Genomic DNA, 52,374 nt, shown 5'->3' on the forward strand with positions numbered 1-52,374 from the left:
CATGAGTTACCATGCGGCGAAGAGTTGAGAAGTTGGTAATGGAGCCAGTGACAACAACAGCTGGATCTTCTGGCCAAACTGGGCTGCTGTTGGCCACTGCTAGAACAGAGTTTACCTTGTGTGAAATCTCCTTCTCAAGCAGTTCTGTCAGATTTTCTGCACTCTCACACTCTTGTTGTGGGATCTGAAGAGCCTCAGTAAATATTGCTGGGAGGATGTCTTCAAGGCCAAAGAACCAGATTTGTGGTTCAGTCGGAGATGCTGAGTTGATCCTGACTTTCGGCTCCTGACACTTTGGTATGAGAATCCTCAGGACTTGTGCAGAGATTATCTGTATGATTTCAATTAACATGTCAGCCAGTGTAGCTTCTGTGGCTGAATCATCATTACTTTCGCTGACTCGACTTGAAAGACATGCAATATGCTAAATAAACAAACAAAAAGAGATACAAGTAACAAAAAATAACGTCTTTTACAAAAAAATACTGAGCATCAGGTCTAGCCTCTATTTTACATTTAATTAAATCCATCATTTTCAATTTCAATTTCACTTAGCACTTGTTTTTTCTGTTTTCACTGTTTATATTTTATATTAACTTTGCTTTTCAATGTCTTGTTTTATAATGTGTTAATTTCTTTGCTTTTGGTGTCTTGTGTAATGCACTTGGCGAACTTGCATACATTAGGGAATTAGCATAATTAGCATTGATTTGCATAATCACTTATGTGCCCAATATTTCAGCAACTGCTTGGTTAATTTGAACAATAATGGAGTGGTTCATTCATTCGTTGTCCAAATCAGCCAAGCAGTTGCTGAAATACTGGGCATATAGATGATTATGCTAATTTTGCTCATTGTTAGCATCTGGCAGTTTCTTAATACTGGGGACCCATACTTTACATTTCTAACATAAAACTTTGGGGTACCCTACATTTCCGGGTTCACATCAGTGAACCCATCAGTGTTTTATGATTTGAAATCTTGCAAACGCACATGCGCAGATGTTACAGGCGCTGACTTGCTCGCGCACATATTTGTTCAGTAACTACAGTTGCTGTAGCGGTTTTTGATTAGTAGTAGTAGTAATAGTACTCTGTTTCTTACACAGGCATCTCTGACTTTTAAATGTGTACAAGCGACTTTGGTGATATACGTCCGTTAAACTACCTTTGCGATGTTTTAAGATGTTTCACAGCAGCACAGAGGAGGTAACAACCGGCGGTGACACCCCAGAATGTGGTCAGACGTGCGGGGTGTCCTCAATGGACAGAAGCGGATTAAATGAAACGACCTCGTACGGACCCGCATCAGCCTACTCCCTGATATCTCACCAAAGTACAGATGAAGGCAGTACCAGCTCCAGCCATGGTCTATCACTCCCCCGAATACCCTCAGGTGATATAGCTAGAGCACTTTAAGCTAACACTAGCATCTTTTACTTAGAAGTTGGGCCTCACTACATGAGGTAAAATATATAACAATGACATTTTAAATAATAAACTCTCAGGTCTTCAGGACAATTGGGTAACAGACTAAAACCCTTGTCTCTAGGTTGGACACTGTAGTTATAAAAGCTCCTCATATTATGCCTTAATACAGGTCAGTTACATCACAGCTTCAGGTTAGACTGGACAAATCCATCCCTCCTTGCATCTACTTCAGACAGCACAGCCCTCTGCAGTCATGGAGGAACACCAAGACTCAGGAGGACCCTGGGGTCACACCCTGCACGGACACCACTGTCTGATCATACTGGTACTGCAACCCTGCCTATTTCTAGTGCAAGTCAACATGGCTAAAGCTGTCTTAAAATGATGTCTCTGTTTGTGCAGTAACAACTTGCTCCTCCGCCACCACCACAACCTCTGGCGCGTCTGTGATTGTGGCCGTGGTCGAAGGGCGCGGTTTGGCCAGGGGAGAGATTGGAATGGCCAGTCTCAACTTGAAATGTCCTGAGCTTGTACTCTCTCAGTTTGCAGACACTGGAACGTATGCCAAGGTAACCTGTGCACTGTCTAAAGCTATTAACAATTATGTGTATAGCTATGACAGTTAAACACAGCCATACACTCTAAACTAGAGGGTCTCAATTTTGTCCTCTGAAGGTTATAACCAAGATTCATATTTCGGTGCCACTGGAAATACTGATGCCAGACACAGCGAGTCAGAAGGGGAAAGGGACAAAGCTGTTCACCCTCATCACAGAGAACTTTCCGGTAATAAAGCAGAAAACAAACAAACAAATAAATGGTCACTTCCAAAGCTGAAAGTAGCTCATTCAATCACTTACTCTGGAATAACAATACCACATACAGTCTATGACTTTTTTGTTTTTTTTTAACTTTTACTTTGAGGTTCTATTTGCATTTGATTATGTTTTTTTCATGTCAGGGAGTAGCTTTCACTGCTATCCAAAGGAAGTATTTTAATGAGAGGAAAGGACTGGAGTACATTCAGCAGCTCTGTGCTCCAGAATTTGGAACAGTCCTCATGGAAGTGCAAGCTAAGTACGCCACTGTGTACAGTATTGTATAGACATTGTATTGTATGGGTGCTTTTCATTACATACATTTGTGCATCCTGCGTCCCTCACTAGTGTTTCCTCGCATCTTAGCTCCTCTCGGTGAAGAATTAAATGAGATGCGAGGGCAGAGGAGGCATATTCGCCAAATGAGAAATCCTTGAGTCAATACCGTCATCGATGTGCTGCTCAGCTGTATCAGCTGTCAAACTGATCTTTAGGAACGTTTACAGAACCGCTTCTTTACAATTTGAAACCCTGAAGTACCTTTATGGATGGATGGATAGATTTTATTGTAAAGTAAATAACAAATAAAAAAATAACAGGCCTACTGCTCATTTGTGTGATGCCACAACACTTTGTAATTAAATTATTTTTATGTGTAGTTATGTAATGTGTGATAAAATATTTTGCCATCACGACTCATTTAACTGTTATATATTCTGTAGATCCGCTCTGTGAGAATAAACTGTGTGAATAAAGAATGATCTGTGTGGAGGTGCGGCATTCACCGAAATGCTGCACCTCCACACAGATCATGTCACGTCTTTGGTCAACACTTCCGCATAGGATTCACCTGTGTATCCTTGCTCGGAACTCCTCCTGGTGCCTCCTGTTGCCTCGATCCTCCTCTCCTCCAGGTGCATTTAAGAAATTAGAAGATCCTTCATCATGGCGGAGGGGGAAGGATTTCCGGGTCAGCTGAGGAGAGAGGACGCGAGGATGCCAATAATATAATGAAAAGCACCCATAGATAAACTGTAATGAATAGTTTTTATTACCAAATGTGATGATTTGTTCAGGTATTATTGCTTGGCAGCAGCAGCTGCTTTGCTGAAATACTTGGAGTTCATTCAGAACTCTGTCTACGCTGCCAAGTCCCTCAAAGTGAGCTTTAAAGGGAGTGAGCAGACAGCAATGATTGACTCTGCATCTGCCGCTAACTTGGAGTTGGTGGTCAATAACAGAGACCACAGGTAAGAGCGCAAGACAATGCCAGTCATGTGTATTGCTTTTAGAATCACGTAGGTGTTCAAGTCTGTTTGTCTGCCTATGTGTATGTAGGAGCGAACATAGTCTTTTAGGGGTGCTTAACCACACCAAAACACCGGGTGGTGCTAGACGGTTGCGCTCCAATATTCTGGAGCCTCTGGTTGATGTAGACACCATCAACATACGCTTAGACACCATACAAGAGCTGCTGCAGAATGAGGAGCTCTTCTTTGGCCTTAAGAATGGTAAGAAACCACAACACATTTTAAACCACACATTCAACATTCTCATTCTAAAGATGAGCGCATGACAGAGTATGTGTTTTCTTGCTCTCCTTAGCCATTGGTCATTTCCTGGACATTGACCAGCTGCTCTCTGTTCTTGTCCAAATCCCAAAGCAGGAAACAGTAAGTGACATACTTGTATAAGAGGATTTAATCAAACAGAATGTGTGGGTGTCAAACATTTGTGTGCGTAAATGTTTTGCACTTTTAAGTGACATTTCTATATTTTTTACAGGTCCAGGTTGCAGAAGCAAAAATTACTCATGTCATTCAGCTGAAACACACTTTGGATCTGGTGCCACGGTTAAGGGTCTGTCTCTTTATAAATGAAATTAGTTCAAAATGATCCTATATTCATAGATAGAGAGAGTAAAAAGCTCTGTTCTGATTATGCAAATAGTACATTCTTAAAGCTTTGCACTTTCTGAACAGATGGTGTTGAAGAACTGCAACACATCTCTGCTTAAAGCGTACAGCACCTCACTGGAAGACAACAGGTACCGAGCCCTGTGCCTGTGTCCGATGTAAACTTACTATTATATAAAGTAGTGTTTACGGACTTACTCCGCTGTCTCTGCTTGTGGCCACCTCAGGTTTGACATGATCCTGGAGCAGATCAAGACGGTGATTAATGATGACACTACCTACCTGAAGGGGAGCCTGAACATGCGCACTCAGAAGTGTTACGCAGTCCGCCCCAACATCAATGAGTTCCTCGACATTGCACGCAGAGCTTACACTGAGATAGTGGACGACATTGCAGGTGTTTATTTCTACTGTTCATTTATCATCTGTGGTTTACAATGTGTGTCATTTAATGGCATTGTGTTGCACAGGGCTAGTGAACCAGATGGGGGGAAAATATGGTTGGCCTATGCGCACCACCTTCAGCACAGCTCGAGGTTTCTTCATCCAGATGAAGCTTGAAGGAGTGGTGCTGCCAGAAGGGAAACTCCCTGCAGAGTTTATCAAGGTATATTCCACGAGAGGCAGGGATAGTGAGAGAGAATGTGAATGAAAGAAAGTAAATTGTTCGCATATGATCAATAAAGGATGAGTTTCAATATCTGCCACCTCAGGTAGCCAAGCACAAGAACAACTATGGCTTCACTACTGCGGACCTGATGAAGATGAATGACCGCTGTGATGAGGCCCTGAGGGAGATCTTTCACATGTCATATGTGTAAGGAGATCATGATTCTATGACTCACAAAAATGCACAGTAACGTATTGTAAGAAATCTTACTGAACTAAATAATGAAAGGAAGGATTTTCTCTCCTTGATTAAAGCAGTGATTCTCAACTGGTCTAGCCATAAGCCCCACCACCATCCCCTTAAATGACAAATGGAAACGGAACATCGCATAGCATCACAAAATACAACCGTATAATAAACCAACCAAAATAACCAGCAGATGGCAGTGCATAAGAGGAAAATATTCCCTCTAGAAATAAACTAAAAATGTGCAACAAAAATGCAACTACTCATAACTCATAAGGTTTCAAGAATGTAGCTGGGAGTGACTAAACTACACTTGTATTGCACGCACGTCATAGGAAACCCATGTCCTTAAAAATAAAAGTGCAGCCTAGACTTTTTGCCACAACTTTTTATTTTTCTAAGCACACATCGGCGACCCACTGAAAACAGCTCTGCGACTCACTTTTGAGTCCCGACCCACCAGGCTACAGAATTAGCAGAGTAACAATGGGATTTACTTGAGTTATTAATTAAGCTAATATATGGTTTCTCTGGGATTCTTTTCAATCCATAAATAAATATGAATATGCAGAAGCTAAAAAAGTTAACAGCTTATATTTGCATATTGTTTTGATGCCAAAGATTGTACTATTATTTTACTTTAAGGCCATATATATGCTTTATTTGCTGCAGCCAATTAGTCAACTCGTGTTAAGGGGGCACTGCAAGTTAACATTTCTCTTTCTAAGCACGTTTCCATTCATTAATGCTTAATATAGCTGCATTGACGTTGTACCACTTTTTGCCCACTAGATGGTGCTGTTTGTTAGTTATTATTTTCCTCCACTGCTTTGCCCCTGCAGCGTTTAACTTGTCTCCACACAGGGTGATATGTCAACTGCTGAGCACTATCCACCAGCACATCCACTGCCTTTACAAGCTCTCTGATGCTGTGTCCATGCTGGACATGCTGCTGTCGCTGGCCAATGCATGCACCATCTCAGACTATGGTAATTATGAACCACTGTTCCAACCTCAAGTCGGTCAAACTGTCACATAAACCGCAAAGTAGACTGATGTTTTCTTAGGGAGTGTCATATGCACATAAGGCAGCACCCAGCCGTTGTCACACATGATGACAGCCAGAGAGTCCTCTGCTGAGCTGGCTTCGGTTCTTTTTATGTGTGGGTCGCTGGCAGCACCAGCCACGTGGGTGGTGAGCGCTGCCCCTCAGCTGTCTGAAAGTGTAGCTCCTTATACATGTCCTGAGTGTCTGCCCCCTTCTATCCCCGCCAGCTTGTACTCAGATTACCCTTGTTACATAAGTGTGCACTGGTGCGCTGTATTTACCGTGACAAATCTCCCCAGCAGAGGAGCTAGCTAGCTGTAACTACTGCTGCACACACCTCTCTCAGAAATCTGTTCTATTATGCTATGGATACACCGTTCTGTTACCGAACCAGCAGTTATTAAGGAAGAATTTGATTATATGGATGAAATCCTACACCTTCCTTTTAAAATAAAAGAGCATTAGTCATGGGTAAATGCATGGAAGAGAGTTATATAAACAGAATATCATCAAATCAGGGCATTTGTTATTGTTGTTTTTATTCTGCTGTGTCCGCCAGTGCGTCCAGAGTTCACAGATACGCTGGCCGTCAAGCAGGGTCGTCACCCCATTCTGGAGCGAATTGTCGGACAGCAGCCTGTGGCAAACAATAGCTACATCTCTGAGGGCAGCAACTTTGTCATCATCACTGGACCCAACATGAGCGGCAAATCCACCTACCTCAAACAGGTGGCGCTGTGTCAGATCATGGCTCAGATAGGTCAGCAGCAAACCTTTCAGCCTCTCATGTTCCTATGCTCTGATCTGTTTTGTAAAGCCATATCATTATTCCTTCAGGCTCGTTTGTCCCCGCTGACTACGCTTCCTTTCGTGTCGCTGATCAAATTTTCACCAGAATTGGTGTCGATGATGATTTCGAAACAAACTGTTCCACCTTCATGTTGGAAATGAAGGAGGTATGTTTGTCATTAGGGCTGCACATCCTTTAATGAGGTGATAAAATTAAATTATAATTGACTGCATATTTCCTCCCCAAAGATCTCTTACATAATCCACAACGTAAGTGACCGGTCCCTGATCATCATAGATGAATTGGGGCGTGGCACCAGTGCTGAGGAGGGCATCGGCATATGTCACTCAGTCTGTGAGTTCCTCCTTAGCCTCAAGGTAGAGAATGCACCCACACAGTCCTGCACTGCCACTTCTTATTCTATAATTAAAACTAGATTGATCAGATTCTTATTATTATTCATTGATTTAATCTTTAAGGTGTGTGCTCTTTGCCTCCTGTTTGCAGGCGTTCACCCTGTTTGCTACACACTTTCTCGAGCTGTGCCAACTAGAGTCTCTTTATCCCAACGTGGAGAACCAGCACATGGAGGTTCAGCACACACGCAGTGGTGACACTGGTGCTGAGAGTGTGGTGTATACTTTCTTGCTGAATCGAGGATGCTCTGAAGAAAGACACTATGGTACAGAGTCAGTGAAAGTATGATGCTGTTGAAGCTGGTAATCAGAATGGTAATAGAGCTTGTTAATGCTTCCTATAGGTCTGAGAGCAGCTGAAATGACTGCGCTTCCTTCAACCATTATCGAAGAGGCAAAGACCACTGCCTCTAAAGTCAGCCAGCAGCTTTTGGTAGGATTTTGCACTACTGTCATTGTTGCCACAGTCTGTTAAGCTTTTATTTACAGATCATTTAAACTGATTCTTTAACTGCATGTCCACATAAAACAAACTTTAAATTACAAGTAACCAATATGTGGCTTATTTTGACAGATACACATATATAAAAGAGGTGCCGCATAAATTGGAGTGGTTTCTTTTTCCTCTAGGCCAAACATCACAGTGATCCGGAAACACAGAGGCACAGAGCTGTGTACCACCTGGCCACCCGCCTCCTGCAGACTGCCAGGAACTCCAGACTGGACCCAGACAGCTTGCGTATGTATCTGAAGGGCCTGAAGAAGCAGTTCGAGGCAGAGTTGCAGGCGGCAGGGCAGCCAGCATCTATAGACACAGAGGAGGAATGACTGACTCAGCCTTACGGTGGGGAGGGGCAGTGATACACTTAGAAAAACGATTGGTGACTATTGATTATTAAAGGGAGTACTGTTTTGCTTAAATATTGTGTTCTTTGAATTTAAAATGGTTTATGTGAATTCAGGTGTCATGGCTTTCTTTATTAACTTATTATTAAATATTATAATACCGTGTTAATTTTGGAAATGTCATGTTAAATATTGTAGCAAAGATACTGAAAGAAATTAAAATACAATAAGTGTCTTGAATTAAATAGATACCACAGATATACAGGAAGTCCCCATAGAAATATTAAAGTACTTTTTGTACTCATGTGTCTTATGGACTTGGGGGAAGTGCAATGACCACTCCCCTCTCTTCGCCTCTCTCGTTCTTTCGATTTATGAACCAAGGCTGTCTCGAAAAGGCGGAGCTATGTCTTTCGTTCGCTAGAGGAATAACGGCTCGCGACGGCATTCCATGGCTTCCAAAACGAGCGTTCCCTAATAGCGTGCCTATGACCCGCCCCCGCGAACCAGAAACAGGAGATAGTCTGACGGATAGCGCAGAAGAAAGCCAGGCTGGAGCTGCCCCGGGGAAGTCAGGAGTCTGCCAGAGTCAACGCAGAGCAACGCCATTTCACCACTCACTAAGGGAACCGCAAACTGAAGCTACAGGTACAGGTGAAATTTTTGTTTTATTTCTTGTCAAAACGCCGCTTATCCCCGTCTTAGCGCGGCTAAGCTCTTTACCCGGGCCTGGGAGCGGCCCTCAGGACCTGAGCGGACGAGTGAGGCAGCAGACCGGGTCAGAGATTTCAGGAGAGAGGGAGGCCCGTGTGGCTAGTGTCCACGCCTCCTGATGGGCTGAGGGTTTGTGAAAGAGATACAAACTTGAGTGTTGCTGCTTTGTGTAACATTTTAGACTGTGTTTTTATTGCTTCTTCCTCTGTACTAATAATTGGATTGACCGGCTCACGTTAGTTAGCTAATGTTAGCTCGCCCATTCATAGTGCTGTCGAACTAGCGACAAGCCTTTTCCTGTATGCATTTAACTATGATAGCAACTACTTGTAGCCATGTCCAAGCCTCTATTGAGTGATAAAATAAACATGTTCTCACTAGTCATGTTGGTAAAGTTAGCTGATCATGTAGCCTCTTCTTTCTCTTTCTTTCCCTTTCATTAGATTATAAAGTTTGATTCAGGAGCTAGCTTGGCCACCTTAGCAAGAGCGATTATTTCTGTATCCGTTCTGCTTTTTTCTGTGATTACATGCAAGCACAACACACGAGCACCTTTTCTTTAATGCACGAGCAGCTGCCATTACGTGTTTTGGTCGAGTAGTCTGCACAAGGCCCACGATCGTGCTGCGTTCCAGACAACTGGGAAACTCGAGAACTTTCCGATTTCCGATGGTGAAGTAGGGGTAGATGAGTCTGCTCCGCGTTCTCAAGTAGGAACTCCGACTTTCACTGGCGGCCCATAGCAATAATTCTAGTCGGAGGTCGGGAAAATGGTTCAAGAAAGACTTCAAAGCTCGGAAGTCGGGCATTTCTACTGGGAAGTGCTCGAGTTCCCAGTTGTCTGGAACGCATCAGACATGACCTAGCACGCTGGGACATTTCAACTATCGGGATCTGCCCTTGTTGAGTGGTCAGGTGGCTGGGTGGCCATCAAACTATCTTTTAAAGACAAGTCAAGGTGTTGTAACTTATTTCTGGAACTTCATATAAACGAAACTCAAGTTGGCAGGCTCACCACGTCAGCAGTAAGGTGATGACTGAAGACATGACGATGCATATCTGTTACACAGTGTCCTGAAGGCTTCAGGATGTATCTTTTTTAGTTTGATATACTTACTTTCATTTTTAAGTGAAGTCTAAACTTTTTGGCAGCTTTGCCAGAAGGTTTCCAGGGTGTCTTGGTTTTACTTGATTTGTCTGTCGTTATAACAACCTCAACAGGAAGAGCAGGACAATTCAAAGGACTTGCTTGTTTGTTAATGTTGTACTACGGTGTACTTTGCCACTTCCTTGGTAGTTTATTACTTTGATACTGATAATGGTGAATTATCAGTTTGTTATCATTACAACTTAACCACTCAGTCAGAACCATCCAATTGTCCTGCACATATGTCTAAACTATATTACTTTTAATTATTATTACAAGAGGATAGAGTCGCTGTCACAAGTTTTGTTATAGCTTTTATTGTCTTTTATTTGTGTGAAATTGATCCTAAACATTATTTGTTACACCGTTTCTGTAACAAATTTACACTAAGAGTAAATCAAACAAACGGTATCACTATATTTGAATGAAAAGGGACTGATGGACAATCATTTTGCCTAGTGTTAGCATAATCTTAATCTAATCCCAGGCCAGGAAAATGCTGGTTACATTTGATTTCCATCTTTTAAATGACACTTGTGGTCTGTTTGTAATCTACTACAGAAACTGTAGCAGTAGGTTTTTTGCTTTCCTGAAGCTATTGCTGAGCTGTTTGGTCAAGTTTTGCCCTCATCAACATGTTCGATGTAAAGTGCTGCATGGCCTGGTTTTCAAGTACTATCACTGCTGCTCTTTGGGCCTGATAGATATCAGGAGACCCCTCTCTGTCCACGCCTGCCAAATCAGGAGGCCCCGGCCAGCCAAGTGGCCAGATTCCGGGGAGCCAACAGCCCGAGAGGGCTTTGTCCTCCAGGCTCATTTTGATGCTGGGACAAGGCTCGGGCTGCACAAGGAAACACATGCACCTTCCACTCTGAGTGAGGCCTGGAAGTGAAAGAAAGCACGCAGGCTTCAAACTTTTACACCGCCCACTCCACCCATACCTAAGAGGCCAAGAAGCAATGTTGCTTTAAGAGTTATTTCACAGCTTAGTTTTTTTCTGACATGGGAGTTTCCTGGAACATGAAATGAATGCATAAAGAAGAATTTCCTGATTTGGGGGCTAGCCACTGAACACTGAACTGAAGACCTTGTTCACCCATGCTCCGCATCTAGTACATACTGTACTTTAGCGCCTCTATGTTTTTTGACTTGCTTTATGAAACTTGCAAAGTGCTCTTTTAAGTTCAGAAACCATGAACTAACTGAATAGCTTTGCATACCTCTTATTAGCCACAGAATCAGGTATCTGTATTGATATTTTATGGTCTTTTATGTTCTAATGAGGTCACAGGTTAGAGCATGACTTAACAGCCGAGTAGAGAGCTACAAACTCTTTAATAAAAGCTGATATTTTCAAATTATGGTTTGGGGTTTTGACTCTGTGCTGAGTTTGCTTTTTAAACCGACAGCAGTTTCAGCAACATATTTTTTTTATGAGTTTGCCCCCAGCTGTAGCTTATCGAGTGTGCAGGAATGCAAGCTCTTTGACACAGATGCCATACAAGCAGCTCAGGAAATGAAGTGGATCGGCATTGAAGGTATAAGAAAACATTCAGAATCAAATGGTAAGATCAGCCGATCGGATGGTATCGTCTTCTTTAAAAACGTTGTGTAATGAATTATGTTTGAAAATGTTACACAACACTTAAAGCTCAGAGGTGAAGCTTGGTGCTTTAAAGTCAAGTATTTTACATTCTAACAGTCCTGGTACCTTTTTTCTTATGTGTGTGTGTTTGTGGAAGACGTACTGAAACAGGGTCAACATTACACTATAGCGCTAAGCTTCCCTGTGATCAGGAAGGCCTACAGTGGAAAGTTATTCTTAAATGTATTATCATGGGTAATCTGCTTAATCCAAATGACTAAAGAGGTCTGCTCTACGACGCCGACTCCCACGCTATTTTACTGCCACAGATCTTCAGAATAGGATGTGTCTGTGCTGCATGCCAGGTCATTTACTGTCTGTGCCGCCCTCAAAGTGCTGGTTTTCTTTTGTTAAAAGTTGCTTAAAATCTTCAGGTATTGCTGCGTGCACCTTTCTGATTCCTACTTTACAGTGTTTGTTAAAAGGTCTGTTTGTTTTATGTAAAGCTAACATGCAATAAAGGGTGAGGTGGGGTAGTTTTACCAGAAAGTATTTAAGTACGGAATATGCTAGAAAAAAGAGGAAATTAGGAAATCTTTGGCAGTGTTGGATCAACGGATAAATCAGATTACTTGTCCGTGAAGCTGCATTTATTAATAAGAATATGAGTAAGTGTTGCTGTGACAGATAAGTTAACTGTAACTCAGCAGCCGTCATCGAAGCATCTCATCAGTTTCATTTATCTCAATAAATGAAAGTAAGTCTTTTAGCTGGTTTGGATTAAGTGCTTTAAAGTGAGCTATAAATGATCACCGCTTTTTTTTTGTTGTTGCATTTGTTCACCCCAGCTCACTCTCACCGTGTAGCCTTGAAGCAACAACACACAGTCCTTAGGAAAATCTTCAGCAGATGTCTCATGAAGTCTCAGGACCTCTTGACTCTGTAAACTTTGCCTATGATTGAAGAGGAACCTCTTCTCTCTCAGCTTAAAGCAGGCAGGGGCCCAAACTGCAGCTGCAGCAGCCCTCCGCGGGCAACACTTGCATGTGGGTGTATTTTTGCCTCTTGCAAATCCATCCTAATATGAGTCGAGAATACCACCAAGTCGTCCTTGTGGGGTCTGAAGGAGGGAAGTGACTAAATGAGACAGTGAGCCATCTTCCTTTTAGCCTACTTGTTCTTGACCTATTTTGTCCCCTTTTAAGTCGGCTTGACTGAAGCGGATCGTTTTTGTTCTCCTTTAATGACTTCTTTTTCCTGGCTGATACCAAGTCATGCTTCATGTAGGATTTTTGAGATTAAAACAAATACCAAGAGGTACAGAGAGTTGCTGCATCAATATGACAACTGAAAGTTAATTAGGAGGCTGCTTTTCTTAGACCAATGACTTGATTAAAGTTGTTTAACGTTATTATACATTATCAACCTAATCTAGTGCTGCAGCCTCCGTCCACTCAGCTGTGATGATCTGGTACGTACGTGGTGCGATACGTGGCGCACGATAACGATAATATCACGATGCAGCAATACTGCGATAATTGCTATATTGCAAGACAATCATACAATGATGCCTCTCAATATCAGATTAACTGAAGAATACAAAATGGCCCTTTAAAGGGTAAAGTGCAGGATTTTTCCATCAAGTGTTCTGGAACAAAGGTTTACATATTGGTGCATATTAGGCAAATCCCTAATAATATCGGCAAAGCGATATATCGGTCCGGCTCTTTCTATGAACTTGTATAAAGGTAGGGAGGATGTTAAGCTGTGTGGCCGGGGCAGTGTAATCGAATCGGATCATATCACTACGAGAGGATAAGGTGGGAGTCCCCTCTGTCGTGCCCTCTGTCGCGCCCTCTGTCGCGCCCTCTGTCGCGCCCTCTGTCGCGCCCTCTCAGCAATGTTGATGTACCAACACCTGCTATCTAAGAGCCGTGTTTACACTTGTGTTAACATTTTCAGATGCACATCATGGTGGGCTTTTTAACTGTTGGTGTTGAGGGTGTGCTTGCTGGCCTAAAATTACATCGTCTTCCTCCTTCTCTACAGAATGGCGGTGGATATCTACGACTCTCAGTACCTGCTCATCCTGGCCCCTTCCCTGGTCATCGCTCTCATGTTCCTCTTCTTCTGGCTCTTCATGAAAGAAACGTCGTACGACGAGGTCCTGGCTAGGCAGAAACGCGACCTCAAGCTACCACAATCCAAGCCCGACACGCGTAAAAGAAATGAGAAGAAGAAGAGCAAGAAGAAGGAGAGTGCCAGCGGAGGAGGCGGCGGAGGTGGAGGAGAGTCAGAGGAGGATGTTCGGGATTTCGATGTGGCTGATGGTGCCAACAGCTCATCTATGGAGGTAGAGGAAGACCCTGCACCAGTGGCTACACCAGATCCTGCTCCACCGACACCTACTCCATATGTGCCTGTTTCAGTGTCTCCAGAAGCTCCGGTGAGTCTGAGGGAGAGGAAGAAGAAGGAGAAAAAGGCTGCCAAAGCTGCAGCTGCTGCCGCCGCCGCTGCTGCTGCAGCAGCTTCTGCCTCCGAGGAGCCAGAAGTGAACGGCTCAAAGCCGATCACCCGGAAGACGGAGCCACCTGTAGCTGCGACTAAACAGTCCAGCCCTCCCTCTCCTAAGCTTGAGGTTCAGGTCCAGGCTGCTCAGGCTCCTGCTCAGGCTCAGACTCCTCCCCAGGGCTCTGGAAAGAAGAAGGACAAGAAGAAACAAAAAGCAGAGCCTGGTGAGTAGCCAAAGGACACTTATAAGTGTGTGAGCCACTTGTTGGCTTACTCTTTCATGCAACAAATGTCTGCGAAGTTAAAAGAGGAAGTGGTAGAAATATGTGTGATTACAAGTCAGCTGTAGTACCACAACTTCAGTATGACTGGCTGAGACTGACAGCATTAATCCTTTTCCAGTGGATGACCAACCGCCAGAGATTAAGGCAGAGCAGGCTCCAGCTCCAGCCAAGAAGGAGGCTCCTGTTGTGGCTGAAACCAAAGTTCTGGATGGTGCAACGCCAAATGCTCCGAGTGGCAAGAAGAAGAACTCTGCCAAGAAGCAGAAGACTGAGCCTGGTAATGATTAAACCACTGTCCTACATGCTGAGTTATATCTTTATAATACCAGGACACTCAAGCTTGAACTTGTTTTTCTTTCTACCATCCAGTCGATGATGCCCATGTCCTGGCTGACTCAGCAGTGTCAGCCAACCACCAGGCAACTCATAACGATGACGCACCATCCAAAGGCAGTGGCAAGAAACAGAAGAATGAGACCGACAAAGGTGAGAGGAGAAAAACCGCCTGATCATGTGTGTTTCTTTTTCTTATCTACATGCTGAATTTGGTCCACAATGTTGTTAACAGAGAACACAGAGGTGAAGCTGAAGGAGCTGCTGTCCGGTCTGTCCAGCCTGGCTCTGACAGAAGCCGAGGCCGTCAGTGTGATCGCTCTCCTCCGGGAGAAGAGCCCTAACGCCCTGGACGCCTGGCACAAGGTGAGACATGAATAAGTGATGTATTTGAGTAAGGTGTTGTGACGGTTGACATGTCACACTTATTTGCATTTGGTGGAAGAGCTGGTATTTGTCGTTGGACTTGCTTTGCTCATTTTTTCTTAACATTTACTTGTCTCACTCAGTCTGCCGCAAGGCCCGACCCAGCCGCGCAGGAGCGAGAGAGGCTCCTCACGACTCTGCAGGAAGAGGCCTCCATCGCCAAGGACAAAGTGAAGCAGCTCAGCCAGGTCGGGATTCCTATACTCTTCTTATTGTGCTTTTAATTTTATTACATAATTCTATTAGTTTAAATGAGAAAGCTTTAAATGCCTTTTTGCCTCTGTGCTTTAGGAGCTGCAGGTGGAGAAGCAGAAGACGGGCCGTGTGGAGGCCATGATGAGAGAGCAGCGTGGAGCCATGGAGAAGGAACTAGGGGGGATGCAGGCCAAAGCGCAGGGCAGCTACCAGGAGCTCCAGACCATGCAGATAAAGGTGAGAGCTTTGAAGTCTTGCTGAAGTATGAAGATAAATGAACTTCTAATCCTGAAATATGCTTGTAAACATGAAGCTTCACAGAGACTGAATCCTCTCTGCTGTCCTGTTGTTGCATGTGTAGTTCCAGCAGGCGAGGGAGCAGCTGGAAAGCCAGATCAATCGACTTCAGCAGGAGAACGGCATCCTGAGGGACGCAGTCAGCTCGGCCACCAACCAGATGGAGAGCAAGTCAGTGTTGCACTTAAATTGATAGTACACGTCACACTCTGGAGCTTCATACTTCTCTCTGCATTATTGCTCCTATTACGCTCAAGGCAAACCCATCTGCATGCATAGTCATAGTCCCGTACAGGCAATTTGCAGATTGATTCTTCAACAACATCCTACAATAATGACTCAGCAACCATGTTCACATCACTCATCTGTGCATGTGCTTGATAGGAACTCAGCCGAGCTGAACAAGCTGCGTTCCGAGTACGCCGCTCTGATGAAAGAGCTGGCAGAAAACAACGGCAAGCTGCAGCAGGAGGAGCACCAGAGGAAGTCACTGGAGGTCAGCTACAAGCAGAACGTGTCCCAGCTGGAGGTACATTGATCCAGATGCACCATGTGTTTATTTAGCCTGCGCTTCAGTTTCCCCAGCCGAGACCGAAAAAAATGAACCCAGCAGCACAAAACCTTGGAATGTGGTGCAGCTTCAAATGGGGTTAGCGGGTGTGGTAGCATTATCAGGGAAGTGGGAGGGGGGGGGGGTGTAGCCGAAGTGCTTGGTAGGGGTGTGGGAAAAAGAACCTGCTTTGGGAGGAGTGTGTTGGCTTTAGGAGCTGGAATGTTTTAGGCTTTGTGCTGTGTGTAAACAACACTTTCCTGCTAGAGACTCAGATCAGACTTTCCTGTCTTTTTATTGACCAAGTTGCACATTTAAGTTCCTTGCTCAGCATAGACTAGTCTGAGCTCGAGGGCCATGAATACCGTTGAGGCTTTCATGACAGTAAACGTTTTATTTATTAGAGGTTTTCTGATAGCTTTACGGGTATCCGTGCACACACTAGTCAAAGTGACAGATCCAATACAATCATTTATTAGCCCCGCCAAAAATGCCTTGTTTGTTCATCTCCAAAACAGCCTACACAGCAATAACATTAGAATATGTGTATCACTTGCAACTGCTGTTTTAGAGCAGGAAAAAAGAACTGGTTTTAGGTAAATTTTCATGTGACGATGGCAAAAAGTAGGTCTGTGCTGTTAAAGGGGCCGTATCTTTTGAATGGATATTCTCATATTCTGCATGTTTCATGTTTGTGTGTTCACAGTGAAAAAATGAAAACGGCAGTGTTTTTCCAGAATCGCATGTTTTAAAAAGGTCGCCTCTGAAATGGGCCGTTCAGAACAGCTGCAGGTTTCTACGTAGAACCTTGCTTTCGCTGAAATCGAAATTCACCTCAGGCTGCCTTCTCGCACTAGCTTGTAGTCAAGTCCGATACCTCCTGGCGATTCTGGCTCGTACATATAAGGGCGAATAACTGACCCTAGAGCAGCCATGTTTCCTACAACTTTGGAGCGACAGTCCGGCCGCGGCGAGGGGCTGCAGGGTCACTCCACATACTGTCAGCCAATCGTGGCTAAGGTCTAGCCTTTGAATGGGAAAACGGCTTATTCGTTTCAGGAAGAAGGAGAGGCTCCGAAAAATAATGAAATTAAAATATGAATACAATTTTTAAAACGAAACAAACTTTACTAACGTGATTCAAAAACACGCTACAATAATAGAAAATTGATTGCATATAAACATATATGTCCACTTTAAGCTATAAAGCAGTTTCATGCTAATAATCTGTTAGACTCCAATAGGGGCTAGTCATGCTGCTGCTAACGTTAGCTTAGCTTGTTTCTAGGTGTTCCAAGAGACAGGTTCCTTGTTTTGATCTCCCACGTGTACAGAGCCAGGCCATACAAAAATGATGCAATAATATCGCATCCATACAGAGTTGCAGCTTTTTAAAGATAATATGCATTTTTTTCCATCGCAATCGTATCAGCCAATGCTCGATTCTTGGTATCGGAAAAGGAGAGAATTATGTCAGAACATTTCTCTTCTTATTGCTGCTCTACAAGATGTTTCGTAACGGCATTTTCCATTCACTGATTTCGACAGATCCAGACCTGTAGTTGAATTCTTAAAGAAACTGGAGAATCTGAGGCTAGTACAGATTGAGGCAGCCTCAACCTCCATCATTTACCACACAGTAATGATATTGACAGTGAGAGGAAAGATGGATGGATGACATTTGTTATCTCACCCTGTGTAGTGTGGCTGCACACTCCAAAACACTTCAAAGCGTAGGATCTTGACGCCCACTCAAGCCACCCCTGATAACATTTGTGAGCGCTTGTTTTCTTGTGTAACGTGTGGGTGAAAATCAAATTGGCTCCATCTCTCCCTCCCCAGGCTCAACTGCAGGATGCTAAGCTACGGTGGGATGAACTGCAGAATTTCTGCCACAGAAACAACGCCGAGAGAGAGAAACTTCAGGCCTCTAAGCAAGGTGATGAAATATGATGTCACTGAAAATAAACGTGTCCTCGAACTCGTCTTGTTTTACATCAAAATGAATCAATACATTCAGAAGCTGAATATATGTGCGTATGTGTGGGTGCAGAGCTCCACAGCCAGCTGCTGGCAGCGGAGACGGAGATGAACAACAAGAACAAGGAGATCCAGACCCTTCACGGCAGCCTGACTGAAGCCATGGTGTCCAAGGAGCAGCTGGAGGAGAGAGTGATGGAGCTCATGGAGATGTCGCAGCACAGCATGCCGGATGACTCACTGCAGGCGCGGGTCCAGGTGAGACACGATGGCATCACGCACAGAAAATAAGCATCAAAATTTGGCATCTTTCTCTCTCTGTCGGATCAGATCATATGTGAATAATAAAACACTAAGCTAATATAATCTGTGTTAAACAGGATCTTATGAATGAAAACAAAGGTCTTCAGGTGCAGAATGAGAGCATGCAGGTTCAGATGTCCTCACAGGTATATCTTTCTACCTCATTTAGTCAAAATAAGATGCATAACCGTGTACACGTCGGCTAATAAGATCTCTCTTCTTCTCATTTAGGCCACACATGTCTCCCACATTGAGGAGCTCCAAAAGCTGTAAGAAAGGCTTTACTTTCTTACCTTTTTAGACGTACTGATTGCATTTAAAGTGATATTGTTCAGCTAAATGTGCTCTCCTAATTCTGCTCTGTTCACCTGTTCCGTTCAGATTGGCGGAAAAAGAGCTGCAGAGGAAGAGTCTGGAGGATTCTCTAAATGCTGAGAGGAGCAGCGGGGCCAGTAGAGAAACTAACATGCAGGTATGGTCACAAGAGCGCTTTATCTACTGCTAACATCGCTGTGATTCACTAGTCTGCAGGAATTTTGTGTTCGAGGCCTCTCATTGTCAAAAGGGCAGAAAGGGGGACAAAGTTGGAGACATTTCGATTTCAGATGCTAAATTATGGTTGCGTTGTTTGTCAGAATCTGTATGTTCTTGGTTAAAGGAGAAATTCGCCAGTCAAAGCTGGTGTTCTCTGTAATCGATAGAAGCAATAATATTTGAAATTGGTGCCATAGCTGTGGTGCTGTGCAACACCCAGCGTGCATTGCGCCCCTTCCTCTGAAAGGAACGGCCCAGTGAGAGACGCTGGAGTGAAATACAACCGTTTCGCTGAAGGCAGTGGCTCAGAGCGGTACAGATTCCGAAATACGACGTGAATATACCGGCATCTTAGATTGAGGAAGTGTCGTTTAGCGAGCTCCCAGGCCTCCGCCAGATCACGCGTTTTATGTTGTCTGGCGGAGGTTTTCCAGGGCCCATTGGAGAAGTGGATAGCGTCCTCCAAAGGCACAGCTACACCTACCATAATGGCATTAGCTCCCTGTAATAGCATGATAGGACTGAGGTTGAAAATCTGCGAACTGGCTCTTTAATAAGTGTTCCCTGCTCTTGTCTCTCCCCTGCAGGCCTTGCACAATGACAACATGTCGCTGAAGGCAGAGCTGCAGAATCTGCAGACACAGATCTCTGATCAGGTTACCTACCTACCTTTACTTCCACATAAAAAAAAAAACCCCTCTGTGTTTGCCTTCTTCCATTTGACACACCCTCTCTCACTATTTGCCTTTTGACTCTCCCCGTGCAGACTGCCTCACAGTTGGCGTTGGACCAGTTCCAGAAGAGGTGTGTTAGTGTGGAAAAAAAAAACTGGAACATATTTTAAATACATCAGCTGGTTGGGCTTGTTTCTCTGTCAGTGGAAAGAATAAGGCGTAAAGATTAAGTGAATGACCTTTTTAACGACGTTGCTTCCTGCTCAGTGTCCGGGAGAAGGAGGAGAACATGAAAACAGTGGAGGGCCTGCTGGAGAAGGGGCTGATCGAGGTGGCCAACAAGGAGGAGGAGCTCAAGGTGGCTGCTGTCTCTTGTTCAGAAATAATGCACATCCTCACATTTGACTGAAATCAGCATGCTTTGAATGACTCAGCCGAGTAATCACAATCCCTAATGTGCAAAAATCAAGTAATGTTTCCTCTTGATGCAGGCTGTCAGGGACGAGAACGAGACGCTCAAACAGGAAATTGAGGCTGTTCAGAGACAGACAGCGGAACAGGTGAAATGTCTAGACGACTCATTACAAAGAAATTACAGTTTTATCCACCTTTTCCTGTATTTATTTATCTTAATCGCCTTCTGCTCCAATCACAGGCGTCTTCGGATTTGATAGTGGAAGAACTCCAGAGCAAGTAAGGCATCAGGAAAATGTAGTAGTAGCTTCTGTCTGTCCTTAACACCCAGAGAAACACTGACAAATATAACTAACTAGTGTAACTGAAACTGAAGTTAATCAGTGGCAGCAGCTTTGCCAGCCAGCTCGCATGAAGAGCAGCTGATGTCATAATTACATGTTATGTCACCAAAGGCCACTACTTAGCCTACTGTGAGCGTATTGAAGCTAATCCCAAATCACACCACTGATAGTGATTCTTTTAACAGTTTATTTCCACTCGTTAGGGAGGCTGTAGCAGATATAATTATATAAATACATATGCAAACATTCTGTAAGATGTTTCACTCTGCTGCTTAGGATCCAGGAGAGAGACGTGAAGCTAAAATCAATGGAGGAGAGTCTACAGGCAGCACAAGACTGCGGCTCGGCCACAGAGAAGACGGCAGAGGTGCTGGCTTTTCCCTATCAATGAAAAAACACATTTTTAAACGGCCTTCCTGCTAATGCTCGTGTACTGTCCTACATTGAGCTCTCGTCTGAAGCGGTTTGTTGTCTCGCAGGCTCTGGAGCAGCAGTTGGCCGCCCTGCAGGCGGAGATGGAGCAGCTGAGACAGAAGGAGACGGCAGAAGAGCAGAACAGCTCCGGTACCCAGCTCCAAGAACTCCAGGCTCAGTGAGTTAGCCCTCCTTACCACGCGTACGCACAAACGCACACGCTTCATCATACAAATCCGGCTTATAATTGGCAAATCTGACGTGCAGGCTAGCAGTGAAGGATGAGGAGATCCAGAAGCTGCAGGCTGAGCTGGAGGCAAGGACTCAGGAGATGAGTGAGAAGATTGAGCAAGTACAGCAACAGGTGAGAAACAAACTGCTCTTACAAGGTTAAATGTTTATATATTTATTATTTTTAAACAAAAAGCAATAAAAAATCACCAAGAAAGCATAAAAGATCAAATAATGTTTAAGGATGTGGCTCTTTATGCTTGGATATTGACTCTGAACTGACAGAAGTGTTCTCTCCTCTAACAGCAGTCCCACACAGCAGCACCAAGCCCAGAGCTGCTTACAGAGTGAGTAATGTTACATGCAAACATACACATTCTACTTACATGCGTAGTAATCTTAATAACGACTGGTTATCCTGTCTGTCAGGTTGTTGGAGAAGAACAAGCAGGTCTCAGATCTGCAGGCCGAGCTGGCGGAGCTGAAAGACTCCCTGGAGCTTCACAGGAAGAAGAACAACGTAGGTTTTTCCTCCAGCGACGACGTGAACTCTGAAACCCCTGCAGAACCCTCTCACCTTCCTTCTTGTGTGGCACCCCCCTAAAAAAAACCCTCCCCTCACAGTGGAGCTGCATACATCCATACTTCCTGTTGTCCACTAAGTGTCACTTCTCTTTTAGTTATTTTGAAACAGACTTTTTTTTTTTTGTAGAATAGAAAACTTTCCTCAGCTAAGGCTCGCTGTCGACATGATTTTACACATCAGTACAGATGTCTATTTTGATTTGCATTGCTTAAGCTGAGCGTTGCATAACGGGGCTTCCAGCCTACTCTTGTTATGCTCGCCGGTGGCCATGAGTGCTTCAGCTAGCTTGTCTGTGCTTGTGGGTGATTCAGAGCATCAGAAACTCGCCTACCTTTTATTTTGCAAAGAGGCATTTTTGATTTTTAAATGCACTTTTATTTTTCATTTTAATACCTCTTATGTGTCTCTATAGACAATATTAGCTTAATGCTAATGGATGCACTCACAGATGGTTACTATACATATCTTGCGTGCTCTGCATGCTGCTTTTACCCACACGAGGTGCGAGACAGGGGCTCTCGAGGCTATTGGTCCATGCTTATTTTTGGCCATTGGAGCATGGCTGAACAGCAGAGTGTAGTAATCTTAAAATGAGCAAAGCGTTCAGTGTGTTCTTTTTACTCTTACCAGTTTTTATTTAGAGGGTCACTGAATGCATTTTCCCTGAGGCTAAACTGAAAGTAGTATCTCTCTGGAACTGACCAAAACAGGAGCTCCGGGAGAAAAACTGGAGTGCAATGGAAGCTCTGTCAGCCACCGAGTCCATGCTTCAAGGGAAACTCAGCAAAGCTGTCAAGGTTCGCCACCCCCACCTCAGTCTGCTTCACTCTAGATCCAATCTGATGCATCCTCCCATCCCTCCCCCCTTCCCCCAAAAAAATGCTGTTTTTTATTTTTGCCATAATTGCCCCCAGTGAAATTTTTTCTTTTCCACCATCATTCATAACAAAGCTGCATACTCATGTCCCTCCCTCTCACCCCCTCCCCCCTCTGTTGTTTGGCCTCAACCTTTTCAATTGGCTGTGTCTTGAGCTTCCCCTCCTCGGGAATTTTATTAACTTAAATATTGTTTTTTTTTAGCGGATATATTTGTGCTTCAAGCTCTGAAATATCAAAAGATTTCTCCCTGCCCAGAGCTCGGGCTGATGCTTGGAAATGAGTGTGCAGTGCCCTAGAAATGACTTCATTAGAGTCATCGTTAATCATTCCTGCAGCTTCCTGTCTCTCTCATCCGGCTCATTTCTAGCATGTTTTTCCCCATTTTGATTTTGGACATCCATACTGTCAATATCACCAATTAATCAGTCAATGAAATCCTTAATTTTGATGCAGGAAGTGTGATTATTCAAACATACATGCCAGAATCTACAGGATGTGTCTTTGAGCTGCAGGTTCCTTCATTTAGACGCAGAGTGCCCCACCACATAGCCGGTCTATTAACAGTCCCAGTGACGTGTGTATATTTTAGACACCCTCCACCTACATTAGGGCAGGGTACATGCTGAACCATCAGCCCGGCAGCTGCTCCGCTGCCATCCGAGTACAGTAGAAAGCTCCCTTTCAGAGCCGAGCCAGGGAGTTCCTTGGCAGCTGTTGCGTACTGTCAGTGCACGCCGGTCGCATTCACTCGTCTCCGAGCCGCCTTGTGACACAGTGTGTTAATGTGAATGGCGGTTCGAGCGCCAGCTGGCTAGCGCTTGGCGTACGCTCTCCCTCCAGGCCTCAGAGTGACAGTGCATGATGCTAGCCTATTGTGGGAGGACTGATAGCTACCTTTTTATTTATTGAAGAGTTTCAAGGTACTTTGTGCGACTGCATGAAAGCAGATTGATGTATTTGTGGTTGCAGGAGGACTGAGGCTTGTGATACGCTCTGAATCGCAGATCGCTGACACTTTGTGTAGGTGTGGCCCGTTGAGAGATGTTTTCTCGGGGTAATTAGGAAGTAGGAGCGAGACTGTGTTTATCCTGATGCTCTAAAGTGATGATTAGACACTGAATCATTCCCCTGACATTGATTGGAGCGGCTCAATGGATGATTTTTACTCCAACGACCTTATCTATGACCTCATCCGTTCAAGCGCTCAATCTCCTCTCTCTTTTTCCCGTCCTGTTCCTCTTTGCCCTCCCCGTCGCCTTGCAGGAGAACCAGACAGCACTGTCAGCGGTTCAGGCCGAGTGTCGAGATGTTCTGCACAGACTTCTGCCCAATGTGCCTCTGCCCAGTGAGCAGGTATGAGTCATAGTGGATCTTACTGTACTTCTCCCTCTGTGTCATGTCTTCTTTTCTTAACTCCTCGTCTCCTCTTTCTAATAGAACCATCAGGAGTGGCTCCAGAGATTTGAGGGGGCAGCAGCTGAAAGCTCGGCCACACAATCCACCCCTGCATCAGGGGATTCTAAGGTAAACAAAGTGGGTTGAAATATGAACACTTTCCTCTTTATTTAAAGGTATTTTTTCAACAAATTCCCTCCCTCTGTTTTCCAGGAGCTGGCCGACAAGCTGAAAGAAGCCGATGAAACCCAAAGGATTCTCCAGAAAGACTGCGAGACGTACAAGAAGGTTCTGGCTGAGACGGTGAGAAAAGGTTTTCACGTTCACATTCATGCTTCCGTAGTGTCATCTTTCTCTTGCTGAACTGAGCTGTCATTCCTACTGCGTCCACAGGAGGGCATCCTGCAGCGCCTCCAGAGCAGCGTGGAGCAGGAGGAGTCTCGCTGGAGGGTGAAGCTGGAGCTATCGCAGGGAGAGCTTAGAGAGGTGTGTTAGGAGACAACTCCCAGACTGAAGGTGATGAATTATCACACTGTGCTGATGTTCATTGCATCACTCTCTTGTCTTTCTCCACAGATGAGCCAGAAAGTCACAACTCTGGAGCAGGAGATCGAGAGACTAGGCGATGGAGCAGAGATGGAAAACGTCAGTTGAAACGCACATCACAAGCGAACGCTCGCATTTCCTCTCCATGTATTTAACACATCCTGTTGTGTTGTTTAGATGAGAAGAGAAAAGCAGCACTTGGAGTCGGAGCTGGAGAGGGCGGAGCGTGAGAGTGCCACATATGTGACGGAGGTCAGAGAGGTGAGCTGAAAACATGGCCGCTTGTGATCCGTGGTCATGTGATGGAGTTCATCCTCCTGTGGGAGAGCTTTGTCGTGTGTCACTTTCATGTTCATGGTTTGTTTTGATGTTTTTGCACTTTATTTGCGAGCACATGGAATCCACAAAACACAGATCAAATATTGTAACACTTCACATAGTCAGCTCTAGCATAACTTAGTTACACCACTGACCAGACTAACTGATTAGTTACACAGCTCTGCTTAATCAGAGTCTTCTCTTTTACATCACTGTGTAGATTGTGTGCTAGTAGTGCTCTCCTAGTCCGACTCCCCTCAGACCCCCATTAAACAAACCATCTACAACTTAAATTCCAGCTCAAAGATCTGCTGACTGAATTGCAGACCAGGCTTGATGGCTCATATACAGAGGCTATCAGACAGAATGAGGAGCTGAATTTGGTAAGCGTTGCTCAACCTCTAGCTAGCGCTCTTTTTAAAACACACCTCTCCCTTGTTGCACTCGGCAGCAGCGGCGGCTCTTCGGAGGACGGGGTTCTCACACTGTGGGTCATCAATCCAAAACCTCTGAAAGTGCTCGCCTAACCTTCAACTTTAAGAATATTCTTTCTGATTTAGCGAATAATTTGAGTAAAGAAGCAAAAGTCAGAGGTTGAGAATGATGACTCGCATCCACACTGGAGACTAACACTCCATCCCTTCTTTCTACTGTCATTAAACTACACCTCACTCTGGGTCAGGCATCTAACAAATAGCTTACTTCTGCAAAGCTCCTTTTGTCCATCTTCAGCTTTAACTTCACACGGTGCTCCCTCTTCAGCCTCACTAAAGACCTGTCTGTCTGTTTTGTCTCTGTTGTGTGATGTCACTGAAGGTTTTCCTGTTGCTTGGTGAAGTGTTAGAATATGTATTGGCTGCGTTCAGGCCGACAATCGCACTGTACAAAATAAGGTTGCACAATAAATTGTAGTTTCATCATCAGTGGGATATGAGCATGCGCATAAACACATCACAAAATACTTCCTTTATCGCACTGAATAAGAAACTTATTTACACATCAAGCATTCAGAGTCAGACGTGTACACATACAGGAATCTGACTCCGGTCTACAAGGCTTCGAAATGCTGGCCTGATGTTCACAGTCGCGTTTAATCTTCACAGAAGACTCCTAAATGCAGTGAAAACTACAAAGCACTATTTCAGACATTTAGCTTAAAATAACATTGAAACAAACACTGTGACTCTTATTTACTTACTAATAAAGTTAAACCGTAAATGAACGAGTTAAAATAACTTAAGAGTTACCGTGTCTGCCTGGTAGACCAACAGAAAAGCAAAACAAAAGACAGACGGGATCAACAAGTTGCCGCTTCAACCCACAACTTCTCTGTCTCTCTGGCGCTGCACCTGGCCTGCGTGCAGCATGGTCACATGACCAACAACAAAACTTTATTAACCAGGATGAACACAACAAAGGAAATAGAGGAATATAATACCTTTTGACCTGACAAAACGACTGACATAACAGTGAATTAGATTCTTCATGACTGCAACAAAGGTCAAATATTACAAATAATCATTACGGAGGAAAAAGGTAAGCCTGGTAACTCTCGGCGTTGTCATGGCAACGTGTTAGGTCAAAGCAGCGTGCGCTACAGGGCTCTCTATGTACAGAAAAAATACACGATAAGGCAATGGGAAGGTAGTGATACGAAGTGATAAATAGATATAACTATATACACACATGAGGTAGATGGTACAGTAATATTTACAGTATGTGCAGGTGGGCTTACCAGATTTTAATTTCTGCCTGTAGGCAGGAATAAGATGGAGCAGACAGTGGTCGGAGAATCCCAAAGCTGCACGAGGAACATAGCGATAAGAATCCTTTAAAGCAGTGGTTCTCAACTGGTCTCGCCTCAGGACCCACCAGCACCTCCTTAAGGACAAGTCGCAACTCCAATTTCAGATTTTGTTCAACCACTGAAATATATTTAATAAAAAATGGTGCAGTTTGGACCTGAGATGGTAGAAACATCACAGTATGTCAGCATCGCAAAAGACAACAGTATAATAGTCAACCAACAACTGTTGGGCTCATCAAGTTTCAAGAATGTAACTGTAGCTGGGATCAGTAGATGCATGGAGTGACTAAACTACACTACTGCACGTAAGTCAAAGGAAACCTATGCCCTTCAAAATAAAAGCGCTGCCTGGACCATGCTTTACAACATTGTAGCAGCAGCTAGCCGTCGACTACAGTCAGATTTTGATGGCAACTGCGTGGTTAGCTAGCACGATGGCTGAGAAAGGAGGGGCCAGTGAGGAAAATGTGATGTAAGAATTTGTCTCCTTAATTAGAAATATTTCCACATTCATCAAACACGGGGTCGCGTGCAAAACACGCTGAACAGCAGGAAGAAATTGTAACTAAGATGATCTTTATAAAATGTTTTGCACATCAAATCATCATGGCAATATTGCTATTTTAGTCAATAATTTTTAGTCCTCATTGTTAGAAGGATTCTTTTTTGTGTCCCACTTGAGTAAGCATTTTGACATCCCTGGCAGGTTACCTTGCAAAATGCATGATGTCATAACATTGAGACACAGGAAATGATGATTGCAGCAGTTGTAACTTTCCAGAGTTATAAAATCCTGATTCAAAGTGTCATAAAGGCCTGTGCAGTGTTATGGCGTATGGTGTATACGTTATGGTGTATATGATAAGCCAGATTAAATGTATCTTCAAGCTGGACTTTCCGAATCGTGCTTCATCTACCTACAAGTACCTGTGGCAACAAGCCCACACCAACACTCTGCAGTGCTATTTTTGGTTTGAACATGGCCAAACTGGGACAAGCAAAAACTGCTATATCACTCCAGCACTTCAACCAAGTTAATGTTGGCAGGAGGTTCTGACTAATTGCTCTTTGTGTACATACAAGGCTAAATTATGAATGGGATTCCTGCGTGTTATTGTGAAGCTATAATGTGCTGAGTGTCTGTTTTGATTGCAGCTGAAAACCCAGCTCACTGAGACTCTGTCCAAGCTGGAGACGGAAGAGAACGAGAGGCAAAAGGTGGCTGGCGACCTCTATAAGGTAACGATGCCCTTACATTTTTATACACAGCTAATATTTGTCCCCTTTAAGGCCACATTGTTAACAAGTGGAACTTTCTGGTCCTCCTTCCAGGCCCAGCAGTCTCTTGATCTGATCCAGGGGGAGCTCTCAAACGTGACGGACAACGCTGACGACCTGATAGAGAACAGCAGCCTGACGTCACAGAGAGTAAGATTCCTGAGCTGATGTCAGAACAGCTGTTTAGTGTTGTAGGTCTTTGCATGTATGGTAATCAGTTGGATAAATCGCACTCTAAACCAGAGGTTTCGCTTTGACAGGAAGAGATTGACAGAAAGGAGAAAATGACTGCAGGTCTGAACCAAACAGTCAGAGAGCTGCAGCAGCTGCTACAAGCCGTCAGCCGGCAACTCACCAAGGGACAGGAAGGGGTGAGGCCTGTTACTGTGCTGTGCTTACAATTTAATCAAATCACAAATCCTGTTCTTCCACTTGCAACAGTGTTTAACTCTGAAACTTTCATTTGTGATTTCCTCCAGGAGGGAGACAAAGATCTGCCCAAGGTATAGTAAGAGGACGTCCCTGACTTCATTACAGAGACCACCTTTCACCTTCGGTCTCATCACCACCACCATCACACCAAACTGTCAGGCCCAGCCACCCCCTTCCCCAAACTCCTGTCAACTCACCTGTACTTTAGACAGCCTCCGACTGACTCTGGTAAATCACTCCCAGTCTCACTGTTGGCCGTACGGGAGCAGGGCGATGGTTACTGTTAACTCCGAACACTCCACACACTGTACCAAAACACACTACTCTGCTCCCACCACATTCCTCTTCTTCAGCAGCATCGTCGGTTACTTTTTATTCTAAACTTAAAAAAACACATCCAGCATAATTTAAACTGTGTGGCAACCATTCCTCTGTTTTAAACACCTGTATTTTTCAATGAACTCCTTTTGAATACTGCAGTAGTTTGTTGTTTGTTTGTAAAGCGAGGGCAGTGATACAAATTTCCAACTTGACAAACAAACTTTGGGTTTTCAGTCTTTTTTTTTTTTTTCTTAACTTCAGAACATGTATTGTTTAAATGTACCAGTTAGGACCTGCTGAAATACACTATGTTGTTGATCTGTTTGCCTCCTGACCAGAAATCACAAACTGCATTATTGTGCATTCATGAAGTCATAGCTCCATGCATACCTTGGCTCAGTATTGGGTGGGAGAAGGGGGATCAGAACGGGTCTCAGCATATCAGAAGGTGTCACTACGTGACTGTAACTATGGAGGTGCATCGACAAACTGTAGTAAAGTCTGTACTGCAGCTCCAGAGAGAGTCTGTGACCCTGGCTGTGGGAAGGGAAGGCCAGGTCAACAGTGTTAGGTTTTTAATCCTACTGCAACTACTCTAGGAATAAGCGTCCCATATCATCTGTAATCAACACTTGCTATATTGTTGCTAAGTTCATTAACACTGAAGATTTTGTTCTTTTTGTAACAGGTGATGTTAATAAAAGGGATGCTTGATAAATCTGCCAGGAGTCCTGCGTTTCTTCTTTTTCTGTCACTGCACTTCTTTCTCCCTGCCACTGTGAGGCAGCACATGCCTTTGTGCAAATTCACATAGAACCTGAATGTGCAGCAGGACATGATGAAGCTTTGGCTTGCAGGCAGATTCTGCTTTGGCAAAATAATCATCTGACTTTAATGTATAGCAATAAACATGTTTTCTGGTGCAGTGGTGTTATTATTTAAGTGTGTTGTATTTCTGTAGACAAGGTGACGCTCCAGCTTGCATTATGGAACATCTGGGGTGTGAACAGTTTCCTGTGATGCTAACATGCTGTATCATCCCTCAGAACAGGAGTCTGTTTCCTCCACTCCTGTATGAGGTTTTACAATATGATTCCCATCAGTGAGAAGATGTGAAGGGAGGATGTGTGGTGGCTGAAATAATCAAAAGCTCACCATGATATGGCTGTAATGCTTGGGGAAAAATCACTGTGTGGTGGACACTTGTTAATATTGTGAGTGTTAAAGTCAAAGTCCAGATGTTTTTTAGGTAATGTTTTAAACCTAACTGCCACTACAAGCTTTCTGTTTTAGTCAAAGTATACATACAGCATCTGTGTTACTGGACTTGCTCCTGCTCTCATCTTTTGAATGTTAAAAGGCCTTTTACACAACTAGACTGTTGTGCTGGCGTGGTGAAGGTGGGGGTCAGGTCAGGGGCACGGGCAACATGGGATCAGCACATTCCTCGCATTCTCCCACACTGTCATGCTGCAGTCAGCTGATTGGCGCTCTGGCTTTTACCTTCATGGAAACCTCGCGGCGAAACAGCCGCCACTGTATCTTCAACATACTCGTCGTGCACTGGATAACACAGGGAGCGCCTTTCACTGCTTACTGCCAGAGGCTGATGTACCTTATGTACACAGTTCTCTTTAATGTAGCTGATTCCTAACATACAGTCAAGAGTCCCCTGATAATAAACAAGCTGCTTACAATAGACTTCATTATCCGATGCGCTCTTTCACTGACAAATTTGAGGAGGACAATTTCTGTTCTGTCACTTTTTTTCCACATATAATGTGTCTCACATTTGCCTGACATGTCATCCTTTGTAGAAGCATGAGAAAGACCTAAAATAGTGTGGGAAACCAGCAATAAATGTGCCTGAGGTTACATTTTGTCAGACACTTCCTGATAGTCTCATGACTTCCATAGAAAAAGTCTGACGTGTGAAGCCTGCGAGGAAGTTAAAGGGGGGCTTTGTCTCTCTTGTGTCATCATTGCTCACACTGTTTTGTCTCAATTGCGCAATTTAGCTTGTTGCAGTCGGCCTCTGCTTCTTGCCTGGTAACATTTGACTCCTCCTCCTAAACATAGATTTGCACTCACACTACGCCAGCGCAACTTCAGCAAAGCAGCCCACTCCCTGCATCTGCTCTCCATCAGTGTGGTATGTGCTAGAGAGCCTTTGATCCCCACCGCCCCCCAAATCTACTGTGTGTGTGTGTGTGTGTGCACGCGGGAGGGTGAGTCAGAGAGACATAGAAAAGACTGTAGTGCTCTTTTACACAGACAATGCCCAGTGGATGAAAGCAAGCGGAAAGAGACAGTGACACAAAAGAGCAGTAAACATTCATTATCCCCACAGCTCTAAGGCCGGCCCCCAGGCCTGCAGTTAAAGGCCTAATGCAGCCTGAGCCTTGAGCACAACTGCTGAAGAAGCTGAAGTTCACTCCACTGTACTATTAATGGACAAGTATGTGCAGCTATGAACAGAACCAACAAATGCCTTCTTGGATTAATCTGACTTGTACTGCCTACCATTTGAAAAACACAGCAATGTTGTTTCTCTTTCTACTGCAAGGCTTTAGTTTTAGTGCAAAAGGGTGGGAAGGCAAAAATCTTCACGGGCCCCAGTGACCCCCCACTACCTTTTGTTTTTGTGTCAAGTGTTATTGCACTTTGAAACTGAACACCAGTTCAAACAGGAGGCCATAATTGCAGAGGCAATAGGAGCACTGCAGGGGCCTGGAGCAGTAGGGGCACCTCCAGCAAGGGGAGATTCTTGTGAAAACAAGACAGAGGCAGTAAAATGTTGATGAGACTGCCAGACAAAAGTGGAGAAGTGGCACATTCATCAGAAAGGCGTGAGAACAACTGGACATGTGGGATGGTGAAAGAGGTGACATTGGAGATTGAGAAGTTCTTGACATCCTCACATGAGGTGTGGACATTTGGTTAGAGTCTGTGAGGCATTCTCAGAGGGAGCAATTAAGCAAATGACCAGGCTTTGGTGGTATTATTAGACTGTTTGCATCTTCTCACGTGGAGCCAGGTGACTTACAAGATATTACAGAAATAATTAGCAAAGACCTGTAGGCCTGTTGAAAACCAAAGGCAAGATGAAAATAGGAAACTAGACAACAAAATGAAATGATCAACCGTAATGTTATAATAAAACTTCAGTGCATGCAGATAAATAGTTAAGTAGTTTGGTTAAATCATCCATCTCAGTCATAATCAAATAAAGTTCTTAAAAGGGCCCAAGGGTCAGCAATAAAATCAGTCAATCTAATTTAATCTTCCTTTCATTTTCTTATCTCAGTCAGGAAATGTACTAATGCAACTCTTTTGCTGCCCCACCTTCCATTAGCTCACCTCGGCATGAGTAATGTTACACAAAGTAGTCATATGTTACGAACTTATACGACCATTTTTACATTTTTGATGCAAAGAAGTGAGCCCCATGTAGCAAATACTCACCAAATGCTATGACAAAAGAATGTGTAAAATCCATACACTGGTTAGGTGTGGGACACTGGAAACTTCGCAAACATATCAGGAAAAGTATGATCCCTTTAAGAATTCCCAGATTGTACTCTTTGTTTACATAACACAGGATGTGATCCATGAACCATGCGAGGGTGGGCGAAGTTGGCAGTTTTACTCCAAGTACAATAAGGTTGTTTATCTAAGAATAAATTAAACAAAAGATGCCTTTTAGTTGTACAATGTATATGTTTAAACATGTGTTTAAGGCACATTGAGGTTAAAACGCTAGTTTAAAGACAGCCTTAGTATTCATCCCCCCCTACACAAAGTAAAGAACAAGGGAATGGTACAGTCCGGCCCTGCTGCTCGCTGTTTTTGTATCTGCTTCAGAGCGGATTCAACCGCCAAGTAAGTTACATTTTGCTATGTCACGGTAAAGAAGTTTCAGACCAGTTTATTTATAGAAAACGGGATTAGTGTGGGCACAGAGACATATGCCGCTGGATCTATGATCTGAAATGAGAGCCTTTCGTGTGTTTTGAAGGCAGTTCCTGGTTATTTTTGAGCTGCTGTTATTACTGTATAGCTAACGTTACACAGTGAAGCCTCATGTTTTCGTCAAGCCAAGAGGAGCACTGCGCCCCGTCCAAAGACCCGGTGAAATACGGGGAGCTGGTGGTGTTGGGGTAAGTTTAACCTTGCTTGGCTATGATTTTGGATATTTATAGTTTATTTGCAGTTCTACGTTAACGTAAAAGCGAGTGTTTATCTTGAGAAAGTTTCTCAAGAGCCACTCACATAGCTAACTCAGCGACGTGACTCTACGTCAGCTAAGTGTTAAGAATAAATAAGATGTGGACCTTTGTGAACGGTATTTCCAACAAGGGCTAAGACCGACTTTTTCTCAGTTAACTCCAGAAAGAGCCAGGAAACGTCAAGCCCTGTTGAGATTCACGCGCTCACGTTACTCCACTAATCAGACACGTGCGCGTTCAGATATGTGTACATTTATAGTTTTGCTGAGATTATGGCGGTGTTTTATTGCCTGGTAACCGGGAAATAATAATAATAATCTTGCTTCATTTGTACCAACCGATGCCCACAAAATAAATACAAGCAGGACAACTTGAGAAACTCGGGTGAAATGAATCACACACTTAGTAGCTCTGAGCAGGGCGCTCCTTCCTACCTTAAAGTCGGATTCATGGGGGTTTAGGAATTCGGAAGTGGTGATGGTCCCCTCCCCCAGTCCCCATGGTTCTTCCTATTTCCAACACTATCTCAAGCTAACACCGCAAAACTTTACACATCTGTAGAGACGCTCACGTGCACTACAAGGCCACTGTTTGTGTTTCCAATATGCAAAAGTGGCCTACAGATTGTTTAGTTTTTTTTACACACTCCAGTATCGGCTGTTCACATGTCCAGGTAGATGACCAAACTGTGACTAGGCTTTTAGGCCACCAAAGAACAACATGAGTTTTAAACGTGAGGATGTGGATCAAATCCTTTATCACGATATATGAAGCCGGATATCGCGATAGAACGCATTTGTGGAAAAAATAAAGAAACTGCTGGCTACAACAAATATAGGTAGCCTACTTAAGCACATTGCAGCAAAAGTAATCACAGTATTGCCATTAAACAATCCAGCTAATTCATTCAAAATATTTCCAACAATCGCATGACACAAGCCGTGATAAAAGAGGGAAGACTTTCTTTCTTTCATATCATCTTTCGCAACATGTTTTACATTGCGCTACAGCATCCTTTATCAGTGATCCTGAGTTTCTTTCATTGACTTTTAAGTCAGAGATCCTTCTTTGTAAGGTAGTTGTGACCATAAGCAATGGTGGATAATTATGTCTTTGTTTATATCTGTAACTTTGACAGTATTTTCTGTCACAGATTCGAGCATTTGAAATATCTTTAGAATATTGGTGCTTTAATTTCTAAATTTCTAATTCGGGTAGTTAGCCTAATTTACGATACCATTTTGGTACCAAACAATGGGCCTCATTCACTAATATCTGCGCAGAAATGTTCTTGCTCTCCGCAAAAAATAAGTACTTGCGCAAAATCACCGTCAGATTTATGACACGTGCGTACCGGCCAATTTTGTTCTCACCACCGTGCGTATGTTAGTAAATCAGAACCATTCTAAATTGACAGGCGCGTGTCCCCAATGTGCAATCAGCATACTGCCACGCCTCTATTTCTCTATATAAGGACATCTGTTTGGTGCCGCATGAAGAGAGCGGTGTTACGGAGAAGCTGAAAGAACATGAAAGATGGCCTCAAAAGGAAAAAATAAAAATTTCACATCAGCAGAAATAGAAGTAATTGCAACAAAAGTGTTGCATTTCAATATGAACATTTTCATATGGTCTACTCTATTGTAAACTTAATAAACTAACTCAACTGCTATAATTGAAGTTTTAATTATATGACAATAAATTATGAGGATGACACGGCATTTACGTTTGGTCCATACATTAGTAAATTCTATTATTGTTGTCTATTAAAGCCTTTTTTTTAAATAAATGAAGTTTTAATATAGTATGCATTTAGTTAAAAGGGTGTGTGTTCACATTTCCTAGGACATTTCTTTCATCATTTGTGCGTACGCATGGTCTGAGGGAGTTCTACATTTGTTCGCAGAGTGCGAAGAAATTTAGATAAGCGCGTCAAACGTGCTTACGCACAGTTCAAGCACAGATTCGTGCGTACACACTGTTCGTAAATGAGGCCCAATGTGACCAAAACGTCAAGTAGGGCTGCAATTGATTGTTGTATTTTTCATAATTGATCAAACTTCAAATAAGTATTTGATTCATCCTGTGAAAATTGTGAAAAGTGCTTGTCACAATTTCCTGACGGTCAGAAGGACGTCTTCAATCTATAGTTTAATCTGACCAACTGTGAAAAATCAAAGGATGTTCGGTTTGCAATGAAATGTAACAAAGAGAAAGCTTGACACTTCAGAGCTGAACCAAAGATAGTTTTGACTAGAAATAATGACTTTAACCATTATTTTGATGATCAAAACAGTTATTATTGGATGTTTTTGTCTATCAACTTATCACAAATAAAAATGAGTTGGTCCTGATGAAAAATGTCTTTATAAAGCGAACAACATTCGAGTACTTTTGCTCCTTCTGTAAAGGTGAAAAAGGGTAGGGTTGTAGTGATGAAAAAACCTTCCCACAAGGTCTGAATAATTTTGGCATTGATGCTAAAATCATATTGGCACAAGTATTGCAACATTTCAAACAATACCAGCATTAATCTGTTAATGTAATGGCAGTTATAGTTGCGTTAGTATACGTGTCTCATCCTGCCAGTGAGTAAAACCTGGTCTCTTTGTTTATGTCAGAACTATTTCAAAAGCACTGCTTTGTTTTTTCAGATGAAACTGCAGCCGGTTATTACTCCAAACAACCATGTTTATATCTATAAAGGGCAAAAGCTTGGACAGATGATGGAAAACACCTGCTGTGTCATCACTGATTGGCCAGCACTGCAGCTCACATGGAAGTTATTAAAGCTTAAAGTGAACATTTGGAGGTGTTTGTGCGGTGGGAGTTACATATATGGAGTGTGGTTTTGTCCCTTGCCCTCCACCCATCGACTCGCAGCCATACTGCTTATTATACGGGACAAAAAGTGCTGACTGCTCATTACCCCGGGCTCTACATGTGGCGCGTTTGAAGCTGACACTTTTGTTCTCCCTCCTGACATAAAGACACATATTTGAATCAGATGTGACGGGTGTATAATCACTACCATGACATCACATCCCATTGATAAAACTGATGGTAGACAAGATAGCTGACAGCACGGAACAAAGCTTGTTTGAGCAGCAGTTCCCTCAGTGGTTTGTTGTCATGACCGGGGTGGCTCTTATTACTTGCATGGCTGCCCCCTCGTCTCTGCCCTGGGTGTGTTGGCTTGGTGCTGGTCAGTGAAGGGAAGGGAGGGGAGGAGGGAGGGAGGGGTGGGCTGCGTGGGGATCCTGGAAATGAAAGGATGGATTGATCAGGACTCAGCCTTTGCCTCTCCTCAGCTTCCTCTGTCCATTGTGGCTCGGAGACTGGGCCTATTGATTGAACTTTGTACATTTCTCTCTTAAGAACGGCTCGGTGAAGGAAGTGTACAAATCAACTTGGGGGACATCTTTAGTACAAACTGACACTGATTGTTGAGACGTGGGGACCTTTTTAAAATTTAAAATCCCTGAAGAAAAATGTAAAAAAAAAATCAGTGTTTTTCCATCAATATTGGGAATATTTTAAGGTTGCACAAGTTTCAGATGATTACTCGCTATCTGCCAATACTCAAATCTAGGTCTAGGAGAAAATGGCAGTGAAACATCTCTTGAAAAATTGCCCTTTTGCCATCTTCAAGTCAACAGCAAGGTCAGAGTGAAGGCGAAGCTGGTGCTGACTCATTGTCTTGTGTAAGGTTACATTAGTCAGACTGATACTCGGAGCTATGGCAGCTCCATTCTGAGTCAGCTGACTGATGCCTGCCCTGCATGTACTGATACAGTGAATCCAGCATCATCTAACCTCTTCGCCATCCTCCGTGACCCCTTCAAGTCCTCCCTGCCTCTGCATCATGCTAATAATGGGAATAACAACTCAGCACATCTACCTCCTCATTCTGAAAAACACTAGCCTCTCGTGTTAGCAGAAGAGGTAGGAGGTGCTGTTGGCTGCTTAGCGCAGCCCTGGAGGATAGGTGATACGCCGCAGTCTTATAATCCCTGCTCGTACGTATTGGAAGGTAAATCCGCCTTCTGTCTGGCACAGGTCAAAAGGGAAAGTGATCACAATTAGTCGGAGCGCAGCTTTAGAGAGGCTGTCCTGGCTAATGTGACGGTGGCAGTTCCTCGCTGACAGGATATTGTTCCTCAGTGTAATGATGGATAATAGACGGCGTGTGTGCCTGTTATATAAAAGCAAAGGTTAAATTCTGAAGGTAGAATGCTTCATTGGGAAATGCTGAGCTGCATTTCATCTTTTTATTTCTATCACAAAATAGAAATGTGAAGCGTATATAGGCCTAGCTGCTCTTAATTTAGGTGTGGAGTTTCTAGGACAGATGAAACTGGAGTATGGAGTCAGAACAGAGTTAAATTAGCTCCAAACATGAGATTATTAATGAGAAATATCAGCAGTATTTCTATCGGATGTGGATCTTCTTTAGGATCCCGACCACAATCAATGTGTTTATAATCTGTGATTGATAAACCTGCTGAGGAGCAAATTAAATAGTGTTTTGTCTATAACCATCTTCCTCCTGCTGTCAGTGCATTAGTTGTAGTTTTGTCCATCCAGAGCCTCTCTCGCTCTCTGTGGGTGGCTTGTCCTACAGGCCAGCTTTGTGCACTCTGCCGACTGAGACCATGTGTTTCCATGCCTGGTCGGCTGTGTGGAGACATGGGACAGGTGGAGTAGCTTTGGTGGGAGGTAGGGAGGAGCCTCTTGTTGCCACTGTTGCATTTGCGTTGCAGCGAAGAAGAAGAAGAGGAGGAGGATTGTCAGATTATGAAGCGGTTTGTGGTGCTTGTGGTGATGTGCATAGTTATGCAAACGTGGGCCTTTTGATAGAGATATTTCCGTTGTGCGAAGTGCCTGCTCAGCACACCGTGGTAACATGCGAGCGCGCGACAGAAGGTCGGTGTGTTGGATGGGAGGCGGGCATGGGGTGTCCCAGCTGTAGGAACCAGCTGGTGGGTGGGGAGAGGGCGAGTGCTACCGGAAGGGAAGGGGCTTCTTCATTCACAAGGAACTGCCTAGTAGACTGAAGGACCAAGAGAATGATCATAGATTAGATGTTAGAGCTTTCCAGATTGTTGTACATAATTCAGCCATGAGCGAAGAGCATGTTTCAGTCATGTGATCGAGCTCCCCACCCACACTTTGAGTCCCCGAAGTGACAGCAAACCTGACGTGCATCTTAAAAAACCTGCTCCTGCCGAGGACACGGAGCAAAAGAACAGCTGCAGTTTACACAGAGTTGGCTCGCTGAAATCACAAGTACCCGAGTGCATTATGTAATGAGAGACATTATCCAAGGTAACGCGTACATGGCTAATAGTGTGCATTAGATTGCCAGTGATGTAATGCCATGGCAAAGCTCCTTTCCAAAAAGCACGAGTGTTTCTAATTCCCCATCTTTACTTGTTATGCGATTAAAGGAATTCGACTGTAAATCTCATCAGACACATCTTTGTGCTGCTTGTGTTTTCATCAAATATTTAACTGTGATTCTGCTGTTTCTCCTCTGTGACAGGTACAATGGCTCTCTGCCCAACGGAGATCGGGGGAGAAGGAAAAGCAGATTTGCGCTATACAGGAGGACCAAAGCCAACGGTGTTAAACCAAGCACTGTGCACATCCTCAACACACCCCAGGCAAGCAAGGTAATGCAAATACAATGTGCAGAAGTATGTGGATGGGTAACTCCGGTTTTGTCAAGATACTAAGGCAGATTTGAATTCATGAGGGGATTGAACTCGGCAGATTAGTGGAAGGGAAATCAAGTGGTTTTTCAGTAGCGTTTGAAACGTGCAGCAAACTCCTTTACATTGTCGTCGGCCGGCCCTGATGTTGACATTTCCACTACAATAACTGTAGTTCCTAGCCGGGCCTCTGCACTTTTCTTTGCACAGGAGTGCCTGCCAGAAACTGCCCCTTCGAGTATAACATGTCTGCCTTCCTGCATTCCTGCCTTTGGTTCCCATGCAAAACTGCTAAACAAGCTAAAGGACCTGCTTACCTCTGCAGCTCTGTGAGGCCAACGTTTAAGACTTTTGTTGTGGGCTCAGCTCGCTCAGGCCAAAGGGGCCTCTGGTTCAGGTTACTTTTACCTTGTGGAACTCGAATCTGCAACAAAGAGATTTGGCATCGTTCTAGTTTGTCCTTGAAACATGGCGAAATGTTTCCGTGATTCACACTACAGTTGCCCTTTTTTTACTCCACGGTTCAACTAAACAAAGAGTGCTCTCTTTTTAGTCACAGGCTACTTCAGAGATGGGAAGTGTTGTTGTTAGCCTCTTCCCCTTTCCCCTCTCTTCCTCTCTGCCATCCTCTTACCAGGCCTGGGATTAGCAGGGTGAACTGAGGAGGAAGTTGTTGCAGTTGCCTGACTCTGCGATCCCAGCTGTACACAAAGTCAAAAATAGCCTTAAAGACAAGCAGTGTGGTGATCTTGATTTGAGAGGAGTGTTCTTTATAAGTGAACCGAGCCATCTCCCCCCCTTTTTCCTATTATTTTCTTTTCTACCGCGCTCCCCCCCCGACCTGCTCCGGCTCCCTCACAGCGCAGCAGTGTCGTACGAAATGAACTGAGACTGCTCTGTGGCTCTGACGCTGAGAGGGAACGCTCACGTGTCCGTGCACACTCTGGTGATCATGACAGATAACGTGGAGCTCCCATGATGCTGCTTGCTTGCCTTCTATTCAAATGGTGTCCCGGCTTGATCTCAATCACTGCGTTTGTTCGTGTGCGATTGTTTTGCGCTGACCTTCCTCTTGGGGGGTGGGGAGGGGGGGGTCACATGGCTGAGGCTTTATTTTTATTTTCACTCAGCTGAGAGGAGGGGTGTGTGACATTTTGGGGGGTGTGGCGTTGCTCTTTATAAAAATAAACGTTTCTGTTTTGGAGTGTGTGTGTGTGTGTGTGTGTGTGTGTGTGTGTACTTCAGCCACGGAACAGGTGGAGCACCATTTGTTTGTAGCGGCGCAGTCGAGACAAGACTGCATGTGATGATGACATTTGTCCCCGTCTGTCTCGTAGGTTACAGCAGAGTGTGGCAGTGCTGATGACCCACTTTCTCTCCCCCTCTTGCACGTGACAAAGAGAGAGGAGGGAGGGTGTGTGTGGGGGGGGGCATGTTTGGGAAATGGAATTCGCAGATTAGAGCCGGATGATAGTGGCATGTGGTAAAGTGTTGATGGGAGCCGGGCCTGACTGGCTTTAACTCTCCCTCCGTCACCGCGCTGACTGAGGCAGTTCAGCTGGTGGGCGAGCTCGTGTTAACTGAGGCCAGCGGGCAATTTATGGTCACTGTCATGGGAGTGTGACTTTGCACGCTGCTCCTCCACTGCAAATTCCTGCTTCAGATCTTCTTAGGTAATAAATGAAGGAATATTCTTGCTTAAATGTCAGTAAAAAAACATTGTAAATAATGCAGTTCAAATACGGACAGATCTCTTCCATCTTTTAACGGCTGAAATTAAACTCAGCAGCAGTGTAATATTTGCATACAGCACAAGGTATTAAACAATGAAACACTCATGTGTACCTTAAAAAGCTAAAATATGTTTTTGTTGTTTTTAATATTGCGTCACAATGTTTTGCATGTTTCTAACGATGTGTTTGATGTATTTCAGGCTGTGAACTGTAAAGGCCAACACAGCATCTCCTACACGCTGTCCAGGAACCAGACGGTGGTGGTGGAGTACTGCCATGATAAAGACACGGACATGTTTCAGGTAAAAACTCAATGACACTTTGTGCCGATGGGAACTTATGCGCAGTGCAACTATTATTTGTTAACCATTCATTAGGGCTGCACGAGATATCGTTTAGGCATTGCGATGTGTGCATTTGCGGGATGAGCGATGGTGACGCAAATTAACTGCAACACGCCAAGCTGCTTCTATTTTGTTGCTCGATGCAAAACGATTCGCTTGGTTCGTTTTTACTTCACTTATCTACAACAAAATCTGTCTGATATAACATTAGTGCAGCACAGAGCGAACCGACCGCTGAGCTGCAGAGTCTGCGTGTCACCTGCCTGTAAAATGTAAACAAGCATGCGACGCTGCTGCCGTCACAGATCGTGTTAGCGGGATGTTCGAGGCAGGATTCTTTTCAGTGTGTGTATTGCCGTTATCTGCGGCACCTCGTCCCGTTGCTTGTTAAAGCTGTAGCCACATAAACGGGCTGGTAACAAACCAGATTCGTTACCAGCCCCCTGATGTGCTAACAGGAAGTAGGAGACGGTGAGCTTCTGTTTCCAAAAGTTACTGTCACAGGGCTGATCAGGCTGATTAAACATACATTTGAACATCGTTAGATGACATAGTGTGTAAGTAACGAAACTGCAGCCCATAAGTTATTTTATAAAGAAACGTGGCGCTCCACCTGAACTATCTGGACTTTTTCATAAGGGTAAAGTAGGAGGAGGGTTTTGTTTTATTAGAGGAAAATAGACTTAAAAGTGTTAAATAATTAAAATATGATTGTTAATTGTATATATCAATAAAAATGCATTTATCTGGTATAATTTCCTGTATTTTTTTATATAGCAATAAGTAGCAGTTCCCCACATCCTGCAGCCCTACCATTCATTACTATTTCATAGCGCCCAAGCGGACGTATGTTGCTTTTACTGTTTGCTTTTTACAGCTCTAACAGACACATATACATACTATATGTCCTAATACTTTATATACTGAAGAGAAGCATCTTGATTATGTAACAAGCAAATGATTGGCTTTTTGACCTGACTGGACAGTATAGGGATTTTCAAAATAATGCTTCCTTTGTCAGTGCTTCTGGTTTAAATGTCTGAGGATTATTTGCAGCTCTGCCTGCAAATTCTGTGTTTTGTTTTGTTTTTCACCTTACACTCTAACACTGAACTGAACACAACAAAAGCAGAAAGAGGGAAACAAAAAAAAATAGGATGTTAAGACCGTTTGAGATGGAGGAAATGAAAGAGGGAAATGTTTAGTTTGTTCAGCTTGAGAACTGTTTGACATTTTTCAGGGTTCAACGCTGTGGTCGGATTCAGGATAAGTCAGAAATGTTATTATTTATTCTAAATGATAGAGAGATGCAGTGTATAACAGAATGCTGCTGTATGAAACTAGAGGCACATTATCTCAGCATCTTTACCACAAATACACACACACACTCTGCTAAATGTCAAACAGCCACAAACTGGTAAACATCTGAACTGCTGGGAAGCAGAACAGTCAAAAGTTCAAATGTCTGCAGGGAATTAAAAAGTGCCAGCGTATTGTCAATACATCACAAGAAGCTGTTTAGTAATGTAGCGCCATATTGATTAATGACTGTGTTTTGTAGATTGGGCGTTCCACTGAGAGTCCCATAGACTTTGTGGTGACTGACACAATAGCGGGAGGTCAGGACGGAGAGGAGACTCCCATCACGCAGAGCACCATCTCCCGTTTCGCCTGCAGAGTGGTCTGTGAACGCAACCCGCCCTTCACTGCTCGCATCTACGCAGCTGGTTTTGATTCCTCCAAAAACATCTTCCTCGGGGTAATTACTATTTTGAGTACCATGAACGATAAACTGTATCTCTCTTTACGCTGCCGTTTCAGACAAGATGTCCAGTTTGTGCCTTTAAATCTAAGGTCTGACCAGATAAACAAATGCAGTTTCTTTCATCTGCAGTTTTGTGTACAAGGTCAGTTTGCATTATCATCAATGCTCTATCTCGCCGACAGGAAAAAGCTGCAAAATGGAAGAACCCTGATGGTCACATGGACGGACTGACAACCAATGGCGTGCTGGTGATGCACCCTAGAGGCGGCTTCACAGAAGAGTCAAAGCCTGGTGTCTGGAGAGAGATCTCTGTTTGTGGGGACGTTTACACGCTGAGAGAAACACGCTCTGCACAGACCCCGGGCAAACTGGTCAGTAGCTTCACACAACTGGGAGTAAGCAGATGTTCCCCACCTCACAAATGGGACACGGAAACTGAATGCGTGTCTGCTCCTCTGCAGGTGGAGATTGAGAGCAACATACTGCAGGACGGCTCCCTGGTGGATCTATGTGGAGCTACTTTGCTGTGGCGCACTGCAGAAGGCCTCTTCCACACTCCCACGCAGAAGCACCTGGAGGCTCTCAGACAGGAGATCAATGCAGCGCGGCCGCAGTGCCCCGTCGGTCTCAACACTCTCGCCTTCCCCAGCATGCAACGCAGCCGTGCCCTCTCCTCCCTGGAGGATAAACAGCCCTGGGTCTACTTGGCCTGCGGCCACGTACACGGATACCACAACTGGGGCCACCGCTCAGAGCAGGAGCCCAACACCCTACGAGAGTGCCCCATGTGCCGGGTGGTCGGGCCCTACGTTCCGCTTTGGCTGGGATGTGAGCCGGCCTTCTACGTGGACACAGGCGCACCCACGCACGCCTTTGTGCCATGCGGACACGTGTGTTCAGAGAAGTCAGTGAAGTACTGGGCGGAGATCCCTCTGCCCCACGGCACCCACGCCTTCCACGCCGCTTGCCCCTTCTGTGCCACCCAGCTCAGTCTCTCTCAGGGCTGCTCCAAGCTGATCTTCCAGGGCCCGGTGGACTGAGCCGAAGGCTCCGGCTCCGGCAGAGAAGATGAGACAGGAATGCAAACATGCTGTGAAACTGTTCAGATTATTTTGTGCTTTCTTTTGTTCATGTAAGCCAGCTGTGGAACCGAGTAAGTTCTGTGGATTCTGCACAAACACAGAGTCATTCAGGTTGTTTTCGAGGCCTTCTGGATGGCCTTGTTTGGATACAGAGATGTGGAGCACACTGAACCACAGACGCCTGGCTCCTCTGGAATGAAATACTGTTTCAGCTGTCTGCCGCTTTAAACAAGACTCCAGTGCTGGGATGTTTTCAACTACAATGGCTGCTGGGATTGCATCAGAAGGCCGCAGAGTTAAAGAAGAAGGAATTATTTGATTTCACTCCTGAATCAGACTGAAGCAGGAAACAGTGAGCAGGTTTTGTCGTGTCTTTTGGGAATGAAAAAGGGGTGGAGGGTTTATAGCTCAGTTCCTTTACAGAGCCAGACAGCTGGACTGTTGGCTGCGAGAAAGGCCAGGAGAAACTCGGGTTCTTAGTGTTTCCTTTTGCCCCTCTCGGCCCTGAACCCCTGATGTCATCTTGATCATGCAGCTCACCGGATTTGGCTTCCAACAAACTTCGAGGAGGGGAAAAGACTTTTTGTGTATAGAGATATAATCCAGTGCCTCAAATCCCATCAAAGTGTGGGAATATTTTTCTTAAGTGAGATATTTTGTCGAAGGCAAAGGGAGAGATAGTTTCGCATCCACACGACACAGAGAACATGACGACCCACACAGATTCTTCTTCACGTTTTTATCCGACTGAAGACGTATTTTACTACACTGAGGCCCTTGTACTGTTTTGTAATGCAAATGTTAATATATTTTTCTCCTGCATAAATAATGTGTGTGAGAATGTTAGCGAGTGTGTGCATTAATGTGTGTGAGTGTGTGTGTGTGTGTGTGTGTGTGGGTTGGACTGTGTGGGTGCCCTCGGGCTTTGTTTAAATCGCCCTGCATCATTTCACCCCAATCCCCTTTTTATGATCTCACCCACCACCCAAAAACACGCTACCAGAGAGAACACAGGAATCAAAGCGACCTGGCAGGGTTTGACAATGAATGTACTGATACACACGGCTCTCCTCACTGGTGGTGCTTCAATAATGCTTTCTCAATGGCTGTGCTGTTATGGGGATATTCGCAGTGAAAGAACACATTGAAACTATGCTACCGTGTGAGTCCACCACAACTGCGTGCTAGCTCGCTGGCTAGCCGCGTCCCTGCCCATCACACATGTACTGTGATCAATCTGCACTGTTGTTAGCTTTATCCCACGCTGGGTCTGATCCAATGATTTCTACGCTGTCAAACCTGGGCACAGTCTCAGCAGCATCCAGAGATTATACCAAATATAAGGAGGAGCTGTTTCCTCTCCACACGCGAGATGCAACGTCCACTTTCTCCGATCCAAAGTGTTTCTGTAAACAATCCTAAACCCAAACCGCTGTTACAGGGGGGAATGTGGACAGCTCTGGATTACAGCAGAGGCTGTTTGCAACCAGCTGCACGGGAATAATGATATTATCGCACACCATGCCAAATTTAGTGCGTTCTATTGTGTGCGGATGAGTCAAGTTGTCCAGAACAAAGCGGCAGATGAAATGAAACTAAAAAATCTGGGACGAATCTGTGCATTCTTCTGCGATGCTAGCTTAGCAGACTGTGCCCATATGTAGTTGAAGGCATGAATTCTGCCTCTAGCTTATCAAAAATTATACTGAGCATTAAAATTATGAGATGTTTTAGAGTATTGTTAATATTATTGCATTCAAATTTTCTTCCAGGTTGCATTAAAATGAGTCGATTCAGAGGTGAGGGGCAAATTCACCTTGATACAGGGCTCCTTGACTGCTCAAGGATTTTTCCATTTCAGCTCCTTTCCTTAGAGAAACATACCGATCATTCTTAAAGGCATCAGCAGCATTACGCTTCACTCACACCACAGAGCAATTCTGAATGGCTTGTTTTCTTCTCATTTTATGTAACTGCCGAGCAGGGTCGAGTACTAAGCCACATACTGTACAGTAGCATTCCTCTCCAACACTTTGAGCTCAAACACTGTGCCCGTTTGCTTCAGACCGTGTTCTGTAACAGCTGCAGAGTAGCTGCCTCAAACATTCCTCCTCGGTAAACATGGGTGGGGCCCTCAGTTCACCCAAGGGCTTGTTCTATGATTTTTGTCTCCTACAGGAACTCTGTACACAAGCCATAGAACGCACTGATGCTCCCAATGCCTCCTTTGCAAAGAATAAAATATTTTTTAAAAGTAGCCTGAAGCGAGTTTGTTGTCTCTCTGATTTCTTTAAATCTGACACTCGTGTTAAGTTTTATACTCACAGGTAAGACTGCGATAAGGATAATTTGTCCCATTTGTGCAGCTTCTGCCTTTGAACTCCAGATGTCTCAGCTGTGTACACACAACATAGCAGTAATGTTTGATTATAGTTACATATGTGTTTCATCATTCCTCTGTATGAGCATTTCCCTGCTATCTCGACCCCGGCTTTTGATAGCTCTATCAAACACACTTTTTTTTTAAGATAAGAGACACATTTTTCTTGAAGTCTGTTTTACATTCATTTTATGTTGCGTCTTATCAGCCACATCTTAATATTTACCATAGAAAAAGCCTCCACGGGCCACATCCTCTTCCGTTCAGTGCTGGGTGTAGTTCCCACCTGAAGCCACAAGAGGGCACTGTTTCCTCAACAATAGAGCTGTTGGCTCTAAGCCCACACACCACAGCGCCTGCAGCATCCAATAGCCTAAAACACATTAAAGAAATGGAAGTGTGATGTTTATTATGAGAAAGACTCCGTATTAATACATCACACACGCATTTGAAACAAGAGAAATTGAATTAAGTAAATTGGCATGCCCGTAGATGCCTGAAAATCCTCTATATGTGCAATTACGCTACAAGATGAGATGTATGTTTGCTTTATATTTAAATTTGGGAATTTACTGATTAATCTGTAACATCCATATGTGTTTACTTTTGCATTCCTGCTAGTTAATTATTCAGCCTTTAGATTTATTTCAGATTTAAATCCCGGCATCAGACGTGGCTGACAAACAGGCAAAGTTGTGAGCAATTTTTAGCTTTTATTTTTATGTGCGTGCAAAAAATATTGTACGATGCTGACGATGATGACATTTTCCATCACTCGCATGTGACTTCCTCTCCTCTATAATAAGGGCACATGAAAGGGATTTAAATACATAACATGTCAGTTAGGCGTTCGGAGAGGAAAAGGAGCCGTGGGATGCCTCGCTTCCTAATTAACATTTCTGCAGTAGATGTGAGATGGGTTCATACGTCTGCACACTTGCCTGTTTTTCTGAATGACAGAAGAGACACTGAAGGTGACAGCATGCTAATTTTGAGATCACTCGGTGGCTCCCCTGCCTTAAGCAGGGCAGGGTTATGCAAATAAAGTGGAATGATACAATATTTTTCTCTTGAACCAGCTTCCTGGATGAAGAAGTGAGGTTCACGTGCAAAATTGACGCAGGTCTTTATGAAAGATTGACAGAAAACTTAGTGCTTCCATTATTACCTTTGGAACCCTAATTAACTTCTCTGACTCCTCACAGCCACACAGCTCCGTCTTACAGGATCATATTTCTCGGTTGCATTATAATGTACTAGAAAGTTCCTCCATGGAGGGCTAATACATATTTTATTGCCACACAGAGTGGCTGACCAACTAAAGGCCTATTCTGCAGGAGCAAAGCAATGCTACGAAGAACACAACATCCGTCGCTTTAAAACTCAACATCTTTTATCAGGATGGATTGGGGAAAAAGGTGCAGGAGACACATATGAAGAAAAAATTGCTTGCACATTAAGTGGTGGGAGAGATGGTTTGCCAAAGAACACAGTGAATAAACTCTTGATATTAAAGGGGGTACTTGAGCAATGTAGTATTGCGCTTCCATAAAGTTGGGGTGACTCACAGGAGACAGAACGCTGTCAGGGCTGAGATAACTTTTAGCCACTATAGAGTTTCATAATCTCCAAACACGCACTGAACGCATCATTAGGGTTATTTTTAAAAAAACACTTCCTCCTGAGCAACAGAAAACGTTTTACATAAAGTTGTTTTCAAGTGCTTTGCAGGTCTTCTTCAGAAGAGTCATTCTTGAAAATTGGTGGAGTGGCCCTTTAAGAAGTTATGTGTCTTTCACAAAATTAAAAGCAAAGAAATAGGGCAGCAGTGGTTTCGAGTATTGGTGATGTCTGGTCCATTCAAACACAGCTACAGTCTGCTCGATGAGTTAAAAAAAATCTGTTTGCATATACACACATAATGAAAAATAAATTATTTCCACATAACAGCAGACAAGCTCCAAGTCCTCAGTCCTAGTTCTGTGTTTCTGCCACAGGTGGCTGCAAACTGGGCACAAAGCTATCATCAGGACACCTTAACTAGCAAGTTTCATGCTGTGATATTTACCTCAATTACCCAGCATGCAACTGAGGCAAATTATATGCAGCTCATCATATGTAAATAAGAGATAGCGCACTTCTACTCGTGTCAATTAAGTAAGCGTACATACGACCCTCAGAAGCAAACACACAGGACACATTTGTCTCCCTGATATAGTAAACTTGGCAGCCATGTTTTTTTAACTCCTGGCAAACTGGAGTGCAACGGCACGGTGTCACATATTGGATGCTATTTCTGTCGAGTGGCGTATTTCTTTATTAACTGACTGATATTTTTCTGTAAATTGGGTTAACCTTTCATCGTCCACACCCAAGGTCAAACACTTCTGTCCTGCTCCAGCTTTCCGGAAGCATCGTAGGGGTAACGTTACACAATAGAAGCTGTATGCCGTGCAGTTGGAAGAGGATTATGATTACATCGGGCCTATTTACTATTTCATGTGGCTCTTGATGACACTTTGCACTCGGCCTACTCAGCTTATTACTTTCTCCATGAATAACAAATGAGCTGTCAAATAAAAGGCAAATAAACATGAGCTAAAGAGAAGCTGATAGAATTATTTTTAGTGGAACATATGAGGGGAAAAAAGGTTTGTAAAATCAAGCCTTATATTCACACATTAGGAGTGCACCTCTTTGAGCCTGAGATGCCCTCTTCCTCTCATACTGAGGCCCATGCTGCGTCTTGCCTACTCATCCAAACAAGGGGACAAATGACTTTAATTATGGAGTAATTGCAGAGTCTTGTGTTAATTAAATCTTTATCAGTTCAAGTAAGTGGATTTCTCCCACATGGAAACCATGCAGAGACGTGCTGTCTTGCCCCCCGCCTCCCTCCTTCCTTACTGCTCTGTCTAAATTTTCTGAGACCGTCTTTCATTCCCCGTCTCCCCCCCTCTCTCACCCCTGGGTGTCACACTGAAATGATTGGGATTAGAGTCACTCACAGAAGGGGCTTGTTCTACCAACTCTGTCAGTAGCCAGCTGTTTCCTTAAAAATACCATAACAAACATGATAGCTCCGCGCGAGGGGAGTGTCCTCCGCTGGAAAATGAGATACAAGATTTATCTCAGGTTCCTGGTGTTTGACAAAATTGAATCCTCTCATTTTAATTGCTCTCGACTAGGTGTGCTGCTCCAGGCGATGCAAACAGCAGCTCTGTATGTTGTCCCCTTGTTCTCTTCAGACTATTATGTTCCATTGTGCAAAATGCCGATTATGATTTTCTTTATCCTTGTCATCTATCTTATTTAGGATCATTTAGGTAGCCGCATGTTACAAAGGAACAGCGGTCGGCCCTGTTATTACGTGTGTTTGAGTCCCCTGCTTCCTGTAATGAGAACAGGATCACAGAGGAGAATTAATCTCTCTGAAGACTTGTTCTCTGGTTCAAGGCCTCGACACTTTATTGTGGAAAATGCAGGAAAATTGACGTGTTATGTTGATTTTTTAGTTGGCCCAGCATTTGATCTGAGGTTTGGAATAATAATACACTTGTCATGTGTCAGGCAACTTTAGTTTGACATTTTATGACTTGAAAAAGGAGGGGACATTTTTGCATTAGAGGGAGTAGGGTCTCTAGATCTGGTTAAGCTATGAACTAGTTGATAATAACTAACTACCTAACGCAATCATCTACTGCACATTTGTCATTAATACAAATAAAGCAAAATGTGCAGATGATTGCATGATTATTTTTCATGTGTTCTACATTATATTCCCCTTAAATCTGTGATTTAAATGCCTCTGATGCCGCCTCAACTACAGTATCGGGTATCAGTGAGTAGGCCTACGCCACTCAATGCACCGATATGATACCTTCGACCCAAAAAACTTGATCATCTCTTCATCTCAGAAGTAGGAGATAACACAGCTATAATATAATATCTTTTCTGGCCATAAGCAACTACTGTGTTAGAGCAGCGAAAAAGAGCCAGATTTCAGCAAAAGTATCATGCTAGCAGAGGGTGTAGCTTGTTACAAAGCTAACAAAATGTCTGCTATCAGTGTTTTCCATTCACAACTTTTAAGGCTGTTTTTAAAAAAGATATATTTTAGTTAAGGCAATAAAAGCTGGTTTAAACCACAAAATAATTCAGTTTCATGTTAAAAAATCATTCTTTCTCTGACTCTTTTATAGGACACAGGACGACAGGAGAGGCTGTGATCCGAGCTACGGCTAATGTTAGCTTAACTTATTTCTTGTTGCCTAGCTTGATTTTAGGTTAGGATTCCTTCAGTGTACTGAGCCAGGACATACACCAATTGTCAATGCTTTACTTAGTATATCATATGATGTGATAAAAACGTATATATATAAGATGTATATTTTATTTATGGCTCTGGTATCAGAGGGCTAAAGCAGCTAGTAGGCTACACAAGACTAGGTATCAGAATCACTAACAGGAAGGAAAAATGGTATCAGAACATCTCTAATATTTGTTATTGTTTCAGCCCAATGATTGTTTCAGCCAGGGAAAGTCAACTACGCAGTCCCACTTGCACAAAACCCAATACCACAGTTTATGACATTAACAGTATGACAATTTGGGCTTGTGGACACTCTCAGTGAGCTACTGTTTAGAATGTTTATGGGACAATGAATGGGGGTAATGTGGCTGTGAAGCAGATTCAAAAGGGGCTTAACTGGATTACACCTCATTTCAAGGATGCTTAAGGTAAGATTAAAACAGATATGTGGTAAGTGAGGAAAATACAAAATCAAATAGATTGAATTTCACTCAGTGGTCTCGTAAGCCACTTGCTCATGCGTGGCCATCCTGTGTGTTTGTGAGTTAAAACAAACAGCAACAATCTGAGACACTTTTCTATGAGAGACAATTTGTAGATTGTTGGTGTAAAAAGGGTTTCGACAAATAAAACATGCACATTTCAAACAACAGTTTTGCTCTGTTGGACCGTCACAATTCACCATTAATGCCCTTTCTTATCTCATGCTACAAATCCCCAGAGCTGGAACATTAGAAGTCTCTAATCACACACATTGGCACACATTGAGTGTGTGTATGCACTCTAGCACCACTAACACACACATATGTACACACATAGAATCAGAAAAGATAATGAGTTTAATACCACTGCTATTACAGTCAACTAATGTTTGCTAATAGCCTGCTGCCATATGGAACTAGGGCCTCGACCATATGCGTAATTCCTCTGTTTGGACAAGCTGTCAATAAAAAGGCCTTACATTTTCTGGATGTATTGGGACAGAGGGGGGTCGGCTGGAGGATGTGTCTAATCCAGCAGACTCTCTAATGATTCCTCTCTGCCACAAATGGGAGCTACAGGCCTCTGAATATATTTCCTATCATGGAATATGTGTTCGTATTAGCAGTCTATTTGCTGTTCAGTTTGGCTGGGTGCAACAATTTGGCTTTCTATGTGGCGAGAGAAGACTTTATGACGTGCCTGATTACCCCCCACCACCCTCCCCAAATTCACTCCCATCTCCTCCCTCCACATCCCCCTCTGGCAGCACTGCAGCCCAGCGGATAACCGAGCGTGGATTAGCAGTGACATCACACCGAAGAGATGGCTGAGCCCGAGTGTGAGGAAGGGTGAGTACTTGGGTGTGTGTGTCGGATGGGTGTGAGCATTATGTGTGTGTTCAGGACTGATTAGACGATGAGGGTGGTGGTGGTGAGAGGGAAGCGAGGATTAGAGAGCCATCTGAGAGTCGCCTAGGTGCTGACACCACTCCACCTCACCAAGGGCTCAATTTACTGAGGGATCAGACTCATTTATGGTGGGCTGGGATTATTATCAGTTCAATAGGGCGATTTCTTTATTACAGTCACCCCTCGACCTGTGAAATATGGACACTTGTGAGACATTTATGGGTGCATGTATCTTGTTTCAGGTATAATCTGGTGCTTTTCTTCTGTGATTAATTGTGTCTTAGCAGCCTATAAACAGTTATATTTCACTTTTTAGTGATTGTTCAGCCTAAAACTAAGTTCTAATAACCAAACTAAACCACTGGGAATGCTACACTGACTATGGTGCAGAGATTCTTTTTCAAAGGCTCCAAAATGGAAGACAGGCAGGTATCTTGCTCTTAAACTCGCCTGTATGAACCCCTTGAAATGCACAGAGCATCACTCACCTGATTTTACGTAAGCACAGGCAACTGAGAAAACAGGTTTGGGCTGCACCTACAATAACAGAACAATAGCAAAAGGAATGAAGTGTACATTTAAGTGCAGGCAAATGTAAAGGTGTGCCAATGAGTCAGGTTTGCTAGTTGAATGAGACCTACTGGGTAGTGTACAAAGACTGCAAAACACCTTCATAACTGTATTTGTAGGTATACACATACATTTTAGGTATAAAAAATACATAAAACAAACATCTTATAGAATTAAAATAGGAAGTTAATTTAATATTCAAAACAATGCAATCTCACCACATAGATCCATCCAG

The 52,374-nt window shown here is 43.8% G+C and overlaps 3 protein-coding genes across 7 annotated transcripts; all 3 read left to right on the plus strand.

The window, feature by feature from the left end:
• The first annotated feature begins 1,185 nt into the window (after positions 1–1,185).
• On the plus strand, positions 1,186–8,103 carry msh4 (mutS homolog 4). The gene is made up of 20 exons (XM_069661746.1): positions 1,186–1,336; positions 1,601–1,756; positions 1,834–2,000; positions 2,107–2,217; positions 2,393–2,508; positions 3,326–3,499; positions 3,588–3,760; positions 3,855–3,922; positions 4,035–4,109; positions 4,232–4,296; positions 4,393–4,562; positions 4,636–4,772; positions 4,879–4,982; positions 5,886–6,010; positions 6,629–6,829; positions 6,907–7,025; positions 7,108–7,236; positions 7,367–7,541; positions 7,620–7,708; positions 7,906–8,103. The coding sequence occupies exons 1-20, from the start codon at positions 1,186–1,188 to the stop codon at positions 8,101–8,103; spliced, it is 2,703 nt and encodes a 900-aa protein (XP_069517847.1).
• A 522-nt stretch (positions 8,104–8,625) lies between these two features.
• On the plus strand, positions 8,626–29,347 carry ktn1 (kinectin 1). 4 transcript variants are annotated; one of them, XM_069661340.1, is made up of 36 exons: positions 8,626–8,775; positions 13,617–14,302; positions 14,481–14,639; positions 14,732–14,848; positions 14,931–15,061; positions 15,205–15,309; positions 15,413–15,553; positions 15,678–15,784; positions 15,998–16,142; positions 18,006–18,102; positions 18,217–18,401; positions 18,524–18,592; positions 18,678–18,715; positions 18,828–18,918; positions 19,568–19,636; positions 19,747–19,784; positions 19,922–20,012; positions 20,146–20,214; positions 20,310–20,347; positions 20,689–20,779; positions 20,892–21,004; positions 21,094–21,190; positions 21,364–21,404; positions 21,487–21,577; positions 22,354–22,440; positions 23,786–23,875; positions 23,960–24,046; positions 24,131–24,220; positions 24,311–24,403; positions 24,494–24,562; positions 24,641–24,724; positions 25,081–25,164; positions 27,744–27,827; positions 27,921–28,016; positions 28,127–28,237; positions 28,346–29,347. In XM_069661340.1, the coding sequence occupies exons 2-36, from the start codon at positions 13,618–13,620 to the stop codon at positions 28,373–28,375; spliced, it is 3,813 nt and encodes a 1,270-aa protein (XP_069517441.1). In that variant the 5' UTR covers positions 8,626–8,775; position 13,617; the 3' UTR covers positions 28,376–29,347. The 4 variants fall into 4 exon arrangements, with proteins under 4 accessions (XP_069517441.1, XP_069517440.1, XP_069517442.1 ...); XM_069661339.1 differs by having other exon boundaries at positions 8,626–8,769; XM_069661341.1 differs by lacking the exon at positions 25,081–25,164 and having other exon boundaries at positions 8,626–8,769.
• A 3,150-nt stretch (positions 29,348–32,497) lies between these two features.
• peli2 (pellino E3 ubiquitin protein ligase family member 2) lies at positions 32,498–45,709 on the plus strand. Of its 2 annotated transcripts, XM_069661520.1 has the most exons (6): positions 32,498–32,779; positions 38,394–38,523; positions 40,496–40,597; positions 42,201–42,398; positions 42,587–42,775; positions 42,866–45,709. In XM_069661520.1, exons 1-6 carry the CDS (start codon positions 32,703–32,705, stop codon positions 43,442–43,444), a joined length of 1,275 nt encoding a protein of 424 aa, XP_069517621.1. In that variant the 5' UTR covers positions 32,498–32,702; the 3' UTR covers positions 43,445–45,709. The 2 variants fall into 2 exon arrangements, with proteins under 2 accessions (XP_069517621.1, XP_069517620.1); XM_069661519.1 differs by having other exon boundaries at positions 42,587–45,709.
• Positions 45,710–52,374: the final 6,665 nt, after the last annotated feature.

This window comes from Semicossyphus pulcher, unplaced genomic scaffold, assembly GCF_022749685.1.
Source record: "Semicossyphus pulcher isolate SPU_LCO1_2020_fin unplaced genomic scaffold, fSemPul1.0.p SCAF_14, whole genome shotgun sequence".
NCBI classification, from domain to species: domain Eukaryota; kingdom Metazoa; phylum Chordata; class Actinopteri; order Labriformes; family Labridae; genus Semicossyphus; species Semicossyphus pulcher.

Excerpts from the sequence above, each read along its gene's own strand:
- msh4 (XM_069661746.1), top strand. The coding sequence starts at position 1,186 with ATGTTTCACAGCAGCACAGAGGAGGTAACAACCGGCGGTGACACCCCA. Across the intron at positions 2,509-3,325 it reads CTCATGGAAGTGCAAGCTAA|GTATTATTGCTTGGCAGCAG; the intron begins GTACGCCACTGT and ends TGATTTGTTCAG. Across the intron at positions 3,923-4,034 it reads AAATCCCAAAGCAGGAAACA|GTCCAGGTTGCAGAAGCAAA; the intron begins GTAAGTGACATA and ends TATTTTTTACAG.
- ktn1 (XM_069661340.1), top strand. The coding sequence starts at position 13,618 with ATGGCGGTGGATATCTACGACTCTCAGTACCTGCTCATCCTGGCCCCT. Across the intron at positions 15,310-15,412 it reads AAGTGAAGCAGCTCAGCCAG|GAGCTGCAGGTGGAGAAGCA; the intron begins GTCGGGATTCCT and ends TCTGTGCTTTAG. Across the intron at positions 21,578-22,353 it reads TTCACAGGAAGAAGAACAAC|GAGCTCCGGGAGAAAAACTG; the intron begins GTAGGTTTTTCC and ends TGACCAAAACAG.
- peli2 (XM_069661519.1), top strand. The coding sequence starts at position 32,703 with ATGTTTTCGTCAAGCCAAGAGGAGCACTGCGCCCCGTCCAAAGACCCG. Across the intron at positions 40,598-42,200 it reads AAGACACGGACATGTTTCAG|ATTGGGCGTTCCACTGAGAG; the intron begins GTAAAAACTCAA and ends TGTGTTTTGTAG. Across the intron at positions 42,399-42,586 it reads CCAAAAACATCTTCCTCGGG|GAAAAAGCTGCAAAATGGAA; the intron begins GTAATTACTATT and ends TCTCGCCGACAG.